We start from the raw sequence: 51,358 nt of genomic DNA, 5'->3' as shown, positions 1-51,358 counted from the left end.
GAAGGCACAAGTACTAGATTATAAGCCCACGACTTGTTTAATTTGGTGAAATGCTTCATGTTGTTCAGCTTCCCATGTCATGTCTTTCGAGTCATTCAGCCGTAATAATGGTGAAAATGCTTTCATCTTGCCAATCGAATTGGCTATAAACCTTTTCAGGAAGTTGATTTTCATTAAGAGGCTTTGCTGTTCTTTCACAGTGTGCGGAGGCCTTGCTTTTCATTAAGAAGTTGCTTTTTTTTATCTACCTCAACTCCTTTGTTATGCACTAGAAAGCCTAAAAAGTTCCCTGCCCATATCCCGAACGCGCACTTGGTAGAATTCCTTTTCAAGTCGTGCAATCTTATTTTCTTAAGAGCTTATTCCACCTCTACCAGATGATTTTGGAAGTTTTTAGATTTAACCACTTTGTCATCGATATAGACTTCCATGTTGTTACATATGAGGTCATGAAGCTTATTGTTCATTTGTTAAGGGTTTACATATGGCATAATAATTCATCTGTATATCGCAAGCACACCTTGACATTTAGCCATAAATATTTGATTATAGCCAGAATGTCAATCCGTGAAAGTGAGGATTGTGTGGCCTGCAAATATATTATGGTTTTTTGTAATCAATACATACTTTAACCTTCCCATCCTTGTTAATCACTAGCATAATGTTAGATGGCCATTTTAGATACATAGTTGACCTGATGAACCCACACTTGAGTAGTCTTTCTATTTCAGCCTTGATTTGAGGCATCAGTTAAGGGTTTAACTTTTGTGGGGAGGTTGTTTATGTGGTTTGTACCCCTCTTTCGTGGGGAGTCTATGATCCACCAACTCTCTTGCCATACCAAGAATTTCATGGTAATCCCATGTGCAACAATCTTTATGCCGCCTGATAAATTCTACCAATTGATACTTGCGTCAATTTGTGTTTCTTGGGACAACTTAACTTCGTCAAGAGGGTCGTGCTTCAAGGTTGGTAATTTTCTTTGGATTAGTGATTCAGCCAAATGCTCCTGGATGTATATGTTGAATGTTGGTGTGTATCTAATTCTTGTGTTCCATTTTCTTCTCAATTAACATAGTATCACAAATTCTCACTTTGATATTGTGTGTTGTTAATCGGTTTAGGAAATCCATCAACTCTAATAGTGACTCATTTGAAGAACAAGTGCAGCCTATGATTATTTGATGCATTACCTAACTGATCGATTTCTCGTCTGGGTTATGCAAATCTAGGCCTAGGCTATCACTCCTGTTTGACCAATATTTTCCCTTCCCACTTATTCTAAACCCCTTTGTTCAGATAACAACACCATGGCCATCTCTAGATTGGAAATAGATTGATATCAATGGACATCTTAGAAATCTCTTTGTTGGGTGACTTGAACTTGCATTCCTTAATTTCCTTTTGAATGGCTCTTCATAATATAATGCAGTTATCCGTAAAATGATTATACAAATTGTGCCATTTATAGTACCTTTTACCTTTGATTTCATCGGTTTGAAAAATTATGTGACCATCTAACAACTTAATCTTCTTATCTTTGAGCAGATGATCAAATATCTGGCCAGCTTTTGTTACATCAAAGGCATAATCAATTTTGTCTTCCATCGAATTAGTATCCTCCCCTTTGGATGACCTCAAGGCAAGACATGTGTAGTTTTTCCCTTTTATAGGATCTCGACTACTTAAACATTTGTCATTTGATCGGCTGAAATTTCATCTTTAAGTTCCTCATAATCTATGATGGAAACTAGGTGTTGACCTATCCCTCGAATATCACATTTTTTCTCTCATTCTTGAATGAATTGTTATATGTGTGGCCCTTGGGAAGCCTTTTCATTCAAATCATAACACACTTGCCCAACCAGTATCTTTTAGATGTGGGTGCATGTTGTAACAGCCCGATTTTTCGCTAGAATTATTTTTAATTGATTATTATGTGATTATTTGTGCTTGTGTGTATTTAATTGGCATTGGGTGCATTTTCGTGGATTACCGTATTAGGAGGGTATTTTGGTCATTTGGCGGGTAAGGGTAAAATGATAATTTTGGTGAGAATTATTTTTAATGTTTAGTGAGAACCCTTATTTTACTAAGTTACTAGTGTAGTGATTAGTTTTTACCGTTTAGTAACCGTTGGTCATATTTTACCGTTGTTAGTAATTACCGTTGAGTGTATAGAAACTTTTTAGAATTATGTTAGAATGGGTTAAGCCCGTTAGGGTCTAGAATTGAGCCCAATTGAGTGGGAACACACCTAAACCTAAACTTGGAGAGAAATTCATTTATTCATTTCATTTCACAAGTTAGAGAGAGGTAGAGAGAGAAAGAGGGAGAAAGGAAGAACAAGGGTTAGAGAAAGGGGGAAACTTGAAGATTGAAGAATTAGGAGTTAAAGTGAAGCCTAAGTTTGGATTAATCATAACCTAAGGTAAGGGGGTTAGTGTTCTTCATAATCATGATTGTTTTGTTAGCAATTTTCCTTGTTGTATGAAATGGGTTGATTGGAATGAATTGATAATTGTTGTTAAATTCGTGCTCTTGTTTTGGTGATAAGTTTGAGTATGTTAATTGAATGATAAATGAATTGTTGGTGATGAAATAACATGTTCATAATGTATGAAAATGGGTTGTTATGAAATTATGCTTAATTGATGAATTGTGACATGTTGTTGTTGAATTGAGGTGAGAATCAAGTTTTAATTGATGTTGTTGCTGATGCGACATGTTGTTGTTTATGATTATGGCTTGGGTGTTCATATATCATGATTGGTGGTGAGAAATAAGATGTTGTTGGTTGTTTTGCAAAAATGGGTCAAATGGTGATTTTGGTTTAAGATGATGTTTGATTCAAGTGATTATATGTAATTGAGTGTCTTTTCATGTTAAGAAACGTTTGGATACACTTTGGAATCGAATTTGGGTAATGGGAAGTCGAAAATTGGGATTTTGGGGTGAAAAATGGATTTTTCCCGTAAAACCGAATTTTTCTGGACTGTGCACTTCCGCCAGGCGAGCTAGTGGCGAGCAGCTACTGCCTTCGCTCACCATGGCGAGCAAAACCTTCCGCCAGGCGAAATTGCCAGTTCCAGCATCCCCTGTTTCGCGTTCTTGCGTCTTTTTCACCTATTTCTGTTTTGAATTGACCTTTGGTGTAAACATGAAAGTTTTAGATAATTATGTTAGCTTTCCAATGGCTTTGGTTTGACTTGAAAATGATTTTTAGTTTTTGAGTTATGATGAAAATACTCTAAGGAGGTTTTAATAAAACTTTACGAAAATTCCGCACAATTGTCTCTAAGTCAACCCAAACCTTATGGTGGTTTCCAAACTTCAAGATATGTTTATTATAAGTTCAATTAAAGGTTTTAGAGCATTTAAAACTTGGTTTGTGAAATTGGGACTTAATTTGGAAAATTACCTAGAATACCTATTTTTCCGGAATATGATTTTTCTTAAGAGATGGAATGGTATTAATGTTGATTAATGATTAATGAATTTCTGGAAATGAATGAGATTGGTTCCTTTGAACTTTAATTGTTTTTACCTTGGAAATGGAGATGTATGGTTGAATGTTGATATGTTTGATATGATATTAACATGAGGTGTTGTATGTTCTCTTATTTGATATACGAGAAATATTGTAATGATGAGATGATATTGATGAGTCTATATACATTGTTTATTGTGATATGGGATTGATTATGTATTGGTGATGAATTATTGGTGTGATTGCATAAATGCAAACAAATATTGGTGATGAATTATTGGTGTGATCGCATAAATGCAAATAAATATTGGTGAGAATTTTGTGAGTTGTTGTGTGAACATATGCATTGTTGTTGAGTCATATGTTCATGCATACATGACTGATGGAGACGGATATTTTATATATCCAAATGGTGATGATATTGGTGATGATTATGATGTTCTGTCGGCATCATGGGCGACGGCCTAAATATTGGTGAGATCGGTACCGCATGCATATAGAGTTGTGTCTAGGATCATATCATGTTGTGGCATGAGTCCTAGTTGTGAAATTACTTGATGTACTTGTGATTGTAAGTGATTAATGGTGATGTTTGTATTTGATGGATTGTTGTGTCATGTCATGATTAACTATGTGAATTGATAAACTCATGAAAGTGGTGGAAATATGATTGATGATTATTCATGATAAATGTGATTGATGATTATTCATGTTATATGTGGTTGGTGATTGTTCATGGAGTATGATTAATGATTGTTCATGATATGTGATCGGTGATTGTGTATGAATAATTGTGAGTTGATAATTGTTCATATGATCGATGATTATTGATGTGAGATATTGGGGTTTTGGTGTAAGTATATGCATGTGAATATTATTATTGATCATGTACGAGATGTTTAAATTGAAATATCCATGATTAACTGTTATTTGGATTATGCTATTCCTGCTTATCTGTGTTATTGATTATGTTGATGTAATACTTACCCCTAGTGGATCTGTTATGGACCGCCTGCCTATCTGTATGGATGGGTAGACGTTGTGCAGGATTAGTAGCTTGGTGAGTTCCTGATGTTGGTGGATAGTGGGAGCTTTCTCCGCTATCGGGTCTTAGAGTAGAGTTGGCTCTGATTTAGGGTTTTGTTGTTAGCTCTAGATCTTGTTGGATTATTTTTATACTTTGAGATTTTGTCCATGTGTCGGACTTGGAGATTTTATGCTTATGCATTTTTGAGATCACATGACATGTATGTTTGATGTATGAGATTTGTATCCGCTGCGACTGATGAGGTTTTATATACACGCATGTTGACCGTTGATTTGATTTTGTTTTTCTTTGATTTGGTGAAAGTAGCGACTATTTCTTGAATATATGAATTATTCGCATGTTTAATTGCTTTAATAGAAATAGGGTGTTACACATGTCATTAATCATATATTCAATGTTAAGAAATTGGATCGAGCATTTCCTAAAAACCTTCTTGAACCTCTTAATGAATTTAGCAAGTAATTCGTCTACTTATTGTCTAATGTTCGTTAGATCGGTTTTCGTAACCTCTTGCAGAGGCCAATAGAACCTTTAAATATGGAGACATATTTTTATGTATTCCCATGTTAGGATAAAGTTTGGTTTGAGCGAAGAATACCACGAGAATGTTGTTCTTGTAAATGATAAAGGGAACAACTACAACTTGTGGAACTCCTTACGCTTCCCCCCACTGCACTCCACATTGAATATTGAATCTTCTGATATGCTCCATAGTCAATTTGCAATCTTCCCCGAGAAGGTAGTTGAGTAAGGAGACTTATAACCTTTGAGCAGAGGCACTAATTTGTTGATCCACTCTACATATGGGTTCCTATACACATGTTTAGCCAAGGGTTTCAATTGTATCCCAAAGTAGCTCTTAATTATATCAATTATAAGGTAGAGATTCAACAAATGTTATCATGGAAGCTTCTCTTTGGTTGCAACTATCTAGCGCCACATATTTTCTAAGGGGTTTGAGATATCATGAAACATTGTTCATCTTTAACTTAAGGTGGAGGAATCCCCCATGGAAGCACTAGGTTTATCTTAAAGTAGTTTCTCCATTGAGTCGTTTGAGATAACAGAGGGTTATATTGATGAAGTTGATGAAGTGAATTAGTGATGCATGGTTGTTCACCATCATAATATATTGTTAACCGATGGGACGTCAAACCCTTGAGGTTGGCAAAGATACATCATGTTGTGGCAATTATAAAGTTCCAAAATCATGTTACATTCTCTAGCACTTATTGACTTGTTTTTCAACTAATGTTAGTAAAAAAACCTAATCTAATGTAAATATCTAATGTTTAAAATTTTATGTCTATTAAGCAACTTAGATTTGTTTTCTTTCATATTTTGTAGGCTTTGAGATTGATGACCAAGAGGCAAGAACTAATACTAATCAAAGGGTTCTGAGGTAGAACACATTCGTTGGGTGAGCCAAAGAGAACTAGAAGCGATAAATTCGAGAGAGTTCTAAGGAAAATTGTAAGAACACCTTCGTTGGTGAGCATCACTTTCCTCAGCAAAGTAAGGCGGTTTAGTCACCTTCCAGAATGATTTGGCATTTCCCTCCAAGTCAAAAAAACTCAATTCGATAGGAAAGCATGAATTTGCCTAGTGAATTTCCACTTACCAGAATTCTATAAATAGATGTCATCGCTTCCGATTTGGGAATATCATTCCAAACACCAAAGGCCATAAGATCTTGTGCAAAGGGCTCAGATGGACTCTGAAGGTCTTATTCAGTGCCTTGAGACCTTTTGTTAGCACATGTGATTTTTTTTGAAGAAGTTGTTAGCACATGTGATCTTTTGATGTTTGGGACGCCTTATTAGGATTTATCTTGCTATGTGGACTTTGGGTCGTACGATTGGGCCTCAACAATAATACAAAAGTAAGAAAAAATAAAGAAATATAGTGAATTTGTTGTAGTTCCATTTTCATCCGTTCCTCTACTAATTGTTGTTGACTTTTTCGTCACTCTATTTTTCTTTTCATTTTTTATCGAAATCAAGTTACATATTTTTCCTCCACTATTAGATTGTATTTCATATTCCATATTTTCCCAATCTAACAAATTTGCCGCCCCTTAATATTTTGGACAAGATCTGTCACTGCTACAACTAGAATTATATCCAGTGTCTTTATCACATGAAATAATATCAAGGCAATTGCTACCTCATCTATTCATGAAAGCTTTGATTTCCTTGTAAATATTCATCCTTCAAAGGCTCATTTTATAAAACTAGTGATGTGACACCTCTAAAATATGCTTGAATTAAATGTAATACATGTTATTTTGCTAATGGTTGTCTTGGTCCTGGATCATGTGGAGAAATTTTTGGATATAACTCAACCTTTTACTTAGTTGTTTTGGTACTAATTTGGAAAATACAATATTTCTTCATGCTGAGTTATTTGTAGCTATGTTGGCTATTGAGATAGCCATACTTAAAGTAATCGTTATATAGGATTGTAAATGGTTCACAACTAGTCAATTTGGCTTTTCATTGTCAATATTAAACATTGGTAGTTACAAAATAAATGACTTAACTGAATGAAGTTGTATCTATGGGTCTTCGTATCAATGACAAACATTGGTTGGAAGAGATTCCTAATCTCGTTAAGGGTAGTTTTTTTAGGAATAAACTTGACCTTCATGAATATAGATTTGGTTGATTATGCTATTGTTGATCATTATTGTGCCCTACACTATTTTTCCTTACCAATGTTTTATCCCATTAAGCCTAGTATGATTTATAACGAGGAAAATGATGATTCCCATCCGGATTATTACATTTAGGTTTTGGCATAGTCCTCCAAACTCTTTTGTTATTATTTTAATATATTTAATGAAGTTTTGCAGGTGCTAGGTGATAGTATATGAGTGTCAATATAGTTGTAATGTCTATGCGATCATATGATGTTCTTGCAATCAATTTTTATTTAAAAGATGTTGTATTTAAGGTATGTGAGGAATTCTTCATAAGGAATTGCAGTAGATATTTGAATGAAAACCTTATTGATGATAATGATGACAATTAGCAACATGGTTGATATTGAAATAATTTCAACCGCAATTCCATGATCGTTGTCATCGTCAATTGGAAAATTGTACATCATGGAGGAGAAAAGAACATTTAAGTGGTTTCTGATCGAGATTGATTGATGATAGTTCCTATTAAGAAGTTGATGATAAATCGATTAATATGATAGAAAAATAACAACAACAAAGATAGTTCGATTACGATCAATAAGAGGGAAACATATTATCTCTTATCACATGATAGTCCAATCTTAAACCTTGATTTGCTAGGTGAGAGGAAAAAACGAGATAGAAATTTAAATTTAAAAATGGATAGACTAAATAAATTGTTAAAAATTTATCTTTTCAATACAATTTTTATTGTTTAATTCTATTTTAAGATCCTTATCTTATGCCCTAAAGGCACAAGTTAACATTTCGCGTTGTAAAATTCACATCATTCCTCCAATTTAAGGGTATGTTTAGAATCTTAGATACTAGTTTTAGGAGAGGGAGAGAGGTTTTAAGGAGCACCTCCATAAAATTTTCCACCAATTTTTTTTTCAGCTAGCTACTTAAAATTAAATTTTAAAAAATGACACACACGCGTTAATTATTTCTCTTACTCCTTAAATCTCTCTCTCTCTCTCTCTCCGTCAGCGTCTGGAGAGAGAACAGAGCCATCACCGTCATCACCACCGCCACCGGCAACATCTCCGGCAAACCTCCATCAATGATCAACATCTCCGTCCTTCTCCATCTTCCGCAATCCATTTGATGCGACGATTGAACGCTCGAAATCGGGTCGATTCATCAAATCCAAACGAAATGGATCATCCAACAACAAAGAAACTCCAAATCCGTTCCACAAATCTCTTCTCTCGCACCACCAACACCAATTCACGATGCATATCCTTCAACAACACGTTCATCGGTTTTCTCATCTTCTCATTCATTTTAATCTTCACATACTACACCCTCTTCTCTTCCCCGCCGGAAAAATCTCTCCGGTACCGGATAATCATCGACGGTGGAAGCACAGGAACTAGGGTTCATGTATTCAAATACAAGATGAAAAACGCATTGGATTTTGGGAAGAAGGGTTTGGTTTCTATGAGAGTGAATCCGGGTTTATCGTCGTTTGGGAATGATCCGGATGGGGCGGGGAGATCGTTGTTGGAGGTGGTGGATTTTGCGAAAAGACGGATCCCGAAGGAGAATTGGAGGGAAACGGAGATTCGGCTTATGGCTACTGCTGGGATGAGAATGCTTGATGTTGAAGTTCAAGAGAAGATTTTGGAGTCTTGTAGGAAGGTTTTAAGGGTTTCTGGATTTATGTTTAGGGATGATTGGGCTTCTGTTATAACAGGTTTGTTTTTTGTTTGTTTTTTATATGGATTATGATAAAGCTAAGCTTTGTTTAGCAATGCATGATTTTGAGCTTATAGCTTATAAGATCATGACAGCAAAAGACTCTTTGGTGACTTTTATTTTGTCTTCTCATGACCTTAAAGCTTTTAGCTTATCATTTTTTTTTATCAGTTTTACACATGTCTTTTCAAGTTTATAAGTTAGTTCAACCACTAATTTTACCAAACACGGCACATTCAATCAACTAGTTTATCTCTTATAAACTAGCTTGTAAGCTATTCGCTCTAGCTCATTTGCTGGTAGCTAGCTTATCCAATACAAGTTAGCTCATCTAGCTTATCCGCTGCAAGCTAGCTCATCTAGCTTATCTGCTGCAAGTTATTAGTTATCCGCTATTTTTTGCGGAACATAACCTAAATTTACCTATTTTATGTTATGTAAGGAATTTCTTTGGTTGGTAAAAAATAGCGCTTATCTGATAAGCTAGCTTATAGAGGATAAACTAGTTGATTAAATTTGTAGTGTTTGGTAAAACTAGCAGTTGAACTAGCTTATAAATATGTATTGACATAAAAAAAATGTTATTTAACTTTTAAATTAAGATAACAAGGGTGAAATTGAGAGAAAAATTGATAAGCTATAAGCTTTAAGTTATAAGCCACTTGAATCAGGTTATCGAAGAACGCAATAAGCTAGTAAAAATAAGCTATAAGCTATAAGCTCGTAAGAGCTAAAATATTCTATAACGGATATGAAATGGGTCTCTTTTAGTCATATGAGTTTACAAGCTAGAAGCTATAAGCCCAAAGTTGTGTCTTGCCAAACTAACATTAGTAGAGTTGAGCTTTTCAGGTTTTTTTAATTGAGATGTTTTGTTGAATTGGATGATCTTGAAATTTTAAGTGCAATTAGTCGTCTTGATTTCAACAACATAAGTGTATTTTTCTATAAAATGTCATTCATTGGAACTTTTTTATGAGAATAAGAGTCATCAAAAACTAAGGGGTCGTTTGGTTCATGGTTACAAATTGAATTCCCAGGAATCTAAGATGGGAATTATTTATTCCCATGTTTGGTAGACATGCACACAAAAATATTCCAGGGAATGAATTATTCCCGGCAACTTTTTTTACACTATACTGCATTGTTTTTATTCCCAGCAAAAAGGGTGGGTTTTATTTATTCCCGGCGGTTAACATCCTTTGTGTTTTGAAAGACCGTTTTTACCCTCCTAAATAACCGCAGATACCCACGTTTTCTTTGGTTACATATCCATTATGTTTATATACCAATTTATGTGCCACCTAGAATTTTTTTCTTCTCTGCACTGATTTTGCCATGGAAAAAGATCATACAACTTTTAATATTTGTTGTTTTTGATTGGATGTTAGTAGGCAGTGGACTTTTATTGGAACAATAAATTTCATATTGTTTTTTCTATTATTACAGAAGTCATATTAGTTTGATTGCATCATAGATGAATTGATGTATGAAATAAAACTATCAAATATACTGGTTTAGATTCTTTTTGATGAATTGCAGGTTTAGATTGTTCACTGATATGACTAGTAATAATATGAAATAATAGAGAAAACTGAAGACACTTCTCTTTTATCGAATATGATATAAGGGTATTTTGATAATTATATATATATTTTTTAAAAATAATTCCCAGGAATTCAAATTATCAACCAAACATATTTTTTGAACATTCCTTGGAATAAAGTTCACACCTTTTATTCCTGGGAATAATTTTGGTAACCATGAAACAAACGCCCCCTAAATGTTTATTAATTGACCGGTATTTTAGGAATGATATTATTCTATTAGAGTGAAAGTAGTTCAGTTTGTTTATGTTTGAGACCAATAGTACTTTTTTGCTTATATTTGAGACAAGAGGGAGTAACTGTATTGTTGGTGACTTGGTGTTTATGAAATGAGGCTTTGTTAATTTACTTGACTGGAAGTATGATTCTCATGCTGGCATTAGTGATGAAGTCTGAGTTGATTTAACCAACATGTGTGTAGCATGATATACCAACAGTGTTGGTTTTGATTATTGAAGTAGGATGAGACCATTTAATTTAATATGTTAGAAGGAAGAATGTGAAAGGCAGAGAGGGAAAATGTTATAATGGAATGTTTTATTGCCAAGTGATTGAAGAAAATATATTTGCATAAGATTCAATAGTGAAAGAGAATGCTTGTGGATATCTCAAGGATTTTCAATGTAGTGAACCTAGTTGTCGACTTGTCGTATTGTATCATTTCTTTCACTCTTTTTTTTTTTTTTTTTTTTTTCCAACCATAGTTTGGCTTGTCATGCCCATGTTCTTGGTGTCAGCAGCATCATATATATTGATGTGATGTTTCTTTTGTGTTCTCCTTTTTAATTTTGCAATGTTTTCTTAGAGCAACTTTAACGGTGAACTCCAACTAAAGGTTATTTTGTCGGTCCCATAAACCACGTCATTTTAAAATAACCTACTCATATTAACGGTGTAACACTAAAATAACTCATATTGGATGCACGTCTTTAATTCACATGTTAATATTTTATTTGTATTTAATTAATATAAAAAAAAGTTAAAAAGTGCATTTTGTGTCGGAATTGTAGCCGGGGAACGTTAATGTAACGGTTATGACAAGCTGGCAGACTCCACTCGATGAAATTGAGAAAAAGTGGAAATTGGGTTATGACAGGCTGGCAGACTGAGTTGAAAAACCACTGCTGGAGCTGGTCTTAGTAATTCCAAGACTAGTCATAGTGTCTACATTTATTGGTTATTTGTTTTCTTTAACTTTTGATTTAACTTATGTTACTTTATTGTGGTTTTTCAGGTTCTGATGAAGGAGTGTATGCTTGGGTTGTTGCTAATCATGCTCTGGGAACTCTTGGAGGCGATCCTTCGGAGACTACTGGGATTATTGAACTTGGTGGTGCTTCTGCTCAGGTTAGACTTATTTTTACTGATTTATTATTGTTCGAAAATTTCATTTTAGTTAGGTCCAAATTATTTTTTATTGTTCCAAAGTTTCATTTTAGTTAGGTCCAAATTAGTTTAATACATAATTGATCACGGTTTAGAGAATGTTTTAGAGAATGATCCACTTATTGGGAAGCGTGATGTTAGGTATCGGGTGGTATTGAAGGGTAACTGCTGATGCAGTCAGTTATTTTAATATATGGTTATTTAGGAGCAGTTTGTTTAATATGCAGTTATTTGTATTTCTTAGGAGCAGTTAGGCAGTTTATTTCCTACTATTATAAATAAGGTCATTCGATCATAACTGTGGGGAGGATTAAGGAAAATAGATTTAAGAATTAGGAAGGCAGAGATGCATTGTTAGCACTCTGAAGGAGCATTTGCTTTGGAATTACAGAGGGGTTAATCTTTTGTAATATTTCTTTTAATTCAATAATACAGTTTCTTCTTCTTTTTAATTCCAGTTTCCTTTCACATGACAAAAGAATTTCTGAATTACTCTTATTTTAGGTAACCTTTGTATCAAGAGAAGCGATGCTGCCTTTGTTCTCACGCACTATTAAATTTGGGAATGTCACTTACAACCTTTACAGCCACAGCTTGCTTCATTTTGGCCTGGTGATTATTAATCTCTTTTTTGTGTTGAGTATATTCTTAAGGCTCATTAGCATGTTTGTATATACTGATTTATTGGAATCTTAATCACAATTTACCAATGTTGTTCCACGGGAAAGAAATTACAAACTTGTGAAACATTTGTTCATGTTAGTTAATACTATAAGTGGGGATGGTAATTGTTGAAGAGTCATACATCCGACAAAATATGGCCTGAACATGTGTTTATAAGTGGGGGCAATCCTCACCTCATGAGCCGATTTTGTGAGGATGAGTTAGGCCCAAATTTCAACAGTAATGTTCACAATGTTATTGCTTTAATATTCTATATCCTACTACCCATATCAAAAGGTTAATAGTTCTTATTGGCTTCTTTTCATTCAATGTGATTCTCTTCACGAGTCATATGGCTGGTCATGTGTTCTAGATTTGGAATGACACCACGGTGTTTGATACTTTCTAATTCTTATTCATTTTGCAGAATGTTGCCCATGACTCATGGAGAGAAGCGCTTATATCAGGAAATTCTAACTTGGGTAATTACGCACGCTGAGTTTGAAAGACCTTTAGACTTAATTACTACTCTGTATTGTTCTATTTAATTTATGGCCTGTCTTTTTCTGTTTTCAAGCATTTAATTAAATTTCTAAGACAATTTATTAGTAGTTTTTCCTCTAAAAAAATTAAATATTAATATGCTATTTTCCGTTAAGGTTATTCTGGATAAAATACTATCCAAGCACTCTAACAGTTCTTATTCAGATGTGTAGAATTTTTCAAAGTGTGTAGGGGTTAACATTGTTATATATATAAATATATATTTGTAAACTCAAGATCTCCAACTCCTTTATCCCTTAGCTCGAACCAATTGAGCTACTCGACACCCCTAGTTAACATTGTTATATGCCTTTGTAGAACTTTGACTTTTGAATGTAGTGACATTGCAACTATTACAAGTCCATTCTAGCTGGTTTTTTTCCCTTTCATGATTTTGAAATTAAATTTATGTATATGAAGTACTATCTTTCTTTATATTGGCAAATAGAGTAAAACTTCTCTACAGAATGGTAAATTTGTATACATTATTTCAGCAAAATACATTGAATTGTTTGATAACTATATGCATTCCTTTAGTTGTGCCATGTCCCATTTATGCTTTTCATTTGTCAATCTTTTCACTTGGAGGCATTCAGCATATACACATGATCTCTTCAGATGGTAAAATGATTTGGTATTGATTCTTTATTCTCCTCAGTGCAGCTTCTCAGTATATTCAGAAGGGGTTGCGCATAGATCCTTGTACTCCTGCAGGGTACTCTTATAATGTTGATTCCTGGAAGTCCTCTCCTAGCTCACTAAGTGAAAAAAGTCATTATCATCCCACCGTCCAAACAAGGGGAAACTTTTCGGAGTGCAGATCTGCAGCATTGGTGCTATTACAAAAGGGGAAAGGTTGTACTTTTAGTTTTACTGATTTGTATTGTTAGATTCCCTTTTAATTGAGTTGTTTCTCTTAATGTTGGTTATTTCTTTTTTTTTTTTTTTTTTGAAGAAGCTTAAAGTTGGTTATTTCATTATCACTTTTGCAGAGGCATGTTCTTATCAGCATTGCGACATAGGATCAACTTTTATACCTAAGCTTCAGGGGAAATTTTTGGCTACAGAAAATTTCTTTCACACATCAAAGGTTCTTTTTGTGCTTTATGGTTTATTGGTTAATATGTTAAACTTCATTTAGTGTTGTTTTGTCTACTATTAAAAAGTATGTGTATGCATGTGCATTTCTGTTAGTTTAAAGTAGATGCATTGGAAATGATATTAGTGTACCATAAACTCTAGTATTTCTTTAACAACTGGCATGCAGCACACTCGATTTTACTTTTGCTGTTTTGATGATTGATACATGCACTCGACTCAAATAGAAGCAAAAACAAGTTATGTTTGGTATACACAAATATAAACAAATTCCAAACTTCACCATATTTAATGTTATGTTATCATTCTCAAAGTACCGTCAAATTAATATTCTCATGAAACTGGTTCTTGTAGAAATTGAATGAACAGACAATGTATTGATGCAATAATTTTTTTGATTAAATCAAGAAAGTTAAATGAGATTAACAGTATTCTTAATTAGTTTGTATTTAGTTATATTTGTTTTTCTCTTTTATGTTTATTTTTGCTTATATTTGAGTTTGGCGAGTACATCATTTGCACTGATTCCTGATTGATTCTTTGGTGCTGTGCTGTGTTAGTTTTTCGGATTGGGACCACAGGCTTATCTGTCCAAGTTAATGACTGCTGGGCAAGAATACTGTGGAGGGGATTGGTTAAAGCTAAAGAAAAAATATGTCTCCCATGATGAGGAAGATTTACTTCGACATTGCTTCTCTTCTGCATACATTGTTGCTCTGCTTCATGACAGTCTTGGGATTGATATGGATGATGAGAGGTATTCCCACTTATTTTTCTTTTGAGATATTTGAATATGTTCAGTGCGGAAACCGATAGTCTTGGGATTGATATGGATGATGAGAGGCATTCTCACTTATTTTTCTTTTAAGATATTTGAATGCATACAGTGCGGAAATAGATAGTATTGCCATACTAGCATTGAACATTCAGTCGCATTCATAAATCAAACAACAATTTTAGGGCTAATTACAATAACTTCCTGAAGTTTGGTGAAACTACACATGATACCCTTCTCGCTTGTACCCATGCGGTGCAGGATACATTAGCCTCAGGATATGTTTGGTTGTGAGAACAAAGTGGTAGAGAGAACTAGGTAAGAGAGAGTTTGAGAAAAGAAAAGGGGTGAGAAATAGCACATTTAATGTATATTTTACGTATAAGAGAAATAAAAAATAAAAAGGTTTTATTTTTATATTATTTAAATCTCCTATGAAACCCTCTACCTATTCTCTCCAGTCAATAGAAACCTAACAAGAGAAAGGTGATGAACGGATGAGGGCTAAAAGCAGTTGCTGGTGCAGCTAGCTTTGTTTGAAGGGTAGAGTAATCCATGGTTGCTGTGCAGTCTCTGGCTGGGAGGGAGAGCAATGGGGGCTTCTGTCTTGCTTGTGACACTGTAGGTTAAGATTTGTTGGTTTCTTGGACGGGTTGCAAGTGGGTCTGGCTGCAGAGGAAGCTGCTCACCAAACAGGCTCTCTATTGGGCAGAGGAAGGCTATTCAAGCTTGCAGGTTTGTGTCTTGGTGTTATTTTGGCCTGAAACGGCAGCATTGGAATTTGGAACCACTTCCGCAAGGTCAGTGGCCATCCCCCACTTGTCCGTCGTCTTAGTCCTAGATTAAGAACTTGAATAAGGAGCCTATTGTCTTGATGTAAGTTGTTGCTGTTAGGTTGTAGGCTCGATACAAATATTATTTTTGTGGTGAAATCAGTGATGGCGATTGGGTCAAGTCTCATAATCATTTTGGGTATTTTTGGGTGTTGACAAATTGTTGATTCCTGTTGAGGCTTGGCTGTGTGATATCAAAAAGGATGGTGCTTCGGTTGGGATTATATGGAGGTTTTAATTTGTTGCCTGAGTGGTGCAGAGTTGGTTCTTTCTATGTGGGTATGCTAAATAGATGGAAGCTTCGTCATTGGCCAGTTGTTCTGTTTTTTTTATATAGGCAAATGTTAGCAATGTTAGTTTCTAGGGATTGAACCTGGGACCTCCTCCTTCAATGTCCCTTAGCTCACCAACCGAGCTACCTGCGTGGGATCGCCAGTTGTTTTGTTAGTTCAGTGGTGTGGCTTGGGGTAAAAAACATGGGAGATAAGAAGAAGAAATGAGAAACAAAACCCATTTTAATTAAAAAATGGGGTGATAGTGTTGGAAAAATTAGACATAGAATTATCATTGAATAATAAATTCCCTTAAAAAAAATTAAATAATAAATTCAGAATAAATATTAAAACAAATAAATTGACTCTAAATAAAGTGAATTGAGTATAAGAAACTTATCGATCTGACTGAGGCTAGCAAAAAGCACTTGGCTTAAGAGTATTTTGCCGCCACGGATTAGTTATCCGGTATAGTTGGTCTCACAGCTAGTACTCTCCAGGATACAACAATCACTTCTTGCTAACACCGCACATGAACTAGCAAGGTCTCAAAAACAACTTTTTGGATGCTCAAAGGAACTTAATTCTCTTTATAATTTACGCATGAATATTCATAAGTACTTTAAAATTATAAAGAGAATTAAGTTCCCTTGAGCATCCAAAAAAGTTGTTTCTGAGACCTTGGTAGTTCATGTGCGGTGTTAGCAATAAGTGACTCTTGTATCCTAAAGAGTACTAGCTGTGAGGCCAACTACACCGGATAACTAATCTGTGGCGGAAAAATACTCTTAAGCCCAGTGCTTTTCGTACGCCTCAATCATTAAGATCGATAAGTTTTTTATACTCAATTCACTATATTTATAGTCAATTTATTTGGGTTGACATTGCATGCATGTTTTGTGCTTTTCTCATGTCAATTTATTTGTGTCCCTATTGGTTGAACCTTAATGGGCTAGAATCACTGTTGGTCAGGATCAAGGTTGCTAATCAGGTGGGAAGTATTCCGCTCGATTGGGCTTTGGGAGCTTTTATTATGCAAACTACAGCTGATGCAGATATACAGAACCACAACTGGTTTGCTTCCATTTTCAGTAATGAATCGCCTACTCTCCTCTCTCTGGTTGGAATTTTCGTAATATTGTTGTTTGCAGCATGGTCTATATCTAGGTGGAGGAAACCTCAATTGAAGACTATTTATGACCTTGAAAAGGGACGTTATATAACTACGCGAGTTGGTAGGTAATGCTTGATAGTATATCAGATCCTGGTTCTTGGTATACATACATGGCCGTATGTTATGATTTTGACGAAAATATTTATTCTTTCTCACTCGATGGCCATGTACGTCATATCATCAATATCGTGCTAGTGGGCCCGAGATTGTACAACACTGGACTTGGATGCAGCATGTGGAGATTGAGGAACTAGTGTAGAGTAGTAAGATTCGTTTTGTGTTTAGTCGAATCCAGCAAGTCAGGAACCTAGTGTTATGCCACTCGCTATACTGGTTACACATAACAACAGTAGGGCAAGAGGTGGAGCAAGCCAGCTTTGGGAATTCACAGGTGGAATTGCATCCTTGAACAGAAAATACCTTGTGTGATCTTTTGTAATTTTACCTTTGTAACAAAAAATGACTCAACTGATATATTTTGCCAATTGTTAAAGTGCAAAGTGAAACACGTTCCAGCTTATTTATTCTTATTGGTTAGATATAAACGGGTCTCACTAAATTATGTAAGTTCCTTATATATTTGGCGGGATTCATAAATTTCAACCAATAGAAGTGTATGTGTTGAAAAGATTGTGTTAGTGAGTAGTATGTTGCTAGCATTTTTCATTTTCCTCTATTTCCAGCCTTGAAAACCTGAAATCAATGAATACGAAGAGAGGTCTTGTCTAAGAAATCTTTAATGTGGTCATCTGGTACTTGTTTACAAGTGTAACTTTAGTTTATTGGACTTGAGTTCAAAAAAAATTTCCTCATCAACTAGCCTAATAGTCAAATTTCACCCTTTAGGTGGATAAATAGGGAATCTCGGATTTGAACCTCGGCCAATGCATATGACATGTCCCTATTAAATGAGCTATGCTCACGGGGACGAGTTGGGTTCAAATTTTAATTGGATTGGACTAGATACTATATATGGTATATATGTCGCAATAATATTTGGGAGGAGCATTCTCAACCAATACAAAAGACATAAGTTTTGAAGTGTATTTGTAGGCTACATATATTGTTTCAAATTGTACATGTTGGAAGGTGTGGAAAATTCCTAATATTTATAAGAGTTGCTCAAATACCTTTTAGCCTACATTTTTTTTTTTATACTAGAGTTCCACATACTGCAATGTTTATTTTGACTTTTAATAATGACGGTTGCAAAATAAAATCATGATTGAAACTGGCAATGCAGAATTTCACTAAAATGTTAGCATTTTGACTGCACTATATTCACGCCTATGAGATACGAACCCTGACCCCCTGCATACTGCAACATCCTCGCCATCTGAGTTATACTCAAGGAACTGTAAACCTTATTCTAAACATGAGTTTGTGTCCTTTAGTAATAACCCCAGCACTGGTAACCTGAAGATCAACTCATTCAAAAGTTCAATAACTAACCAACCGCTATATCTATAACCTCCTTAACAGCCTTACGAATAACAAATAAAATGTTATTTTTAATAAAAAGGCATCAAAGATTACAGCTTCATGAACTTAACAATGTCTAGTCCAACTTAAATTTCTTATCTAAGATGTTGTCTTATTTCTCTGTTTATATTGTCCTTTTTCCCCTTATTTATTCTTAAAAGAATCCGTTAAAAAAATTAAAGAAATAACTAGATCGATTAAGTAGTAGAAGAAAATAAATGCAAGTTTGAAATAGGCTTAGATGAAACACCCTTTGCACAAACAGCACAATCACTTTTATATAACACTTACCAATTTAATAACTCTTTGCACAAACCAATGCATGAAATGCAAGTTTAACTTAATTAACAAAATTATGTCCCAAAACGGTAGTTAGACAAGAAATGTTGCATTTCCCTCTAATCCTACAAGAAAAGAATCAACTACTCCAACGTGACCATAGAATTAATAGGAAAAATTAAGAGGCTATAATTGCATGGTACCTATAATTTACTTCAAAACACAACCATTACGATAAATTTTCAAGGAAACACAATTTTGAAACAAGTCATGCAAATAGAAGCTACACAAGTCATTGCAAGGCACTGAGTGTGTGAGTGAACATGTGAGTATATAAAACATAACATAAAGTGTATATATAAGACTTTCCTTTGTTATGAACATGCTTGAAATTTTAAGACACAACATTCATTTCCTCAAAAAAAGTTTAGGCAATGTTGAATATTGATGTAGTTGGAAACAAGAGAAGGAAGAGATGTGGGAGGGTTTTTAGGTTCAAGAATTTTGGGGAACAAGGGTACCCATTAATGTTTAATGGAGCATCATTTCGTGAGAATGTGAATGGTTTACTTGAATATGCAAATTTGGAAAGTAATTTAAAAATGGGAATGCCTATGTGGTCATTTCAACTTGAATTGAATCATCATCCACCTTTGTATATTTTGTTGTTTGTGATTGAAGAATCAATTGAGGCAGCATTGAATCGTCATTGCAATCATTGTCAATATGTTGGTAATGTTTAAAATTTGGTTTGCATTTTAATTAGATTATACATATAATATTCATTTGTATATGGTTGAAAACAATGAACCTAATTAGTAAGTTACATGATTATTATACATGTTATAATAATGAACCAAAACCCGTGTAGTTTTGAGCTAGAAAGTCCATTTGCTTGGAGAAAACGTTTTCCATTTTTATCATCAATTTTTACTTTTAATTGTGAAGTTGCACTCTGTTTTCACTTTGTTTACTTTTCAAATATTTTTGTAAGAAAATAGGGGGAAATTTTCTAATTTAAAAAGTAAAAACTGTAAATAAAAAATAAAATGAAAACATTTTCTAAAAATAAAGATGCCTAATGAGACAGTGTAATTTTATTTTCTTTCACAAATTCAATTAGATTACATAATTTAGATATGTTATTTTCTAAAATAGTTGAGCATACATCTAAATTGTCAGAGTTTGAATTTCGTTTGGGCTCCACAAGACTTGAAAGATTAGTCTCTATAAATGCGTGCGAAAATACCTGATTTACACATAAATAAATCTAGGGAATAAAATGGTACAAATAAATATTCATATTCATATGGTGTTCCCGTGAGCTTTGCTCAGTTGGTAGGGACAAATGCATTTTATATGCAGGGGCCGGGGTTCGAACCCCGGACACCCCACTTCTCCACATTTTAAAATGTGTGAGCTCCAGCCACTAAGCTACGGATATAAAAATGTTAACGGAAATAGAAAAAGTTTCCCCAAGAGAAAGATGGGAAAGAATTCCCATGAGGATGAGAATAATTTCTAGTATAACTACCTATTAACCTCTCTATTACAATAATGGTTTCCGGAAATTTAAAACTTCCTAATATAAAGGGGCCAAGGTTTGATCCCCGACACCCCATTTATTCACTTTAAAATGTGAATTCTAACTACTAGATTACTTGATAAAAAAAATAAAAATATCATCTTATATTTTAAGCAAAGTTATTTCTAAGAATAAATCTAGTCAATTTAAAACAATCACCCCCTAAATAATGAAATATGATTTGATATATCTTGCTACCAATATATACAAATTAATTAAACTTAACTCATTTTTTTAGATAAATCAAATTAAACTCTTATATCTCTCAATAAAAAAATTAAATTAAATTCTTATATGTAATACATGTTATTATGCTGGTTGATCACTTTTACTATTGATCTTAATTACATCAAATTGACTGGAATTTAGGCTGGGGAAACCATTTCATTTGCAATAAGAAGTATCATTTCCTATTACCTTCAAAGGAGACACTAAGTAGCTGCACAAGCTGTGAAAACTGCTGTGATTCAAATGGTACAATGAATATTAGTGGTAAGTCCAACAAATTAATAGAATTAGAGGGACATATGATGCATGGTGTATTTCACTCTAATGGATTTGGGCATTTGCTATGTGTCAATGGATTGGAAACTGGTTCCAATTTGGGTGGTAACCAAATCATGGAGTTTTGGAATCGTTTGTGCAATGGATTACAAGCAAGGTTAGTTCATTTCATACATTTTGTGATGATACTGTAAATTTCACTACATAGATGCTAAACTAATTTTGTTCTTTTCTCTTTGTTGCATTCTTTCATGGAAATTAGCTATCTATGGGAATATAGTCAAACTACAGCTATTTTAACATATACCTATATTTGATATGATATTGGATATGACAAAATCATGACGATCCATCGTGATTTTTTAAAAGTTACACTTTATAGTTTATGTAAAATCACAGTGGATCACCGTGATTCTGACATACCCACGGTGATACCAAACATACACCGTATATAAAGTAAATATTTCTGGATATTCATGTATCATTTGTCGGATACATACTAACCATAAATGGTCCCTACAAATACCCTCATTTTCGTTTTTAGTCTTTATAAAAATAAAATAAAAAAATCACATTTTTTAATCCTTAAAAAAAATTCTGTCAACATATTTATTCCTCGGTGTTAATGTTAATAACGGTGGGTGACGTTCCAGTGACACATGGCAGTGACGCAATTCACACTATTGAGATGATTCACTTTCCTTTTTTTTTTGGTCAACTCTTCAGATCCTACGGGAGAATAACTCTAACCCTAATAATACGGAGTTTGGTTTAGAGGAAAGTAAAGTCTGATCAATAATTATTCTACTTATGAATTCAACTCGGTTAATTCTTCAAATGATCACTGTCTCTATTGTATATTATTTTTTATATCCCCAAGAATGGTCCATGACTTCACATCTTTACCACTTTTACTTTATTATATGCCAAGAAATTGTGAAACATTTTGGAAAAATAAATTATAAAAAATTTTGTGTAAATTAAATAAAAAGTGTCATGCAAAGATCGGAGATAAGTAATAACGAAGACTAAATTGATTAATTTGTATCAAACATTATAGGAAAGTGAGTTTGAATGACACATCACAAAAAAGAGGCATGGAACTAAGACTTGTGAATGGAATAGCATACAGTGAGCCCTGGTTTGGTCGTTGGGGATACAAATTTGGTCGAGGATGTTTTGGTGTAACACAATCAATGTACCAGAAAGCCATAGAAGCAATAAGAAGCATGCCACTATACTTACTCACACATCACATTGCAAATTCCAATCATGAAATCCCATTAATCTTCCAAAGGTACCAAACACTTTCTGATCACTCTCTTGTCACCCTTGGTGACTTATTTCACTACATGTTAGAGCTCAAGTCGCGGCTTCCCCGTGAAACATGCATTGGTTCCTTCAACACAAGCGCCTTAGTCGAAACAAATTGTCGTTGGTCCCCTAAAAGGATTGAAATGGCAACACGGGTCATTGTCGAGGCCTTAAAAAGAACTGAATTCAGGTGGATTTCAAGACAAGAAGTGAGAGATGCCGCGCGTGCTTATATTGGAGACACTGGTTTGTTGGATTTTGTTTTGAAGTCGCTAGGAAACCACGTTGTTGGAAACTATTTGGTTCGTCGAAGCTTGAATCCGGTTACAAAAGTGTTGGAGTATTGTTTAGAAGACATTTCTAATGTTTACCCTTGTCATGAAGGGTTGGTTATGAGTAGTAGTAGTAGTAATAAAGTTAAGGACAAGTACAAGATCACAAGGGGGCAACTTATGAAGGACATGATTTGTTTGTATAAGTATATACTTATTGACACAAAACCAATTATAGGGTCAGAATTTCTTTCAGCTATACCATTGGCAGCTAGGATAATTCTTGACACTAAACATCTTATCAAAGACTATGGAGAGGTTCCTTTGCAAGTTGAGTTAGGATCAAAAGAAAAATGCAATCTTTATTGTACAATTTTGTTAAGGAATGTTAACAATGTAGGCCATAATCATGAGTATTATTTGAACAAGGATATTCCAATGCCACCTTATGAATGTATCACATTAAAAAGTTGTGCTACAATTAATGACTTAAAGCTAGAAGTTGAAAGGAATTTTAGGGAAATCTATTGGGGGTTAAGGAGTTTTGTGGTGCAACCAAATGGGAATTTGATGAATGCAAAAGGGAATGAAATGGTTTTTGGGATGATTGAAGTGGGTGGAAAACTTGTACTTGAAGGTTGGCATGGTGATGAAATGGGAATCAATATGGTTGATCAAATATGTGAAAGGGATCCAAAGAAGGGAATTGTGGAGTGCATTTGTGGAACTAAAGAAAATGATGGTGAGAGAATGGTGTCTTGTGATATTTGTGAAATTTGGCAACATACTAGATGTGTTAGAATTCCAAATGATGAAGAAGTTCCTCATATTTTTCTATGCAAAAGGTGTGAGCAAGAAATTGTTATTTTCCCTTCTTTGCCATAACTATATGAAGTTATTGATTTCTTTGTTGATGTTTAGTCAATAATTTTCTTGTTCTTATATGATTCAACCTTTTTTCTTCTTTTTTTTTTTTTTTTTATAGTTTTATGGCATAGGTTGTTATGCTGGTTTAGTTTGAAAGATGCCTAATGAGATATATTTTTTTAGCTACATTGATTTTTATGTAAATTTGATCTCATATTTTTTTGTTTAATTAATAAAATACTCCTGTTTCAATTTATGGAATCTATAAAGTGGACGGTATAGTTTAGGGTGTGTTTGGTTTAGAAGAGAAATTGTGAAGAGAGAAATAGGTGAGAGAGAGTTTGAAAAGAGAGAAATAAGTGAGAAATAGAGTTGATTTGATAGGTTGTTTGGTATAAGAGAAAGAAAGAAGAGATAGAGAAGAAAGAAATGTTGATTATATTGAAATGTACCAAAATACCCCTAAGTGAAAAACCTTATATAAAAATTAATTTAATGTTTTTGGAGCCATTTATTTAATTTTTTAAATAACTTAAATCAATTTTCTAGTAATTTAACCTATTAGATTATTTTTGTAACTTTTTGTAATTTTAGAAATTATAAATTTGAATTGATAAATATTGTTAATATAACTTTTAGTTTTAAATTTAATTGACTAAATCAACTAATAAATATCCATAGTTAACCCAAAGACCATCATGGTATATACAAACACGTTTTTCCTTTCGTCTCAGCCACAATTACTTTTTTGTTAGTATTAATTTCTCCTTCTCTAAATATAAATTTTCAGTTTTAAATTGATATAGTTTTTTGATAAGTCCATCAAAGATTGTTATTATTAAACTCCAATTTGTTTTTAACCTCTATCTTCTCCTTTGTCTTCTATCGACTTCTTTCCCAGATACACAAGGCAATGTTTATTCTGTAATTTTTTTGGCCACTAAAAAGAAAAATCCCAAAGATCGGAGAAGAAGCTTCTCTCCATTATAAACAGGGGTATTAATGAAAAAATGAATCATTGAAGCTTTCTCTCTGTTTTCTTCGCAGTTTAGAGAAGAAGAAAAAAGGTGTGAGACCCATGTTGGTTTAGTCTCTCGCCCCTATTTCTCTCGTAATTCAAACGAAAGAAATGGACAGTTTCTTAGCTATTTCTCTCATAGACTATTAGTGAGAACTTTCTTCCCTCTCCACATTTCTAATAAACATGTGTTTTAAAAAAGTGTACATTCAGAAGACATATTTTGTTTACAAATGTAGTTTCAAACGGTATAAACTTAACATTTGTAGAGTATATATACATGTTCAAACCCATTTTTGTAATTTACACTCCAAAAATTAATTTTGAATCAAACTATCCATACATATTTTATATAAAAAATATCTAGACATAAATTACTTCAACTCATTTTTTAATCAAAATCATTTTTTATATATGCTGAATGTTATCAAAATCAAAAAAAAATTTCACTGGTGAATCCAATACTAACGTAAATGTCTTTTTTTATTATGTGTTTAAAGATACTAATATAAAAAAAAAAAAAAATATGCTAATATAAATCACAACAAAAAATGTTAATAATATTGACTCAATCACTAAGAAGTGCATTCATTTAGAAGGTTGTAGGTTCAATTCTTGTTGATGCTCTTTGAGTATTGAGGCTTGAACCGATACTCTACTCTATTGCTAGTCTTTGATTCTATACTTAATTGCTAGTCTAGATCACATAAACTTTTCTTTTAAATCAAAAAATTACAAAAAAAAATAATTTAATTAGTATACATCAATGTAAAATTATTTTACACATACATCTAATAATATATTATAATATCATTAATGAATATGACAAAGTATGTGCTTTTAAACACATTAAATCATGAGAAAGTCTTGTGTAGGCACAAGCATTTAGGTGCACAGACATAAATCAAAAAAATTAAAAGATAAATAAAATAATCACATCAATCAATATCACTTTAATCATTTCATAGGTGTGCGTGAGCCTAAATGTGAGGTGTTGGTAATTTGATCAAGGAGTTTCTCTTATTATACATGAATGATTGCACATGTAAAACTTTTATGCATCGCCCCTATTATATAAGGGTTAAATATATTTTTGGTCCCTATAAATATACCAACTTTTTGTTTTAGTCCCTCTAAAATTTTCCTTCAACTTTTAGTCCCTATAAAATTTTGAACCACTGTTTTTGGTCCCTATTGTAAAGTAAATTTTAGGATTTTTTAATGAAATTGTACAAAAATGTGTAGAATATTGTAAAAACTTTTCCAAGAAAAAAATTAGAATTTTTTAACCGAACATAAATTAAATATGAATTTTTAACCATAAAAAATATATAAATTCATATTAAATTCAAGTTTTGATAAAAAAATTCTAAAATTTTTTTTTGAAAAGATTCTTATAATATTATGAATTTTTCTTCAAAATTTTATTCAAAAATATGAATTTTACATATGAGTTTACTTTAAAAGATAGATAAAAAATGAAGATGAAATTTTTTTTAGAAACTAAAAGTTGAAGGAAAATTTTAGAGGGATTAAAACGAAAAGTTGGAATATTTACGGACGCCAAAACATATTTAACCCTTTATATAAATTAAACTCAAAAGAAATAGGGTTAATAGTATTTTACCCCCTGTAATATAGGTCATTTTCAGTTTTCCACCCTGTAAAAATTTTTGTTTGGTTTTCGTCCTTGTAATTTGAAGAATTTTGGTTTTGGACTTTCATGAATTTTGACAGTACAAAATCGGCGATATGTCAGGGGGCTAAACCGAAATTCACTCAAATTAACAGGGGGGTTAAACCAAAATTTGCTCAAATTTTTGGGGCATAAACCGAAATTTTCTCAAATTACAAGGGGCGAAATTTTCCATGAAGGTCTAAAACCAAAAAATCTTCAAATTACAAGGACGAAAACTAAACAAAAAATTTTACAAGATGAAAAATCAAAAATGACCTATATTACCGGGGAAAATCGAAAATGACACTATTAACTCAAAGAAATAAACCTATAAAGAGTAACTAACTAACTTTTCTAAGAGAAGGGCAAATTGCGTGATTCAGTAACAGTTGAAGCGAAAGTCCTACACAGCCAGTACCTACAATCTCCGGTAAGGGTTTCTCTAAAGTCCTTCGTCTTTTCACTCCAACGCAATTTCACCCTACTCACTCACTCACTCACTCCTTTCGCATTTTGAATTTCTAGGTTTCTTCTTCCTGCATTATCCATGCTGAGAGCTTCATCTAAATCCGTCCAACCACACGGTCATCATACCGGAGTTCGTATCGTTGTTGCCGGAGAAAAATGTACCGGTAAATCCACCCTCATTCGCGCTGCGGCCTCCAACAAATTTGAGAAGAATGTCGGCCGTCTATTGCGTCCCATAAGGTTACCTATACATCACTGTGTGGATCATCTGCCAATCACAGTCGTTGATACCCGGTAACTTGACGTTCTTTTTAGCTTCATTTTTCCTTACTGCTTGAAAAAATTGCATGAAAAGAAATGTTCAAAAAGAATAAACAAAATATAGAGCCAGATGAATAATATATGACAAAGAGTTGCACGTGAAAAAAATATGAGCTTGGGCCCACTGAATATTGTATGGTAGATAGACGAAATCGTAATAGTTATCGGAGACTCACACACACACAAGCGGAATAATCGGGGCTAGAAATCACAAAATTAGTTAGTCTTTAACTTTATATGACATTCTCAAATAGGTGTTGCCATTGTTAATATTTCAAAAAGGTCTCTCTGAGCAGTTGGTCTCTATATTTAACACTTATTATAAATTAGTTTCATATATTTTGACAACTTGTTAACGATTTGGTGCTTGTATTTAACCTCGCACTATCAACTTAGTCCATGACACGATGTCATACGAACTAATATGAATACAATTTGACAGAGTCAGTGGCGTTTTTGAAATATGTATGTGCCAGGGACCTATTTGAAAGCGTCCTATAAATTCGGAGACTAATTTGGTAGTTAACTCATTAATTTTATATGTCATAAATATTTATTTGCTTTTAATATAGATTGGGTCAACACCCTTCCAAAATGTTTTCGTCTTGACTGGTTTGACCACTGGTCTAGTTTTTAGAACAGTGCATTTTGCTGGGAGCACTAGTGTTTAATTCTTTAAAAGTGAGAGCTAAAGTTGCTTTTTATTGGTTATTGTGTTTGTTGTGATGGTTTTTTTTCCTTTTTGATTAAATCTACAACTTTTCTTGTTTTGGAGATTAAACAGTAAGCATTATCATGTACCTGAATGTTCTCCTTTTGAGACCAGTTTTGCTGCTTCATTTTTGAGTTCATTACATTTGTTAAGTCAGTTTGACATTATGTTTATGTGATTTAGTTAGACACTTGATATTAAAAGCATGTCTGGTGTGCCGTACTAGTTAGCGTCAAACACATCAAATGAAAATGACATGTAGTTACATTCAATTTATTCCATTTTCAAACTATTTCAATGTTTGTGCCTACATTAGTGCTTCCTAGTTTATGTTTCCTATATACCTAATAAGAAAATACATAAAATTTTACACTTTGCAATCATCATATGCGATTTCAATTTCATACTTATGTTTTATCAAAGCTATTGCTTGGGCGATGTTTACCTTAATTTTATTAGCTTCACTATTTCACTCTATTCTTCTTGTGTTTGTTATTGTTGTTGTTGTTACAGTATTGATGGCAGTGATAGAGTTTTTAAAGAACTAAAGCGGGCTGACATTGTTGTTCTCACTTATGCATGTGATCGGCCTTATACACTTACAAGTTTAACTATATTTTGGCTCCCTCTTCTTCGCAATTTAAAGGTTCTTTTCTTGTTTTTTCTTCTTCTTGTTTTTGCATCTCAAGTACTTTCTATACTCAGCTGCAGCTTCTTTAGCCACCCTTTTTAGGTGAAGAGATAGATTTGAGGAGGGATAAAATTAATATTCTATAAGTGCGGAAGGGGAAGACTCGATATAGATAAAAAAAAAATTGACCAAACTCGATATAGATAATTATAAACTGTTAAAACAGTTACTTTAATCTTTTGTATAAAAACATTTAGTCATATGCACTTGCTTGTGTACATTTGTGAATTGTACACTTCATCAATATAAAATTCACATGATATGTTTGCATTTTCATTTTCAGAGAATGTATGCTTGACATAGATATTTGAACTTCATGAATAGGTCAGAGTTCCTGTTATAGTGGTTGGCTGTAAACTTGATCTGCGAGATGAAAATCAGCAGGAAAATCTAGAACATGGGATGTCGCAAATAATGCTACAGTTCCACGAGATTGAAGCATACTTTGAGTGTTCAGCATATAGGCTAATCCAGGTATCTTTTATCCATACTATTGCAATCAAATTCCTCCTTTTTTGAAATAAATGCTACAACTATATCTGGATTTTGTTTCATGCGATTATAATTAAATTTCCTTGTTGAAGGTCCTTGAAGTTTTCTACTTTGCACAAAAGGCTGCTCTTTATCCCATGGCTCCTTTATTTGATCAGAAGTCACATACTCTAAAACCTCGATGTGAGCGAGCTTTGAAGAGGATTTTTACCCTATGTGACCATGACAGAGATGGTGCTCTTAGCGATGCTGAACTGAATAATTTTCAGGTTTTAATTTTTCCTTATCATATTAAATGTCATAAATGTGGCTTGTTTATTATCCGAGTATTATGGTCTTTGAGTTTGTAACTAGATGAATATAAGTGCTTTCACTTCATGTTATGCTAGGTTATGTTGTGGTAGGTTAACTTTAGTATAAGATTTGTGAAACTTCTAACAATACTATCTACAGGCTGTATGTTTCAATGCTCCTATGCAACCATGGGAAATTGCAAATGTAAAGAAGGTTGTGCAAAAAGAATTGTCTGAAGGTGTGAATGAACGAGGAATTACTTTGACAGGGTTTCTATTTCTTCATGTCCTTTTCATAGAAAAAGGGCCTCTTGAGACAACATGGACTGTGCTCAGGAGGTTTGGATATAATGATGATATCAAGCTTGCTGATGATTTAATTCCACCTTTGAAACGTGCACCTGATCAGGTGTTTCTTTTGAGATGAATTGTGACCTCATGATTTATGTTCTTAGTATGTTATACCTGTTTGTATTCAATTAGTTGACAACATGGAACTTGCATCTTATTCTATTCACGTTGGATTTAATGTCTGCAGAGTGTTGAATTAACAAATGAAGCAATTGATTTCTTGAAGACAGTTTTTGATGAACTTGACAGTGATTTTGTATGTCATCTGTGCTAATGACCCTGAATAATTTCACTTTTTCATGCTGCTCCCCAATCATTTTTGGACATTTTCTCAACTGACTTCATTGTTATACAATAGGATGGGATGCTCCAACCCTGTGAACTTAAAGAATTGTTTTCTACTGCTCCAGACAGGTAGACTGCTTTCCTCATATTTTGTTCCTAGATAAGTTTACTTTATTTTCCACCATTACATGGTACATTTATTTGCACTGTTTCCTTGTATTTCGTCTTAAGTTGGTAATTGGCCAATATGGTGTGTAATCTTTCATATGCTGTGCAATTTTTCAAATGTACACACATGCTTTAAGGATGTGGTATATACTTTTGACTTTGCTTCTTTGTTTTTATGAAGTCCATCAATGAGGACTTTTTGGAAATAGTATTTGATATTTTATGATTTTTAATTGCAGTCCCTGGATTGAATATCCATATGAGGATGCTGTAAAAAGTAAAGCATGTGGAGGACTATCACTCGATGCGTTTTTGTCAGAGGTGAATAAGTCTTTTATCTTTGTCTCTAGTCACTCCTCTTCCTTATATTTTGTTGAACAATGTTTGTAGAAGAGTGGTGGGCTTCTATGAATAATAGTTTGATCACTCAATTTGATAAGTTCTTTGGGAATCAAGGTTATCTCAGTTTTACATGATGTATGACTGTACGTCTGGTCTGTGCATATTTCAGTACATGCAGCATTTAACTTGCATTACCATTGAATTTTATAACATATATGTTTTTTGGACAGTGGGCACTCATGACACTTCTAAATCCAACCTTTAGTGTGGAGAACCTGATATGCATTGGTTATCCTGGTGATCCATCATCTGCGATCCGTGTGACTAGGATGCGAAACATGGATCGCCAAAAACAACATTCAGAAAGAAATGTATTGCAGTGCTTCATTTTTGGGCCTAGGAAGGCCGGAAAATCTGCATTATTGAATTCTTTCGTTGGAAGGTATTTTGGTTGTTACCTTAAAGATTCTGAGTAAACACCGCTTCAATTATTGAGCATCATCTTATTCTTATTGAATTCATGATGCAGGTCATATTCTGAAGCTTACAATCCAACCAACGAGGATCGCTATGCTGTAAATGTTGTTGATATTTCTATGGTAAATGATACTCGATTGAGTTTGACAATAGCTTATAACTGTGACAGAGAAAGACATTTCATTTCTTTCGCCTTTTCCTGCACCAAAGTCTTCATTTGATGTATTCATTTTGTATATATTGGAATTACATCTTCCAATTCACGGTTAATCATTTTGTTTGTAGGAAAACAAAAAATATCTTGTGCTGAGAGAGATTTCTGAAGGTGGAGTCACAAAGCTGCTAGCCAATAAGGAGTCTTTGGCCTCATGTGACATTGCGGTTTTTGTTTACGACAGGTGACCACTGATATTAAAGTTTATTATACTGGCATATCATAGAAGTTATGGATTACCTTTTTTTCTGTTATTATAAGGATAAGTTTCCGATAGGCCCATTGCACTAGAGGCTGGTTCGTATGTGCAGTTACAACATGCCCTGTCCAAACCTGTGGTATGGAAAGTTCATGAGAAGAGAAATAGAAAAGGGGGATTCGGGAAAGGTCATTGGCTACATGGAAGAATAAGAGTGTAAGTTGACGAGGGGATTGTGGGGAGCGTGATGTGAAGGAGAGGTGGTTTTTTTTTTTGTTTTAGTTATAAGAATTAGCGGAGAGAACGAAAGAGTTATTCATTTAGGTATTTTGCTTGTTGTGGTAGAGGCAGTTTGTGCACTCTGAAGGATCACATCTCTTGGCAGGGAATCCGTCAATTTCATGAGTTTCTGTTTCCTTTCCATTCATTAGTATACACCTTTCTGCAATTTCTATTCTACTTTATTATCGCTATTTCACTGGTTCCTAACAGTTTCACTATTAAATTATTACTTGGTGCCTTTGGTGTATATAAACTAAAAAATTATAACTTGTTTCCGTGGATTTTTAGCTCATAATAAGCAACTTTTCAACATCCGAAATCAAAAGCATTTAGAAAAACATCATTATGCATTTGGATGAACTTCCTAAAACAACTTATAGGTTGTAGACCACAAATTCTAGTTTGATTTTTCAAACTAACAATTGTGAATTACCCCCCCTCAAGTCTCTAATATAAACAAAAGTACCTAATTTTTCACTAATTAAGAACTTTAGTTAACTAAAATTAATGTATTTCCTACATTGCCCTTCATGGGAATGTGTTCCACGGGAACAAAAGGGTTGTTGGAAAATAAAAACTATCTTAACTTAGGGATGACATCATTCAGCAGGGGTGAAAGCAATTAAAATTATTTATATGTAAGAGCATCAAACTTCTTTTGTTTGTTTATAATTGAAACCGGAAGGAGTGCAAACATAAGCTTCAATTCAAACTAACTTAAACATAAGATTTATAAGTCATTATGTGTTTGCATGATATTCATTATGTTCAAATGTACAACTCATCTATGGGCTTCTAAGTTAACTTTAATTTCATGTTAGTCTGGACTATGGACCACTCATACTAAGCACCAGGAAAAATGTTGGTTCTGTAGAAGAGCTTAGCTGACTAGATATTCATCTTATAGGTCTGATGAGTCTTCATGGGATGCTGCATATGAACTCTTGGTAAAAATTGCTGAGCATGGAACTTATACTGGCTTTGAGATGCCTTGTCTTATGGTGGCAGCTAAAGATGATAAGGATTCATTTACAATGGGTATACGAGAAACGACTGGGGTATTTTTCATTAACTTATTCATTTTCATGTTCATATATACATGTACATAATTCTACATGCATATTGTTTTAAATAATTGTTGGATTGGTTAGATAAGCAGATTGACAGCTAGTTTAATTTTTCTTGTTTCGGTTTTTGTGTATTGTGATGGTTTTTTGAGCATGGACATTTTACTGTATGTCATCTTTGAATGGTAGTATTAGTTAGCTAAGATTTTGGAAATACTGCTATACCTCATTTACATAAATACTGATATACTTATTTCAAGCTGAAGTTTGATTCGGTTCAACAGATAATCTTTTGATACGTTAACTGTGATTGCTCTGTGAAGCTTTATTAGTTAGACAACTTTCACTCTTATTACACAACCTTCACTTTCATGTCCATTTAAATATAGGTTTGTGCTCTGATATACGTTCAATTAATCTGTTAGTTGCATATTGTAGCTAGAAACCTGATATTGTTGGTGTTCAGTTTATGACACCTTTTGCATATGATCTGACTATATTTGAAAAGTTAAATTTCTCAACCTTCCTGGACATATATAATCTTGGCATATGTTATTTCTTGATGCTGAGAAATTTCCAACTTCCAAGCAAATGCTTTATCTCGGATCAACTGTTGACCTGCCAATATTTTTTGTAGGTTAGTCAAGACATGGGGGTCGAGGCTCCTATTCCAATCAGTGTGATGTCGGGAGATTTAAACGATGTATTCCGCCAAATTGTAAGTGCTGCTGAGCACCCTCATTTAAGCATTCCAGTAACTGAAGCTGGAAAAAGACACAAGAAGTTCCATAGGCTCATAAAAGGATCTCTTCAGTTTGTTTCAGGTATATCAATTTTAGATTTTACTTGTTAGTTGTTCATTAAGTTCCTTTTGACTTTGTATATTAGAGTTTTTCAATCTTATATGTGCTAAATAAAACGAGCCTATTAACCTGTTTAAATTTTGGGTTGTGTCATGGTCCATGAGTTTCTCTCTTTTTGTTTAATGGTTTTATCTTCGCATCATACTACAGTTGCAGTGGCCGTAGCGTTTGGTGTGGCTGCTGCCAGGAAGAATGCTACTGGACGGAGGAATGCTGCTGCGCGAAAGAATGCTGCTGCGCGAAAGAATGGGTCGTAATCCTTACCTTCATCTGGATAATATTCTCTTTCGAAATAGAAAATGTTACTAATATTTATTTTGTTAGAAAAACTGAACTTACGACATCTTTTATCACTTCAATCTCTATATTTATTTTCTAAACTATCAAAATATTGATAGCTATAAGATTTTTTGTCAACAAAGTCGGTCTGAAAATCCCACTCAATAATCTTATTATGTGAAAATTGTAGAATTTGATGTGTTCTACAAATATGCATTGGATTTGGAATTTGAGAAGGACATTAAATCTTAATGAGAATATGAATGTAAATGAAATGGATTTGTATCTCGAGGAGAATTTGGAGAAGAAAAGTAATAACCCTTTTTATTTTTATTTTTTAAGGAAATAACACTTTTGATATCTTGAACTTGTGGAAGGTGAATTCCAATAAATATCCTATTGTTGGCCAAATATGCATCTATCTACTATTCCTTTCGAGTTTGCTTTCAACACTGAGATGTAAAATGCTAATTTGTTTATGATAAACGATATTTGTACTATCATTTTATGATAAGTTTTACGATAACTCTGTTTGATATTTTTATTGTGGTCGTACTCTCTCTTTTTTTATTGATAAAAAAACAATAAAGAGAAGAAAAGAAAAAAAAAAGTGACCATAATTTAAGTATGAGAGAAAAACTGTCCAAAAATTATAAAAAAAATGGTTGTATAAATATCACTTTTCAATTGTGTCAAATATAAAGTTTGTTGAGAATGTTAAGGAGACATGTCATGTGTAATTAGACATTCTATTAATATGGAATTGTATGTATAGAAGATTGTTTTCGATCAAAGTGATATGTAATTTGTTGAGTACAAAACAATTTTAATTAGGTTTTTTTTACCACTGTAGCACTACTAAAATAATTATATACCAAAATACCACTGTTTTTAAATTATATACACCACTACCATCCTTTCTTTTTGACTTTGACAACCATTCCATTAAATTAGTGACACGTATTTTTTAAAAAGTGGGAGAAAATGTTTTAGTTTTGTTTTTCATGTAGAGTTCTATTTCTTTTTGTTTTCATATTGTTTCTTTATTCTTTCTTCTATTTCATTTTCTTTTTATCGTTGAAAGTTTTTAAATTTTTGTTAATTGTTTTGTTATATTAAAAAATGATTAAAGTTCTTATTTTATTTAATCATTAATTGAAGTTTTTTAATTATTAATTTAAGTTTTCTAACTAATTAAAAATAAAAATAAATTATATTTTTTGAGAAGTATTAATTAGAATTTAATAAAACAACCCACTTGAGACTTAGGAGTGTTATATTTTTTGAGAAGTATTAATTAGAATTTAATAACTTATATACCAATCCACTTGAGAATTTATTTTTTCTCTCTGGTGTCAATTTAGGTGGGCTAATTTAACTTCTTAAAAAAAGAAATTTAATAAAACAATGTTTCTTTTTATTAATTTATTTCATGTTCAAAAATATAAATAAAGCTCCTATTTTAAAAAAGTTAACTCTAATTAAATGATTAATTAATTAAACTAAATATTAACTAAATCATTAAGCTCCAAATTTAATTAAACAATTAATTATTCAATTAATGATATTTCAACTAAACTCAACTAATCAAATTCAGATCAACTAATCAGATTTAAATCACGGATTATGCTGACGTAAGCGCTTATGTTAACATTATCTTATCGAAATCTCACTCAACCAATCAAATTCAGATCACGGATTACGCGCACGTCAGCGCTTACGTAACATTATCTTATCGAAATCTCATTCAACCAATCAAATTTATATTACGTATTACGCTGACGTAAGCGCTTACGTCAACACCATCTTATCTAAATCTCAGTCAGCCAATCAGATCGCATTTACAGATTACGCTGACATTGGGGGCATGTAACGCCCTCTTTGAATTATTTGATTTAGTTGATTGTTTTAATAGGTTTAGAATATATTTATATGATTATGTGATTTATTAAGTGACTTATTTTAGTATTTATGTGATTTAAATGATTATGTGGTGTGTCGTTATTTTATTAAGTAGTGTTATTTTATTATTTAATATAATAAGTCTTGAAAATAGAAATAAGATTAAGATTGTGGGGCTGTTTTGAGAATTTAGAGAGTTTAGTGGATTAAGTGGAAATAAGATAAAATAGATGGGAAGAGATAAATAGGAGAAACTAGGTTTAGAATTATTTTTCATGTACAACCAGTTTTGGAGAAAACAAGAGAAGCGGAGAACCAAGAGGGAGAGAGACCGTCGATCATCTAATCTAATGTAAGGGTGAAACTAACCTTCAATAATTCTGAGTATATGATTCTGAAAATTGGATTTAACAGGTGGTAGGTTGTAGTTCTGAAAATTTGGGAATTAGGTTTAGAAGTTGTAATTGGTTGTCTTAATTGTAGAATTGATTGTTGGAATTAAGATGTTAATGAGTTAGGGTTGTGAAAAGAAGTTAGAGTTTTGAAAAGAAGTTAGGGTTGCGAAAAGAAGTTAGAGTTTTGAAGAGAAGTTAGGGTTTTGAATTGCAATTTGATTGTTGAAAGTGTAGGTAATCCAATGAATTAACATATGAATTGATGTTCAGGTTGTAGAATAACAATAGGTGATGTTTCTTATCAAATTTGGGAGTTTGTGTTGAATCTAGTGAATTAAGAGTGATTCTTAAGTGAAAAACGCATTGTTAAACTGATTTTTGAACTGCTGTGAAGCTCAAAATCGGCCACCGAGTTTCCAAAATCGGCCACCCATTTCTGAGCTGATTTTCTAGCTTTGGTTCGACGAAAATCGGCCACCGATTTCTGTCAGGAAAATCTGGAAATATTCGCAATTTTCACCCTTTTCTGTTTTGAATTTGCTTTCGATGTAAACATGAAAGTTGTAGATAATTGAGTTAGCTTTCCAATGGCTTTGGTTTGACTTGAAAATGATTTTTAGTTTTTGAGATATGATAAAAATACTCCGAGGAGGTCTTAGTGAAATCTTATGAAAATTCAGCATAACCGTTTCCAAGTTAATCCAAAACTTATAGAATAATTCCAACCCTCAAAACTAGAAGTACTATGAGTTCAATTAAGGTGTTTAAGAGTATTTAACCCCTATTGTGAGTTGATCTTGGGATATGAATGGTAGTTGTTAATAAGTTATAGACTTACAGAGAGTCTGAATCAAATGATTAATGATTGTTGGTTAGTTTAAGATATTTATATAATGATAAAGACGTTGATATGAAGTTCTAATTGTTATATATGATGATTATTATTGATGGTGACTTGCTGCATATGTTTAAATGATATTATCTTGCTGTTGTGAAGAATTAATACCATTAAGATGTCTAAGTTGTTAAGTTGTAAGATATTGATCCAAATTATTGGAGTCATATAAGATGTCTAAGTTGTTAAGTCGTAAGATGCTGAGTCCATTGCATACTCATTTAAGTTGAGGGCTTGATGCCCTGTAATGTATATTTATACATATTATGTTGAGGGCTTGATGCCCTGTAAGTTGAGGGCTTGATGCCCTGTGAGCCTATTTACGCTTATACGTTAGGGGCTTGATGCCCTGATTGGTACCACATGCATGATTAAGAAATTGAAGTTGCATATGTTGAGTTCAAGTTGTAGAAGTCGCATTGTCGTTGTCGTTAAGTTGTCAATTGTCAATGAGTTGTTAATGAAGAATTAAGTGAAGTATTAATATTTATTAATCGTGGTTGTTTATTTGTGTTGTTTATATTATTATGAGATGATGATTATGTTGTGTTGTTTATATTATTATGAGAAGATGATTATGTTGTGTTGTTTATGTTATTATGAGATGATGATTATGTTGTGTTGTGTATGTTATAAGATGATGTTTATGATGTGATGATTTATGATGTTATATGATGATGGTTATGCTTTGATTATTATGTGCTATGTGATGATGTATATAATGCGATGAATATGAAGTTAATAATGAGTAGAAGTTGATTGAGTTATTAATGAAATATTATAAGAAGATTTAATGTTACTAATTAATGAAGTTTAAGTTGTTAAATATTTTTGATGAATTATATGCTTATTATTATTGAATGTGAAATGTCACCTCATCTGTTTGGAAATGTTGCTCTTCGTATGAGTAACTTGCAGGTGATCGAGTTTAATCTGCTGTTAGATTGCTGTCGTGAGTGGACTATCTCTCACGTGTGTCTTTAGGTGCTCTAATACGTAACGGGATGAGAACTTTGTTGCATGCTTTTCTATTCCTTACGTATTACTTTATGAAGTTTATGAATATGTTTTTAGACTGGATTTCTATAAGATATTTATGATGAGGCCTTCGTGCCAAAGACTACTATTTTTAGATGTTGAATAAATTCCGTTGCGAATTATTGAATTAATATGTTGTTGATTTTTGAAGGATAATTAGTTAATTATTCCATTTATGATTTTTATGAAGCGTGACATTTCGTTTGCGATGATTACTCTGGTTATTTTAAATGAAATTTTTATGTTGAAAAAACGGGGTGTTACAGGGCACATGACAACTAACATTTTTGAGTGCTTGAACAATGTACTAAAAGGGGTGCGCAATCTTCCAATCACGCCAATTGTCCAGGCAACCTATTACAGATCTACTGAACTCTTCGTAAATAGAGGGAGTAAGGCCCAATCAATGATGGCATCTGGTAAAGTTTACTCAGATGTAGTCATGGATAATCTTGCCAAACAACGAGCGATATCAAATACTCATCAAGTATACATTCACAATCGGGGACATAGTCTTTTCAGTGTTCAGGAGCTGCTTCGTCCACCAAGCGGCCGACCAACAGTAACATTCATGGTAGACCTTGACAAAGAATGGTGTGATTGTGTTGAATTTCAGGCATTACATTACCCTTGTTCACATGTCATAGCTGCTTGTTTAAAAATTCACCATGACTTCATGATGTATGTGTCTCCCCGTTACACATTACAATATGTTTTCAACACTTACAAAGAGGAGTTCCAACCAATTCCTCTTCAATCCTACTGGCCGGAATATGACGGAGTTGAATTGTGCCACAATCCAGCCATGCGGAGGGATCCAAAAGGCCGTCCACAATCTGCTCTAATTCATACTGAAATGGATCTAAGGGAGAGTAGTAGACACCCAAAGAGATGTAGTATTTGCAGGAACGAGGGATATAGCAAGAAAAAATGTCCCCAAAATGCTAATGTTTCTGAAAGAAATTGACTCGTTGTTATGTATCAATTTCATCTATTAATATACGGTGCATCAGAATGTCAAATTAATGTCATCGAAAATATAATTATAAGTCTCCATTTTTATTTTATATTTTTCTTTAATATCATTAATTAAATAACTAATAGTATAATTAAATTGAAACTCAATTATTTAATTAATAATTTATTTTATATTTTTTTAATATCATTATTTAATTAAATTTGAATTTAATTATAGTTTATTAATATAATAACAATACATAAAAATAGTAGTGCATTCGTTCAAAAAAATAAAAATAATAGTGCATATAAATATAAAGGGAAATGCTTTTTCCCACGACTAGTAAATCAACGAAAACCAAGAATACATAAGCACCCCATGTTTTCCGCCAAACAGTCATTTTTTGTTTGTATTTTATCAATTAAAAAAATACCGTTCAAGCCGTGTATTACACATTGTCGTGGAATTCGTGGATTTTTCTTTTGTAGGAAATAACACTGCTCAAATATAAAAGGTGTGCCACATGATTGAAGAAAGAAAGAATAAATTATGCTAGTGATGTGCCAAGTGTCCAAATTCTAGTGGCAATAGGGTCAAATCAAACAAAAGGGTGGTAATAGTATACATAATTCAAAAAGGATAGAAAATTGGTAGATAATTATTTTAATAATGGTACAGTAAAAAAAAAAAAAAAAAACCTTTTAATTAAGTGGCATAAAAACAATAAATATGGTTTAGTGGGACCTAATTTAATTGAATGAGTTAATTACTCCATCCTTTTCTTTTTTAGGTGTCTCTTTTGAAGAAAAAAAAATTGTTTCTATTTAAGTGTCACTTTACATAGTTAAATGGAACATTAAATGTTATTTTACTAATATTACCCTTATTTATTATCGTGGAGTAAGAAATATATGTAACTAGTATAGTGACCTGTGCCAAGCACGGGGAAATAAAAAACTTTTTTTGATCAAGTGTATAGATTTTATATTATGTTATCTTAAAGTTATATAAGTATGGTTATAATTTGAATTTGATATGGAAAAAAGTATCATCTTAATTTTGTTAATTTTGTATATATTTAAAAATATCTAAACATTGCATATAACGATTAAAGTATTTGGATTTATACTTATACTAATTATTTGTAGTATAAGATGTAATTATTGTTAAACTTAGCATATGCAATATTTTTGCAAAAATACGCGGACGTACTGTATATTATTATTTGTTGACATAATGTATTATATTAATCATAAAAACTAAAAAATTGTATTTTTTTTATATAATAGTCACTGTCAGATGTATACACCTAGTCTGTGAATGCAAATGTTAAATTTTTTACGGGTGTGTATAAATATAGTTTGGGCTACAGAAACGCCGATTGTTATTTGTTTTTATTTTTTACAAAACCAACGGTCTAATGTAAATATTGTATTTTAGGGTAACAACGAATTTTCACCCGATCGACAAACAGAACCAGAGCTTAAATACTCTTTCTCTTCACCTGGAATCAGTGACATCATATATTCGTTAACATGCTCAACAGAATCAAGCGTTGGTGCGAGTATTTCCCTTTCTTGGAAAAATAGCGGGTCACCAAGGTTATCATTTAAATCGAGATACACAATGTCTATAAGTGACATCAACGGATTTGTTGTGTCCGATATGAGCAAATCTTCAGGAATTTCTACCTTCATTTCACCATCTCATCCGAAGCGCCGTTGCCTTCTCTAATTGAGAGTATCCATTTGCCAAAATTAGCAATTTATTCCTGCTCTGCAGGTACCAAAGATGCACCCAATCCCATATTAACAGTAAGCCTCAACACATTACAATAAGCTCATATCTTTGATGAACTGATTGAGGCATCAACAATATCATGCCTCGTTCCTTTTCGGATGACATGCAATATCTGCCTGAAATCACCACCTAAAACTTTTGTCTTTCCACCAAAAGGTCTAAACTCGTTTAGGGGATCATTCTTGGACATGATATACGCATTGATCGATCAACTGCCTCAAAACACCATCGGTGCATCATTGGAGCCTCATTCCATATTATCAACTTTTCTACATGCACCATGTCTTCCCTAGGACTATCCTTTTCCATCGTAAGCGATGATGCCTCATTAATCTCAATAGGGACTGTCAGCGTCGAGTGCGCGGTTCTTCCACCAGGTAAGAGAAGAGCCAACGGGCAATGTTTTGCCCTTCGATCTAATAGCAGCCGACAATGTTTTCCATATAAATTTTTTTTCGAGGACCACTGTAACCATATAAGAAAAAGAAACCACCGTCGTTAGAACCAACAGACTCCATGATCTTGTCATGCACACATCTTTGTTCATCAGTCAACATTAGTAACATATCAGCGTGTGTCCTTTTCAGTTCATCTTTGTTGTAATTTAGCTCATCAACGATAAGCTTGTTTGTGAAAGTTAGCATATCTGTTGCGTTTAGCCTGGGCATAGATTTTAAGTCAGTAATCGACCGTCCGTTTTCCTGAAGCAGCATTTCAATTTCAATCAAACACAGGTTCTTCAAGTCAACGTCACTGATACGTAGATCTGCATATTAAATGTAAAGTCACAAAATTAATATTAACACCTTTGCATGCATATGTGTGCACGTTGAAGAGAAAGAAAAAATATTAGCTTTATATGAGAGTCCGTTATATTTAAACATATCAACCTAAAAAATATGGAAAATGTTGAATGGTGTCGTAGAGTTAGTAACTCTTAGTTTGTTCTTTACCATGTCCTAAAAAAAGTACCTCTTAACTCCTTAAACTACACTAATCAGCCTTTATTATATCCTAAAATACACACCCCTCGAAAACAACCTTGTCATCAAGGTTGGAATGTGCTAAATTTCTTAATGTGTAATAGTCTTCAAATGTATCACCCTTATCCCTATTTTTTATTAGTGAAGTACTATTTTGATTCTCACTTTAATTTGAACTCTTTGGTTCCACCAAGATTATTTACTCCTAGCTAAGTCCAAAACCTATTGATTCTTCTAGTGTCTCTTTTGCTACTTTTCTAATCTTATATGTCATCTTGTTCCACGTATCATTTTCGCCTGACTCCTAGCTAAGTCCAAAAAAAAAACCTTTTAATTAAGTGGCATAAAAACAATAAATATGGTTTAGTGGGACCTAGGGGTGGGAATAGGCCAGGCCAGGCTTTGATAGGCCTGAGCCTGGCCTACGAAATAAATCACAAGCCTAAGCCTGGCCTATGGCCTATTATAGGCCGTTTTTCTAGGCCTGACCTATTTAAAAGCCTGGACTGGCCTAAAAGCCTACTTACAGGCCTACTTCACATTAAGGCCATCAAATAGTTCATTTGGCCTACTAAATAGGTTAAACATGTCTTAAAGCCTACTTAAAAGCCTATTTCACTACAAGTAAATTTCAACTAGATTAAAGCCTACATAAAAGCCTATAACAACAAAGCCTATTAAGGGACTAATAGATAGAGAAAAAGATGTTTATATTTTTAATATATGCAATTATTTTAATATAAAAAAATATTTTTTAATAAATAAGTATTAATAGGCCGGCCTATTAGGCTTAACAGTCTTTTTTTGAAGCCTAAGCCTGGCCTATTTAACTAAATAGGCTTTCCAAAAAGCCTAAGCCTAGGCCTATCTACTAAACAGGCCAGGCCAAAACAGGCCAGGCCGTAGGCCCCTATAGGCCGGCCTGGCCTATTCCCAACCCTAGTGGGACCTAATTTAATTGAATGAGTTAATTACTCCATCATTTTCTTTTTTAGGTGTCTCTTTTGAAGAAAAAAAATTGTTTCTATTTAAGTGTCATTTTACATAGTTAAATGGAACATTAAATGTTATTTTACTAATATTACCCTTATTTATTATCGTGGAGTAAGAAATATATGTAATGAGATATTAAATAAATAAGATTATTATAATAAAAATAGAAATTATTATATCAAAAGTAGCAACATTTATTGACCGTCTTAGTTTGTGGAAAAATGTCAAAATGTGACAATTAAAAATGAACAAGTAGTAGTTTAGTGGGTAATAAACTGGTTCTAAAAAATCCAGAAGTCCTAGCTCAACTGGCAAAATGCCGAAATTGTTAGGCCGGATGCCATGACCGGGGTTCGAACCCCGGTACCTCCACTTATGTGTGTGAATTTATAATGGCTTTGCCATTTCGTCTATCTACCAAAAAAAAAAAAAAAAAAAAGAAAACTGGTTCTAAAAAGACCAGTCGCACGTGTATCGACAAACTCAAAGCATTCGATGAAGCGTGAGAGTGTAAACGCGTAAAACATTTACACCATACCATACCATACCCCATTCCACGCCACTTTCCTCTTTATCCAATTTTCTTAGATAACATTTACATTACACACACTCTTTCAATTCTTCTACTTTCTTTCATTCTCTCTTCAATTCAAACTTTTCGGTAATCGCTTTCTATCTCTTCTTAATAACATCTCTTTTTCAATTTTAATTTCAATTTCAATTAATCTTTAATTTGAATTTTTAGGGTTTTGATTTGTGTTGATTTTCCAATTCCCAATGAGCGATCACTTGGTAGTCATCGTTGACCAACTCGACCACCCAGTTGTTCCTGTTGACCAACAACCTGCCCACCTTCCTTCCGATCCTTCCCCATCGCCATCTCCTGCCACTGCCGATGCCGGATCATCTGGATCTGGCTCGGCAGTGGATCGTGATGGCGATGATTGCGGTGATGAGGAGGAGCCTCTGATCCAGATGGTTGAGTGCCGTATCTGTCAGGAGGAGGATAGTGTTTCCAACTTGGAGACTCCCTGTGCCTGTAGCGGTAGTCTCAAGGTATTAAAAATTTGTCTTTAGTGATTTTCGTTATTTTTTATGTTTTCTAGGATTTTTTTTTTTTTTTTTTTTTAAGGAATGTACTGTATGAATTGAAATGTATAAAAAGATTTTTTTTTTTCTTTTTTTCCTTAATTGTAATTAATTTTGGATGTATAAATCAATGATCATGTATGATTAGGTGCCTCTTTGGATTGGCTTATTTTTTACCTTACTCTAAGCAGCTTATGCAAATAAGTAAGCTTTTGTGTATTATTTTATAAGCTTGTCAAGGTAGTTTATGGAAAAACAAAAACTTATCAATTAACATAAAAGGTTATTTATTTGCATAAGCTATTTTCCATAAGCTAAAAAATAAGCCAATCCAAACGAGCCCTAATATGATTGAACAATTTGAAAAATGGCCGGAGTTGACACAAATGAGATTGGTGGTTCGCTCTGACCTTGTATAGGTTATGAATTAGTTTCATAAAAAATGTGAATAATGGCCGATATTTTTGTGTTATTTACTATGAAGAACAGACACCAGATGACACTGACACAGATGTGGATAATGATTAGAGAAAGTGTAAGTAATTGAATGTATTGTGTTGGTGTTAGATACCGGATGCAACTTCGGTCTGAGGTGTCAGTGTTAAAATATTTAACCTTTAAGAGTATGGGTTGATGGAGTTTACACTATCAATAGAAGAGTATGCTTTTCCGTGCTAGAAGATTTCACGTTTTGTGTGCTTTGCATGTATATGCACCTGTTTTCTACATTGATCTGGATGAGTTTATGAAATATTGTGTTGGATTTATTTAGTGTTTTTAATTAACCTAGTTGCAAATTAGATGAGTTGTAAATTGAGAACTGAGAACTGAATGTTCCTGCGAGAAATTGTTTTTTGCTTTGTGCTATTGAGCTGATTAATGCATTAATGAGACAGTATCTATCCCTCGTCTTTAGCTGAAACCTGAGAATTACAAAAGAGGGTGGAAGAATATTTTTATTTCTTCTATCTCTATTTTTAGTCTTCCTGAGTTTTGAACTGTTGGTATTTGGTTTTGCACAGTATGCTCACAGAAAGTGTGTCCAACATTGGTGCAATGAGAAAGGAGACATCACTTGTGAGATCTGTCATCAGGTATGCTGTTTTGTATGATAACTTTAATTTTCCTAATCAGTTATCTTTTTGTCGGTGATGGAAAATAATGTGAATGCTTATTTTTTAAAAGTGGCTAGTTTTATTAGAGTCTATCTCTTGTTTAATACCCTCTTTCCTTCGCATCGTATGCATACGTGCAGGCATCTAATTGTTTTTGGCCTGCCGCCCACTGATTTCAGAACAATCATTGGTCCTCCTTTTACTAACAATAGAGCTTTCTTTGCTTTAAGTTCTTTGCTTGAAGTTGAGCCCAAGTCATGTATATAACATATAGGATACAGCAGTATAACATATGTTGGTTTAAAATGCTCCATGCGATGTTGTGTCCACATATGAGAGCTCTATTGCAGCCAATGGTCCTTGTCTTTGGCATCACATTTCAAAACCACTTTAGGTTTGTAGACTTGTGTGGTTTATGGCAAAAAATCAATCTATAAAAATTATCCTGATTTTCAGTTTTGTTAGGAAATGGGATTTAAGGATGATGCATTTGTTATTCGAGTTCTTGACTTCTGTGTTTTGTCTATGAAAAAAATATGGGGGGAACAAGGAATTTTTAGGCATTTGCATAACTAAATTATACTTCAAGGAAGTTTTACAGTTTATATTTTTAGATTGTAACTTTGTATCTTGTGTGGTTTTTTCTTAACCTTTTGAATTGAACCCAATGCTTAATATCATTTCCTAATTATATTATTTTGTTCTTGTCTCTGACGTTGCCTCTTTTTTCTTCTGTGCATGTAATATTCAGCCTTATCAATCTGGGTATACTGCCCCACCACCTCGCCCTGTTCCTGAAGAAACCACTATTGAAATAGGGTAAGTTGATATATATATATATATATATATATATATATATATATATATATATATATATATATATATATATATATATATAATTGAATAGAATAGCATTTGATTGTGTTGCATTAGTTAGTATGGTGATCGGTGATTTATTCATTGACATTTTAAACTTGTGTACTTAATTTGTTATGAACTTTCTTGCAGAGGAGGCTGGACATTATCTGGCTCACCCTTGGACTTGCGTGATCCTCGACTTTTAGCGATTGCAGAGGCAGAACGTCAATTCCTGGATGCTGAATATGATGAGTATGCTGCTTCTAATGCTAGTGGAGCTGCATTTTGCCGCTCAGCTGCTCTAATTGTAAGGCTTTATTAACCTTGCCTTCCATTTTACAAAACTCTATAATTTGGTCATTTTTATTTGTTGTGGCAAATGCTACTTGACTGAAGGTTATTCTAAGCTAAAAATTGTCGAGCTATTGGCATTCACTGCAACATATATAATTTTTTTCACATTATCTAGTAATTACGAAGAAACCTGATGCTTCACTGCATTTGTACAGTGTTTGTGTTGTCTATATTACTATGCTTGCTTAGCTAGTGAACATGATTTTAATCCGAATTCTTTTTATTTGGTACAGTTGATGGCCCTTCTACTTCTGCGGCATGCACTCTCTGTAACTGATGGTGATTCTTCTGATGATGATCCATCCAATTTTTTCTCTGTAAGTGATTCAAGTCTCTATTATTTAAATTGTTCGCATGCCTACTGTCATATTGATTTCAAATGTGACTGGCAGCCAATCTAATTAACCTACCATCTTCTGCAGCTTTTCTTACTTCGAGCTGCTGGATTTCTCTTACCTTGCTATATTATGGCTTGGGCAATCAGTATTCTGCAACGCCGCCGACAAAGACAGGTCAGTGTTTATTGTCGTTTGTGACCAAATTTGTTTACAGTTTTGTTTAGTTTGTTCGTTGATTTTGTTTTGAAATTATGTTATTTTTGGTCAGAGTAGCCTAGTGGCTAGAAATTCATCTTTATGTTTTGAAATTATGTTATAGGTTCAGTATAAAATGGACCCGTAAGAAAATTATTTCATCATGGATCAATTTTTTTCCACCATTTGATTATGTTATCTACAAGATCTTATCATGGTCCACTCTTACCAAAACCAACCCCAACTTTATCTTTCTCACTGCATCCTCTCTATTCTAACTATGCAAAAATAAAACTGCAATCTTTCTTCTCATCTCTCCCTCTAAATCCAATGGTTACTCATTTATGGTTAACCAAAGTTCAATCCAATGCAACTCATTGTTATGAATAATTTTGGTATTATAATACATACTTTATATAGATCTTTAAATTGAATTTAAACTTTAATTTCTGGAATAAACTAACATCATGTAAACTGGTAAAATTGTTGAAAGCTAGATCGGAACCATTTGTTGGATTTTGTTGTCCCTTTGATTTTGATAGATTCTTTTTAGAATCTTCAAGTTTTCCAGAAGAAAAAAAACAAGAACACAGAAATAAATGACATTGATTCAAGAATTTAAATGCAGTCAGATTCTTTAAAAGATGTTTATAGGTTTTTCAATTCCAGAATTTAAAAGCTAACCAGATTTTTCTTAAGATGTTTATAGGTTTACAAGTAAAAGAGAACAAGAGAAAACTTAATTGATGTTTATAACTTATTATGAAGAAAAGAGAAGAAATTTTTTATTGATTTGAAAGTGGAATGATGTTGGTGAGTATTGTTGTGGATAATGGGGTTTCCAGTGAAAATGATTTACGATTGAAGAATTACAGAAAGAGAGAGAAGGCAAGCGAAAACTTTAAAGGAAATAATTTTATGTATAGGGTGTATTGTATTATTTTGCTTACAAATTAATTAATCCAATGGCTATAAATTTTGATCCATTATGGACCAATACTTAGACTGGTTCAGACTAAACGGCACCTATGTTATATTGGTCTGTTTTATTCTACATACAATGTGTTCTCGGAAAATGCAACACATGCCAAAATATGTTATATGATTTTCTTACTGTTTTTGTATTTTGAACAGGAGGCTGCAGCACTAGCAGCAACCCAAGTTGCTTTTGTTCTAAATTCTGGGCAGCGTAGAGGTCTACACTTCGCCATAGCACCAGGACCTCCAGGACCTACAGTACAGCAGGAACAAGTGTAGTATGTAAAAGTTTTATACGAGACACCATGGCATGTATGCCATAAGAAGAAGGCTTGTTGAGATGCCATCTATTGTTAATCTTGATTTTCACAGCTCTAAATACTTATGTACATATAACAGCGGCGGTAAATCTGCATGTTTCCATTACTATCTATTCAATTTATCGATCTGTGAATGTATTCGAATTTATCCGCTTATATAACTAGTGAGTTATATGTAAAATAATGATCAACGGTCTTCTCATTTTCATTCAATTGAGGATTATTTTGATAGCACACTAATGATTCTACAAAAGGATGGCAAATGGAATTAAATTACATGACCTTTTAATTATACTCATCATGAAAGTATACAAGTTCAGTTTCTAATCTCTAACTAGAACAAATATTAGTTAGATTTTAGCTATGTTGTAACCAATTTTTTTTTATTAATATGACCCATTTCTATTGAGGGTTACGATTATCAGTTATATAAGCAAGAGTCTATTTGATGGTTAGATATAATTTACAACAAGGGTATGTTTGATGGGTTTAGGACAAACAAACAAAAGATGTTAAGTTTTTTGAACAAACAATATATGGCAAGTCTATCATACCTATTGTTGGATTCATGTCTTTGAACACGATATGCTTTCATCTTTCCTCTTGGATAAATGGATTTCTAATTTGTGTTTTGACAGTTATAAATTGCAGAAGTTTTTTTTTATGGATCAGCAGCATAATAAATGTACAATTTTTGGATATATCCATCCAATCATTTTTTTTATGTTACCTTCGAAAAATTGTGAGGAATTAACCATCAACCCATTAAACTTAGTAACACAAGCAAATTTGCAAGTGGAGTGAAAGTTAGTTTATGGATACCACTTGTAAATTTACTCATATAGCTAATTTTAATTGATTGTTGAATAAATTATCCACAATTCTTCAAAGGTAGTTTAGATCTTCCATTATTTATTATCTCTCATTTATAATAACATGTATTGATGTTATGTCAGAATCGGACATCACACACCTCGGATTCGAAACAAAAATTCAAATTTCAATTCAAGGTGTTACATAATTGAAGCAACTGACAGATAGGGGACCTCTCTGGTGGGGACTACAGGGAAATTGGTGTCTAAATAGTTTATTTTGTTCCAATTCTCTCTTTAGAACAGAACAAAGCTGATAAGCATATATTCTAACACACTACTCTAGTGATGATTATAATTCAAGATGGCAATGATCAATTTTAAATCAAAGATAGAAAAAACAAGCTTCTCACTTTAGCTTATGTTTTGGTGACATTCTCTTTGTAGCTTCAACTTTTTCCCTTTCTTTTTGTAAAGATTTGTAGCAGCCAACGAGCCTAATCAGTAACTTTGGTCCCTGCCAATCATACGTTACTCAAATCCATCACATATGTTCCAAACTTGCAATTCATCCTTATTTTTGTTTCTTTTTTTTTTTTTTTATATTTTATATTCATTGTGTTTGTGATAAAATAGAATTAATCCCTAAACTAGGCTAGCTGGATCATGGTTCATCCATGTTCATGACATTGGTCCTAAGCATCTTTAGTGTATGCTGGATATTAAGGTGGTTTTGCAAAAATCATCATGAGTTATTGTAACTTTCAAAAGGTGCTAAAGGTCTATTTGATGTTGTAGTGAAAAATACTTGATTTTGAATCATTTGATTTTGTAAAATTGATTTGATTAAACGGTTGAATTTGAAGTAATTTATGCTTAGATATATTTGCATAAAAGTGAGTTGTCCAAAAAATTTGAGTGTGAAAATCACGTTTGAATTCAAAAGCTACATATTATAGCTTCAAGTTAAAATCAATTCTACTTGAGAACATTCAAATATGTTAAAATTAATTATATGCCTCTAGAATTAACATTAAATATAATGATGGCTCAGTGTGATTCTGACAAACCTATCATATGACAAAACACTCTTAATTCTTCTGATCGTTGTGCATCCTTTTGTTTTAGAAGAAACCAGTTGCTACCTTCACCATAATATCAAACATGCACTTGAATTATAATAATTGTGGGTCCTATTTTTAGAGGAAACCCATTATTACTTTGTCCCTAGTTAAAAGATCCTATTATAGGATAGTATTGTCCCTTTGTATAAGATCATTTTCAAAATAAATGTTTATTGACTATAGTTTCATGAAAATACACCTAATTATATTAAGACAATAAAAATATTGAAAAAACCAAGTCTCGTATATATTAAAGATAAAGTCTGACTAGAGTTTATAAAGAATGACATTTTTCATCTTTTTTTTGTGGTGGACGAAATTTGAACCCTGAACTTTGCATATATTATGCATTGTCCCTACCAACTGAGCTAAACTCACGAGGAGGACATTCCTCATCTTATAAGTCGGGTTTGTAATGTTGAGTTAAACCCAATATAAAAATAGAATATGATATCATAACATATCGATTCAAACGACCCATCATATAAAGAGTGATACTCCTCATCTTATAAGTTAGTTTTATAAAGATGAGTGAGTTCTCCAATATAAAATTCTAATTAATAGATCTGATCTTTTATTCTAATTAAGATGTTTGTGACTCTAGGCAAAAAAAATCAGGTTCACAAAGCTATGGGTCTAGCTTTAACATATAAAATGGAGCCCTTTTTTTTTGGCACTACGATAACACTACTTATTACACTTAATTTTTGTCTTCCTCACACTCACTTATCTATAATGATCTAACTTGATTTCTATAAAAAGAAAAAAATATTGAACACTCCCTCAAATATGATATTTTTTTTTAATCCAAACATTACTTTTATATTAAAACTATAACTTTTTTTTTTTTTTTTCTTTTGTGAGCTTAGCTTAGTTGGTAAAGACAATGTATAATATATGTAAAGTTTGGGTTTCATACCCTGGTCACAAAAAAAATTAGGCTAAATTGTATTTTTGGTCCCTAATTATTTAGGTAGTATCACTTTGGTCCTTAATTAAATTTATTTTGGTCCTGTAACTTCTCTCCGTTACACATTTTGGTCCTTTTCGTTGGTTTTAATTCAAAAACGTTAGGTTTTCTTCATTTTCTTCTGGAATTTTTCTGGTATTCTTGCTGTTGAAGGTTGATGGAGATGATATGAAGATGAAAAAGAGGATAAGAAGATGAAGAAAACTTAACGTTTTTGAATTAAAACTAACGGAATGGACCAAAATGTGTACCGAAGAGAAGTTAAGGACCAAAATAAATCGAATTTTAATTAAGGGACCAAAGCAACATTACCTAAATAGTTAAAGGACCAAAAATATAATTTAGCCAAAAAAAAAATTATCTTTCTTCGTTTTTTATATGGGTTTTGGTTTGGTGGTCCCATGTTTGTTATATTTCCTATTTTTAATCTTTATTTTTTTGGTTTGTGGCATAGAATATGAGTAG

At 33.0% G+C, this 51,358-nt stretch overlaps 5 protein-coding genes across 5 annotated transcripts; all 5 read left to right on the top strand.

Moving 5' to 3' along the window:
• The first annotated feature begins 8,150 nt into the window (after window positions 1-8,150).
• LOC11413244 (probable apyrase 6) lies at window positions 8,151-17,949 on the top strand. Its single transcript, XM_024783998.2, has 8 exons — window positions 8,151-8,920; window positions 11,764-11,876; window positions 12,420-12,527; window positions 13,006-13,060; window positions 13,785-13,976; window positions 14,114-14,211; window positions 14,780-14,976; window positions 17,072-17,949. The coding sequence occupies exons 1-8, from the start codon at window positions 8,329-8,331 to the stop codon at window positions 17,340-17,342; spliced, it is 1,626 nt and encodes a 541-aa protein (XP_024639766.1). The 5' UTR covers window positions 8,151-8,328; the 3' UTR covers window positions 17,343-17,949.
• Window positions 17,950-19,447: 1,498 nt separating this feature from the next.
• Window positions 19,448-23,732, top strand: LOC11412788 (PHD finger protein MALE STERILITY 1). Its single transcript, XM_003613725.3, has 3 exons — window positions 19,448-19,766; window positions 20,989-21,280; window positions 22,184-23,732. Exons 1-3 carry the CDS (start codon window positions 19,469-19,471, stop codon window positions 23,592-23,594), a joined length of 2,001 nt encoding a protein of 666 aa, XP_003613773.1. The 5' UTR covers window positions 19,448-19,468; the 3' UTR covers window positions 23,595-23,732.
• A 2,883-nt stretch (window positions 23,733-26,615) lies between these two features.
• LOC11417568 (mitochondrial Rho GTPase 1) lies at window positions 26,616-33,918 on the top strand. Its single transcript, XM_003613724.4, has 15 exons — window positions 26,616-26,702; window positions 26,798-27,034; window positions 28,287-28,419; window positions 28,789-28,938; window positions 29,049-29,225; window positions 29,410-29,658; window positions 29,788-29,856; window positions 29,959-30,014; window positions 30,293-30,374; window positions 30,626-30,837; window positions 30,925-30,994; window positions 31,158-31,270; window positions 32,475-32,625; window positions 33,272-33,458; window positions 33,648-33,918. The coding sequence occupies exons 2-15, from the start codon at window positions 26,820-26,822 to the stop codon at window positions 33,752-33,754; spliced, it is 1,971 nt and encodes a 656-aa protein (XP_003613772.2). The 5' UTR covers window positions 26,616-26,702; window positions 26,798-26,819; the 3' UTR covers window positions 33,755-33,918.
• Window positions 33,919-38,415: 4,497 nt separating this feature from the next.
• Window positions 38,416-38,973, top strand: LOC112422057 (uncharacterized). The gene has a single exon (XM_024784779.1). The coding sequence runs from the start codon at window positions 38,416-38,418 to the stop codon at window positions 38,971-38,973; it is 558 nt and encodes a 185-aa protein (XP_024640547.1).
• Window positions 38,974-43,242: 4,269 nt separating this feature from the next.
• Window positions 43,243-48,221, top strand: LOC11418055 (uncharacterized). Its single transcript, XM_003613720.4, has 8 exons — window positions 43,243-43,401; window positions 43,486-43,796; window positions 44,852-44,923; window positions 45,696-45,763; window positions 45,953-46,109; window positions 46,390-46,473; window positions 46,579-46,668; window positions 47,824-48,221. Exons 2-8 carry the CDS (start codon window positions 43,518-43,520, stop codon window positions 47,944-47,946), a joined length of 873 nt encoding a protein of 290 aa, XP_003613768.1. The 5' UTR covers window positions 43,243-43,401; window positions 43,486-43,517; the 3' UTR covers window positions 47,947-48,221.
• Window positions 48,222-51,358: the final 3,137 nt, after the last annotated feature.

This window comes from Medicago truncatula, chromosome 5 (assembly GCF_003473485.1).
Source record: "Medicago truncatula cultivar Jemalong A17 chromosome 5, MtrunA17r5.0-ANR, whole genome shotgun sequence".
Taxonomy (NCBI): domain Eukaryota; kingdom Viridiplantae; phylum Streptophyta; class Magnoliopsida; order Fabales; family Fabaceae; genus Medicago; species Medicago truncatula.
Note: the sequence above shows the minus strand (reverse complement) of the source record. Positions and strands in the feature narration are given on the sequence as shown.

Bases quoted from the DNA above. Each gene is read 5' to 3' on its own strand.
- LOC11417568 (XM_003613724.4), top strand. From the start codon at position 26,820: ATGCTGAGAGCTTCATCTAAATCCGTCCAACCACACGGTCATCATACC. The intron at 29,659-29,787 runs GTGTTTCTTTTG...TAATGTCTGCAG, and splicing joins TGAAACGTGCACCTGATCAG to AGTGTTGAATTAACAAATGA. The intron at 30,838-30,924 runs GTATTTTGGTTG...TTCATGATGCAG, and splicing joins TTGAATTCTTTCGTTGGAAG to GTCATATTCTGAAGCTTACA.
- LOC11418055 (XM_003613720.4), top strand. From the start codon at position 43,518: ATGAGCGATCACTTGGTAGTCATCGTTGACCAACTCGACCACCCAGTT. The intron at 45,764-45,952 runs GTAAGTTGATAT...ACTTTCTTGCAG, and splicing joins GAAACCACTATTGAAATAGG to AGGAGGCTGGACATTATCTG. The intron at 46,669-47,823 runs GTCAGTGTTTAT...TATTTTGAACAG, and splicing joins AACGCCGCCGACAAAGACAG to GAGGCTGCAGCACTAGCAGC.
- LOC112422057 (XM_024784779.1), top strand. From the start codon at position 38,416: ATGGCATCTGGTAAAGTTTACTCAGATGTAGTCATGGATAATCTTGCC.
- LOC11413244 (XM_024783998.2), top strand. From the start codon at position 8,329: ATGCGACGATTGAACGCTCGAAATCGGGTCGATTCATCAAATCCAAAC. The intron at 8,921-11,763 runs GTTTGTTTTTTG...GTGGTTTTTCAG, and splicing joins TTGGGCTTCTGTTATAACAG to GTTCTGATGAAGGAGTGTAT. The intron at 14,977-17,071 runs GTATTCCCACTT...ACTGTTGGTCAG, and splicing joins ATTGATATGGATGATGAGAG to GATCAAGGTTGCTAATCAGG.
- LOC11412788 (XM_003613725.3), top strand. From the start codon at position 19,469: ATGTTGAATATTGATGTAGTTGGAAACAAGAGAAGGAAGAGATGTGGG. The intron at 19,767-20,988 runs GTAATGTTTAAA...ACTGGAATTTAG, and splicing joins CAATCATTGTCAATATGTTG to GCTGGGGAAACCATTTCATT. The intron at 21,281-22,183 runs GTTAGTTCATTT...CAAACATTATAG, and splicing joins TGCAATGGATTACAAGCAAG to GAAAGTGAGTTTGAATGACA.